Genomic DNA, 72,089 nt, shown 5'->3' with positions numbered 1-72,089 from the left:
ATTGACTCTGTACTGGTACCCCCTGTATATAGCCTCCACATTGACTCTGTACCGGTACCCCCTGTATATAATCTCCACATTGACTCTGTACCGTAACACCCTGTATATAGCCTCCACATTGACTCTGTACCGTAACACCATGTATATAGCCTCCACATTGACTCTGTACCGGTACCCCCTGTATATAGCCTCCACATTGACTCTGTACCGGTACCCCCTGTATATAATCTCCACATTGACTCTGTACTGGTACCCCCTGTATATAATCTCCACATTGACTCTGTACCGGTACCCCCTGTATATAGCCTCCACATTGACTCTGTACCGGTACCCCCTGTATATAGCCTCCACATTGACTCTGTACCGTAACACCCTGTATATAGCCTCCACATTGACTCTGTACCGTAACACCATGTATATAGCCTCCACATTGACTCTGTACCGGTCTCCTGCAGAGCTCTGAACTCTGACTCCTTCTCCCGGCACCGCTGGGCCTCGTTCTCATCCTTCAACACAACACAACTTTATTGTACCAGGTTTCAGCCAACAAGGGAAATGTGTGTCTTCTGCTCCTTCTCAACCACACCCCCACCACCCCAGACATCACACATCACACACAGTGTGATACGAGCAGATGTTAAGGGCGTTGCTCAAGGGCCCAACGGTAGGGGAATGTCTTGAGGAAGTGAACCCAGCCGCTGGGCTACCTACCTTCAGCTTCCTGGTATCCATCTCCAGGATAAGAGCTCGCTCCTTCAGGTTGGTCACGGCCTGTTTTTACACCTCGTTGTCGCTCTCACGGTTCCTCAGGTTCTCACTCACCTGGTGAAATGAAGATCAGAGACGTAGCTGGTTAAATAGAGACACGATCCCATGGCAACCAAGGGTTTAATCGTACACTTCATTGAGATTAAATGTTCACACACACACACGTGCGTGCGTATCATATGAGTGTATGTTGGTGAATGCATGCCTCTCTCTAACCTGGTTGAGCTGGTCTCCTTCAGTCTTAATGAGCAGGTCTTTCTCCCTGACAGAGCGCTGCAGGGAGTCCAGTCTCTCTCTGAGCTGTCTGGCCTCGTCGGCCTGGCCACGCTGCTCGCTCTCTGACACCTGGGCCGAGTTAGACAGATGGTGGTTGTTGTACTCCTGCAAGGTCCTGATCATAGTCTCCCTCTCAGACAGGAGGGCTCTCAGAGACTCCAGCTCCTGTCTCAGTCCTTCCTGGTTCCCTGGTGTTGCAGGTGCTGCCACCTGGTGTCTGGGAGGTTCCACTGCAGCAGGAGGCTGGGCAGCAGACAGTGGGGTGACTTGGGGACTCTGCGCCACACTGTCCAGTTTCCCCAGGAGGACATCTTTAGTACTGCTCAGCCGGCTGATGGTCTGTTGGACGTGGGCTAGTTCGTGACTGAGACTGCCCGAGCTTCCTCTCCTTCTGCTCATAGCTGTGGATCAGACGGCTGTAGTCCACGCAGAGAGAGATCGGAGGTGCAGTCGTTGTCAGCATCCACCTACAGGATCAGAGACAATCAGTCCTTTATTCATCCCAATAAGGCTGCTGAATGACGAATCACTAGTAGGTTCAGCGGGCTGGACAACACGTCACGTGGGATTGACAGAGTGCTGATGTGTATAGTGTGTATAGCGTACAGTCGATTCATTATGGATCACCCATCATATGCATTTGTCCTATACTTCCTGTATTCATTGTCTGTATTTGTCTTTTGTGTGCCTGCGTGCTTGATGATACACTCAATGGCCAGTTTATTAGGTACACCCACCCCGTTCACGAAAATGGATCGCTCCCTACAGATATTGAGTCATGTGGCGGTGGCTTGCTATATATACACAGCAGGCAGACAGGCATCGAGGCATTCAGTTACTGTTTGATTTAACGTTAGAAATGGGCAAAAAGAGCGACCTAAATAACTTTGAGCGCGGTGTGATCGGCGTTGCCAGGATGTCAGAAACAAAACAAGAAGAGACGGCTGCAGTGGTCACGTGACCTCCAACACTGGAAAAAGTGGAAAAAAAACAGTTACCTGGTTCGACGAATCCCGTTTTTAAAAAAAAATTGCGTCAGGATTTGGCATCGCCCCATTCTGCCTCGTGTCAAGGCTGGTGACGGTGGTGGTGTTATGGTGTGGGGAATCTTGTCCTGGCACAGAATGTTGTCCTGGCACAGAATGTTGTCCTGGCACAGAATGTTGTTCTGGCACAGAATGTTGTCCTGGCACAGAATGTTGTTCTGGCACAGAATGTTGTCCTGGCACAGAATGTTGTCCTGGCACACGGAATCCAACCCGGTACTAGATGTCCAAGCCGGTACTAGATGTCCAACCCGGTACTAGATGTCTAACCCAGTACTAGATGTCTAACCCGGTACTAGATGTCCAACCCGGTACTAGATGTCCAACCCGGTACTAGATGTCCAACCCAGTACTAGATGTCCAACCCGGTACTAGATGTCTAACCCGGTACTAGATGTCCAACCCGGTACTAGATGTCCAACCCGGTACTAGATGTCTAACCCAGTACTAGATGTCTAACCCGGTACTAGATGTCTAACCCAGTACTAGATGTCTAACCCGGTACTAGATGTCCAACCCGGTACTAGATGTCCAACCCGGTACTAGATGTCTAACCCGGTACTAGATGTCCAACCCGGTACTAGATGGGTGTACCTAATAAACTGTGTATTTGAATGTCTGCACAAGAGCTACGCTCCCTAGTATAGTCCCCAGGCAGACAGGTTACAGACCATGTTAACAATGCTCCAGCATACGCCTGGGATTTCAGACTACACAAGAGACTGAAAACAATGGGTGTAGACTTTTCCGTGAAATGCTTACTTACGAGCCCTTAACTTTTTTATCTCTGCAATGTTGTTTGTTTATCTAACTAAAAATGTAACAATAACTTGGCAAATAAGAAAAGGAAATAGTTACAAAATAAAATAACAATAACAAGGCTATATACCAGGAGTACCTGTACTGAGTCAATGCAGGCGTACCAGGTAGTAACATGGCTATATACCAGGAGTACCTGTACTGAGTCAATGCAGGCGTACCAGGTAGTAACATGGCTATATACCAGGAGTACCTGTACTGAGTCAATGCAGGCGTACCAGGTAGTAACATGGCTATATACCAGGAGTACCTGTACTGAGTCAATGCAGGCGTACCAGGTAGTAACATGGCTATATACCAGGAGTACCTGTACTGAGTCAATGCAGGCGTACCAGGTAGTAACATGGCTATATACCAGGAGTACCTGTACTGAGTCAATGCAGGCGTACCAGGTAGTAACATGGCTATATACCAGGAGTACCTGTACTGAGTCAATGCAGGCGTACCAGGTAGTAACATGGCTATATACCAGGAGTACCTGTACTGAGTCAATGCAGGCGTACCAGGTAGTAACATGGCTATATACCAGGAGTACCTGTACTGAGTCAATGCAGGCGTACCAGGTAGTAACATGGCTATATACCAGGAGTACCTGTACTGAGTCAATGCAGGCGTACCAGGTAGTAACATGGCTATATACCAGGAGTACCTGTACTGAGTCAATGCAGGCGTACCAGGTAGTAACATGGCTATATACCAGGAGTACCTGTACTGAGTCAATGCAGGCGTACCAGGTAGTAACATGGCTATATACCAGGAGTACCTGTACTGAGTCAATGCAGGCGTACCAGGTAGTAACATGGCTATATACCAGGAGTACCTGTACTGAGTCAATGCAGGCGTACCAGGTAGTAACATGGCTATATACCAGGAGTACCTGTACTGAGTCAATGCAGGCGTACCAGGTAGTAACATGGCTATATACCAGGAGTACCTGTACTGAGTCAATGCAGGCGTACCAGGTAGTAACATGGCTATATACCAGGAGTACCTGTACTGAGTCAATGCAGGCGTACCAGGTAGTAACATGGCTATATACCAGGAGTACCTGTACTGAGTCAATGCAGGCGTACCAGGTAGTAACATGGCTATATACCAGGAGTACCTGTACTGAGTCAATGCAGGCGTACCAGGTAGTAACATGGCTATATACCAGGAGTACCTGTACTGAGTCAATGCAGGCGTACCAGGTAGTAACATGGCTATATACCAGGAGTACCTGTACTGAGTCAATGCAGGCGTACCAGGTAGTAACATGGCTATATACCAGGAGTACCTGTACTGAGTCAATGCAGGCGTACCAGGTAGTAACATGGCTATATACCAGGAGTACCTGTACTGAGTCAATGCAGGCGTACCAGGTAGTAACATGGCTATATACCAGGAGTACCTGTACTGAGTCAATGCAGGCGTACCAGGTAGTAACATGGCTATATACCAGGAGTACCTGTACTGAGTCAATGCAGGCGTACCAGGTAGTAACATGGCTATATACCAGGAGTACCTGTACTGAGTCAATGCAGGCGTACCAGGTAGTAACATGGCTATATACCAGGAGTACCTGTACTGAGTCAATGCAGGCGTACCAGGTAGTAACATGGCTATATACCAGGAGTACCTGTACTGAGTCAATGCAGGCGTACCAGGTAGTAACATGGCTATATACCAGGAGTACCTGTACTGAGTCAATGCAGGCGTACCAGGTAGTAACATGGCTATATACCAGGAGTACCTGTACTGAGTCAATGCAGGCGTACCAGGTAGTAACATGGCTATATACCAGGAGTACCTGTACTGAGTCAATGCAGGCGTACCAGGTAGTAACATGGCTATATACCAGGAGTACCTGTACTGAGTCAATGCAGGCGTACCAGGTAGTAACATGGCTATATACCAGGAGTACCTGTACTGAGTCAATGCAGGCGTACCAGGTAGTAACATGGCTATATACCAGGAGTACCTGTACTGAGTCAATGCAGGCGTACCAGGTAGTAACATGGCTATATACCAGGAGTACCTGTACTGAGTCAATGCAGGCGTACCAGGTAGTAACATGGCTATATACCAGGAGTACCTGTACTGAGTCAATGCAGGCGTACCAGGTAGTAACATGGCTATATACCAGGAGTACCTGTACTGAGTCAATGCAGGCGTACCAGGTAGTAACATGGCTATATACCAGGAGTACCTGTACTGAGTCAATGCAGGCGTACCAGGTAGTAACATGGCTATATACCAGGAGTACCTGTACTGAGTCAATGCAGGCGTACCAGGTAGTTGAGGTAATATGTACATGTAGGTAGGGGTACCAGGTAGTTGAGGTAATATGTACATGTAGGTAGGGGTACCAGGTAGTTGAGGTAATATGTACATGTAGGTAGAGGTAAAAGAGACTAAGCCATCAGGATAGATAATAAACAATAGCAGCACTGTATGGGAAGAGTGTGAAAGACTGTCTGTGTGAGTGGCGTCAATACGCATGAGTGCGTGCGTGTGCGTGCACGTGTGTGCGTGTGCGTGTGTGAAACTCACAGGATGAATGTTTTGTAATACTTGTATTCTGGCCAGGCTTCCTTCTGTTCACTCAGTCAGTGAGGTTAGTGTTGTGGAGTAAATACAATGTTGATCCATCCTCAGTTTTCTGTCACACCTATTATTACAGATTTTTAATATATTTTTTGGGGGCTTGTGTCTATTTATTTGTTTTCATCTGCCGTTTCCAACTACAATAGTAATTTACAAACAGCAGTATCAGAGAGAACAGTAATCATCATAGTTACCTGTAGATCCTCTGCCAGCTGGCCAGATTCATTACATTACACATGATTCATTATATTACATTATCAAATCAAATCAAATCAAATTTTATTTGTCACATACACATGGTTAGCAGATGTTAATGCGAGTGTAGCGAAATGCTTGTGCTTCTAGTTCCGACAATGCAGTAATAAGTAATCTAACTAACAATTCCAAAACTACTGTCTTGTACACAGTGTAAAGGGATAAAGAATATGTACATAAGGATATTTGAATGAGTGATGGTACAGAGCAGCATAGGCAAGGTACAGTAGATGGTATCGAGTACAGTATATACATATGAGATGAGTATGTAAACAAAGTGGCATAGTTAAAGTGGCTAGTGATACATGTATTACATAAGGATACAGTCGATGATATAGAGTACAGTATATACGTATGCATATGAGATGAATAATGTAGGGTAAGTAACATTATATAAGGTAGCATTGTTTAAAGTGGCTAGTGATATATTTACATCATTTCCCATCAATTCCCATTATTAAAGTGGCTGGAGTTGAGTCAGTGTCAGTGTGTTGGCAGCAGCCACTCAATGTTAGTGGTGGCTGTTTAACAGTCTGATGGCCTTGAGATAGAAGCTGTTTTTCAGTCTCTCGGTCCCAGCTTTGATGCACCTGTACTGACCTCGCCTTCTGGATGATAGCGGGGTGAACAGGCAGTGGCTCGGGTGGTTGATGTCCTTGATGATCTTTATGGCCTTCTTGTGACATCGGGTGGTGTAGGTGTCCTGGAGGGCAGGTAGTTTGCCCCCGGTGATGCGTTGTGCAGACCTCACTACCCTCTGGAGAGCCTTACGGTTGAGGGCGGTGCAGTTGCCATACCAGGCGGTGATACAGCCCGCCAGGATGCTCTCGATTGTGCATCTGTAGAAGTTTGTGAGTGCTTTTGGTGACAAGCCGAATTTCTTCAGCCTCCTGAGGTTGAAGAGGCGCTGCTGCGCCTTCTTCACAATGCTGTCTGTGTGAGTGGACCAATTCAGTTTGTCTGTGATGTGTATGCCGAGGAACTTAAAACTTGCTACCCTCTCCACTACTGTTCCATCGATGTGGATAGGGGGGTGTTCCCTCTGCTGTTTCCATGATGGTTACCTGTAGCTTGTGGAGCTCCTCTACCAGCTGGCCAGATTCATGATGATGATGATGATGATGGTTACCTGTAGCTTGTGGAGCTCCTCTACCAGCTGGCCAGATTCATGATGATGATGATGATGATGATGGTTACCTGTAGCTTGTGGAGCTCCTCTACCAGCTGGCCAGATTCATCATGATGATGATGATGATGATGGTTACCTGTAGCTTGTGGAGCTCCTCTGCCAGCTGGCCAGATTCATGATGATGATGATAATGGTTACCTGTAGCTTGTGGAGCTCCTCTGCCAGCTGGCCAGATTCATGATGATGATGATGATGATGATGATGGTTACCTGTAGCTTGTGGAGCTCCTCTACCAGCTGGCCAGATTCATGATGATGATGATGATGATGATGGTTACCTGTAGCTTGTGGAGCTCCTCTACCAGCTGGCCAGATTCATCATGATGATGATGATGATGATGATGATGATGATGGTTACCTGTAGCTTGTGGAGCTCCTCTACCAGCTGGCCAGATTCATGATGATGATGATGATGATGATGGTTACCTGTAGCTTGTGGAGCTCCTCTGCCAGCTGGCCAGATTCATGATGATGATGATGATGGTTACCTGTAGCTTGTGGAGCTCCTCTGCCAGCTGGCCAGATTCATGATGATGATGATGATGATGATGGTTACCTGTAGCTTGTGGAGCTCCTCTACCAGCTGGCCAGATTCATGATGATGATGATGATGATGATGATGGTTACCTGTAGCTTGTGGAGCTCCTCTACCAGCTGGCCAGATTCATGATGATGATGATGATGATGATGGTTACCTGTAGCTTGTGGAGCTCCTCTACCATCTGGACAGATTCATGATGATGATGATGATGATGATGATGGTTACCTGTAGCTTGTGGAGCTCCTCTACCAGCTGGCCAGATTCATGATGATGATGATGATGATGATGGTTACCTGTAGCTTGTGGAGCTCCTCTACCAGCTGGCCAGATTCATGATGATGATGATGATGATGATGGTTACCTGTAGCTTGTGGAGCTCCTCTACCAGCTGGCCAGATTCATGATGATGATGATGATGATGATGGTTACCTGTAGCTTGTGGAGCTCCTCTACCAGCTGGCCAGATTCATGATGATGATGATGATGATGATGATGATGGTTACCTGTAGCTTGTGGAGCTCCTCTACCAGCTGGCCAGATTCATGATGATGATGATGATGATGATGGTTACCTGTAGCTTGTGGAGCTCCTCTACCAGCTGGCCAGATTCATGATGATGATGATGATGATGATGATGATGATGGTTACCTGTAGCTTGTGGAGCTCCTCTACCAGCTGGCCAGATTCATCATGATGATGATGATGATGATGATGGTTACCTGTAGCTTGTGGAGCTCCTCTGCCAGCTGGCCAGATTCATCATGATGATGATGATGGTTACCTGTAGCTTGTGGAGCTCCTCTACCAGCTGGCCAGATTCATCATGATGATGATGATGGTTACCTGTAGCTTGTGGAGCTCCTCTACCAGCTGGCCAGATTCATGATGATGATGATGATGATGATGGTTACCTGTAGCTTGTGGAGCTCCTCTACCAGCTGGCCAGATTCATGATGATGATGATGATGATGATGATGGTTACCTGTAGCTTGTTTAGCTCCTCTACCAGCTGGCCAGATTCATGATGATGATGATGATGATGATGGTTACCTGTAGCTTGTGGAGCTCCTCTACCAGCTGGCCAGATTCATGATGATGATGATGATGATGATGATGATGATGGTTACCTGTAGCTTGTGGAGCTCCTCTACCAGCTGGCCAGATTCATGATGATGATGATGATGATGATGATGATGATGGTTACCTGTAGCTTGTGGAGCTCCTCTACCAGCTGGCCAGATTCATCATGATGATGATGATGGTTACCTGTAGCTTGTGGAGCTCCTCTACCAGCTGGCCAGATTCATGATGATGATGATGATGATGATGGTTACCTGTAGCTTGTGGAGCTCCTCTACCAGCTGGCCAGATTCATGATGATGATGATGATGATGATGGTTACCTGTAGCTTGTGGAGCTCCTCTACCAGCTGGCCAGATTCATCATGATGATGATGATGATGATGATGATGATGATGATGGTTACCTGTAGCTTGTGGAGCTCCTCTACCAGCTGGCCAGATTCATGATGATGATGATGATGATGATGGTTACCTGTAGCTTGTGGAGCTCCTCTGCCAGCTGGCCAGATTCATGATGATGATGATGATGGTTACCTGTAGCTTGTGGAGCCCCTCTGCCAGCTGGCCAGATTCATGATGATGATGATGATGATGATGGTTACCTGTAGCTTGTGGAGCTCCTCTACCAGCTGGCCAGATTCATGATGATGATGATGATGATGATGATGGTTACCTGTAGCTTGTGGAGCTCCTCTACCAGCTGGCCAGATTCATGATGATGATGATGATGATGATGGTTACCTGTAGCTTGTGGAGCTCCTCTACCATCTGGCCAGATTCATGATGATGATGATGATGATGATGATGATGGTTACCTGTAGCTTGTGGAGCTCCTCTACCAGCTGGCCAGATTCATGATGATGATGATGATGATGATGGTTACCTGTAGCTTGTGGAGCTCCTCTACCAGCTGGCCAGATTCATGATGATGATGATGATGATGATGGTTACCTGTAGCTTGTGGAGCTCCTCTACCAGCTGGCCAGATTCATGATGATGATGATGATGATGATGGTTACCTGTAGCTTGTGGAGCTCCTCTACCAGCTGGCCAGATTCATGATGATGATGATGATGATGATGATGATGGTTACCTGTAGCTTGTGGAGCTCCTCTACCAGCTGGCCAGATTCATGATGATGATGATGATGATGATGATGGTTACCTGTAGCTTGTGGAGCTCCTCTACCAGCTGGCCAGATTCATGATGATGATGATGATGATGATGGTTACCTGTAGCTTGTGGAGCTCCTCTACCAGCTGGCCAGATTCATGATGATGATGATGATGATGATGATGATGATGGTTACCTGTAGCTTGTGGAGCTCCTCTACCAGCTGGCCAGATTCATCATGATGATTATGATGATGATGATGGTTACCTGTAGCTTGTGGAGCTCCTCTGCCAGCTGGCCAGATTCATCATGATGATGATGATGGTTACCTGTAGCTTGTGGAGCTCCTCTACCAGCTGGCCAGATTCATGATGATGATGATGATGATGATGATGATGATGGTTACCTGTAGCTTGTGGAGCTCCTCTACCAGCTGGCCAGATTCATCATGATGATGATGATGGTTACCTGTAGCTTGTGGAGCTCCTCTACCAGCTGGCCAGATTCATGATGATGATGATGATGATGATGGTTACCTGTAGCTTGTGGAGCTCCTCTACCAGCTGGCCAGATTCATGATGATGATGATGATGATGATGATGGTTACCTGTAGCTTGTTTAGCTCCTCTACCAGCTGGCCAGATTCATGATGATGATGATGATGATGATGGTTACCTGTAGCTTGTGGAGCTCCTCTACCAGCTGGCCAGATTCATGATGATGATGATGATGATGATGATGATGATGGTTACCTGTAGCTTGTGGAGCTCCTCTACCAGCTGGCCAGATTCATCATGATGATGATGATGATGATGATGGTTACCTGTAGCTTGTGGAGCTCCTCTACCAGCTGGCCAGATTCATGATGATGATGATGATGATGATGATGATGATGGTTACCTGTAGCTTGTGGAGCTCCTCTACCAGCTGGCCAGATTCATGATGATGATGATGATGATGGTTACCTGTAGCTTGTGGAGCTCCTCTGCCAGCTGGCCAGATTCATGATGATGATGATGATGATGATGATGATGGTTACCTGTAGCTTGTGGAGCTCCTCTACCAGCTGGCCAGATTCATCATGATGATGATGATGATGATGATGATGATGGTTACCTGTAGCTTGTGGAGCTCCTCTACCAGCTGGCCAGATTCATGATGATGATGATGATGATGATGGTTACCTGTAGCTTGTGGAGCTCCTCTACCAGCTGGCCAGATTAATCATGATGATGATGATGATGATGGTTACCTGTAGCTTGTGGAGCTCCTCTACCAGCTGGCCAGATTCATGATGATGATGATGATGATGATGGTTACCTGTAGCTTGTGGAGCTCCTCTACCAGCTGGCCAGATTCATCATGATGATGATGATGATGGTTGCCTGTAGCTTGTGGAGCTCCTCTACCAGCTGGCCAGATTCATGATGATGATGATGATGATGATGATGATGGTTGCCTGTAGCTTGTGGAGCTCCTCTGCCAGCTGGCCAGATTCATGATGATGATGATGATGATGATGGTTACCTGTAGCTTGTGGAGCTCCTCTACCAGCTGGCCAGATTCATGATGATGATGATGATGATGATGATGGTTACCTGTAGCTTGTGGAGCTCCTCTGCCAGCTGGCCAGATTCATGATGATGATGATGATGATGATGGTTACCTGTAGCTTGTGGAGCTCCTCTACCAGCTGGCCAGATTCATGATGATGATGATGATGATGATGATGATGATGGTTACCTGTAGCTTGTGGAGCTCCTCTACCAGCTGGCCAGATTCATGATGATGATGATGATGATGATGGTTACCTGTAGCTTGTGGAGCTCCTCTACCAGCTGGCCAGATTCATGATGATGATGATGATGATGATGGTTACCTGTAGCTTGTGGAGCTCCTCTACCAGCTGGCCAGATTCATGATGATGATGATGATGATGATGATGGTTACCTGTAGCTTGTGGAGCTCCTCTACCAGCTGGCCAGATTCATGATGATGATGATGATGATGATGGTTACCTGTAGCTTGTGGAGCTCCTCTACCAGCTGGCCAGATTCATGATGATGATGATGATGATGATGATGATGATGATGGTTACCTGTAGCTTGTGGAGCTCCTCTACCAGCTGGCCAGATTCATGATGATGATGATGATGATGATGGTTACCTGTAGCTTGTGGAGCTCCTCTACCAGCTGGCCAGATTCATGATGATGATGATGATGATGATGGTTACCTGTAGCTTGTGGAGCTCCTCTACCAGCTGGCCAGATTCATGATGATGATGATGATGATGATGATGATGATGGTTACCTGTAGCTTGTGGAGCTCCTCTACCAGCTGGCCAGATTCATGATGATGATGATGATGATGATGATGATGGTTACCTGTAGCTTGTGGAGCTCCTCTACCAGCTGGCCAGATTCATCATGATGATGATGATGATGATGATGATGATGGTTACCTGTAGCTTGTGGAGCTCCTCTACCAGCTGGCCAGATTCATGATGATGATGATGATGATGATGATGATGATGGTTGCCTGTAGCTTGTGGAGCTCCTCTGCCAGCTTGCCAGATTCATGATGATGATGATGATGATGATGGTTACCTGTAGCTTGTGGAGCTCCTCTACCAGCTGGCCAGATTCATGATGATGATGATGATGATGATGATGGTTACCTGTAGCTTGTGGAGCTCCTCTGCCAGCTGGCCAGATTCATGATGATGATGATGATGATGATGGTTACCTGTAGCTTGTGGAGCTCCTCTACCAGCTGGCCAGATTCATGATGATGATGATGATGATGATGATGATGATGATGGTTACCTGTAGCTTGTGGAGCTCCTCTACCAGCTGGCCAGATTCATGATGATGATGATGATGATGATGGTTACCTGTAGCTTGTGGAGCTCCTCTACCAGCTGGCCAGATTCATGATGATGATGATGATGATGATGGTTACCTGTAGCTTGTGGAGCTCCTCTACCAGCTGGCCAGATTCATGATGATGATGATGATGATGATGATGGTTACCTGTAGCTTGTGGAGCTCCTCTACCAGCTGGCCAGATTCATGATGATGATGATGATGATGATGGTTACCTGTAGCTTGTGGAGCTCCTCTACCAGCTGGCCAGATTCATGATGATGATGATGATGATGATGATGATGATGATGGTTACCTGTAGCTTGTGGAGCTCCTCTACCAGCTGGCCAGATTCATGATGATGATGATGATGATGATGGTTACCTGTAGCTTGTGGAGCTCCTCTACCAGCTGGCCAGATTCATGATGATGATGATGATGATGATGGTTACCTGTAGCTTGTGGAGCTCCTCTACCAGCTGGCCAGATTCATGATGATGATGATGATGATGATGATGATGATGGTTACCTGTAGCTTGTGGAGCTCCTCTACCAGCTGGCCAGATTCATGATGATGATGATGATGATGATGATGATGATGATGATGATGATGGTTACCTGTAGCTTGTGGAGCTCCTCTACCAGCTGGCCAGATTCATCATGATGATGATGATGATGATGATGATGATGGTTACCTGTAGCTTGTGGAGCTCCTCTACCAGCTGGCCAGATTCATGATGATGATGATGATGATGATGGTTACCTGTAGCTTATGGAGCTCCTCTACCATCTGGCCAGATTCATGATGATGATGATGATGATGATGGTTACCTGTAGCTTGTGGAGCTCCTCTACCAGCTGGCCAGATTCATGATGATGATGATGATGATGATGGTTACCTGTAGCTTGTGGAGCTCCTCTGCCAGCTGGCCAGATTCATGATGATGATGATGATGATGATGGTTACCTGTAGCTTGTGGAGCTCCTCTACCAGCTGGCCAGATTCATGATGATGATGATGATGATGATGGTTACCTGTAGCTTGTGGAGCTCCTCTACCAGCTGGCCAGATTCATGATGATGATGATGATGATGATGATGATGGTTACCTGTAGCTTGTGGAGCTCCTCTACCAGCTGGCCAGATTCATCATGATGATGATGATGATGATGATGGTGGTGGTGGTGGTGGTGGTGGTGGTCACACATCGTCGGCACTACGTTCACACGTCCGAACAGTCCGAAAGGTAAACGCTGCATATGTCAATCAAAATGAATCCCGAGAACAAAATACACCCTGACAATACCTGATCGCCATGGCAGCAGAAGCATACTTGTTTGAGCTGTTCTTGCCATAATACGGACTTGGTCTTTTACCAAATAGGGCTATCTTCTCTATTCTGGGTGATTACCTCATGAGGCTGGTTGAGAGAATGCCAAGAGTGTGCAAAGCTGTCATCAAGGCAAAGGGGCAAAAGCCTCACTTTATAGAATCTAAAATATATTTTTAATTTTCAGTTACCACATGATTCCATATGTGTTATTTCATAGTTTTGATGTCTTCACTATTATTAAGTAGAAAATAGTCCAAAATAAAGAAAACTCCTTGAGTAGGTGTGTCCAAGCTTTGGACTGGTACTGTGTGTATATATTACAAAACAATACCTGATGATCCGTGACAAATTCTGAATGGTCTCTCTGAACATCTCTCGACTCGCTGAGGGGTCAGACATGGTGGACAGCCTCAAGTTCTCCTGCTGGACCTTGAGGAGCACAGCCTCCTTCCCTGCTACAATGTCCGTGATGCGTTGGTAGTCCCCCCTAAGCCGGCTGTTCTCCCTCATCTTCTCATTCAGCACCGCCAGGACCTACAGTAAATCAAGTCAAGTCAAAAAATATATAAATATATATTACTGGGGTTGTAAAATTCCAATAACTTTAACAAAATTCCTGGTTGGAAGATTCCTGGAATCAGGAGGGGATAGGCAGGAAATCCTTCAACTTGAATTTCTGGAAAATCTAGACATTTTAGGAAAATTACCCAGGATTTTACAACTGTAATAAATTGAATAAAGTTGATAGTGATTTTGACCTGCTCTCTCTCCACGGCATTGGCCCGCAGCTGCTGGAGGAGGAACATCACGTCTTGGCTGTGGCCTCGTCCCCCCCAGGGAGACGTGGGAGTGCAGCGCCTGGATCTCTACGTCTTTCTGCTAGACCATCTGGCTGAGCTTCCCCATCTCCTCTCTGGAGACCACCAGCTGGTCCAGCTGTCTGGTGAGGTTCTGGTTCTTCCCATTCAGCTGGCTGATTTCCGTCTCCTTCTCCTTAATGCCCTTCAAATTGAGATCAGATAATGCTTTATTATCCTGAATGGTAATTCATCCCGAATCATCAGCTGCTGATGAGTACAACAACAATTCAGGAAATACCTTCACTAGTCTCTCTACCTCCATCTTGGACAGGTCGTGTTTCTCGTTGCCGTTCTCCCTGTTATTCAGGGACGACTTGGTCTCGTCTTCCCGTTGGAGAATGACCACTTCCTGTTCCTGGGAGTATCGGGTAGGGCCGAGGTGATCTACTACTTCCTGCTGCAGGCGCCCAATCTCCTCGTCCTTCGCGTGGATCAGCCTATCGTAGTTCTCTCTGCTCTGCTCGTGGCGTTGGTGGGCCTGCTCCAACTCATTCTGCTGCGCCAGGAGAGACTGCTGGGAGGAGAGGAGGTGCCCCCGCTGCTCCTCTATGGTCCTCTATGGTCCTCTATGCTCCTCTATGCTCCTCTATGGTCCCCCTCCAGGCATCTCCTGAGGTCTTCAGCTGGGTGATGTCCGTCTCCAGTTCTGTGGTTCATGTTAATGTGCTCAATAAGGCTGTTCATTTAGCAGCAAATACAATACATATATATTTATTTTCAAAAACAACAAGAGATATGACAGGATGTGTTACCGTTGATGATGTCCGGGGTGCGTGGCTCAGCCAGGCCGGGGGGCTGGGGTCTACTCTGCTGGTCCCTCAGACGCTCTATCTCCTCCTTATAGGATAGGATTTAATGTTAATATCCCAAGGGAAAAAATTGTCTCCAACACACAGTACCACTGTATACAAAATAGACACTGTACACAGTACATGTTGTGGACTTACCTTCAGGTGGCTGTTGTCTTCCTTCACGCCTCCCAGCTGCTTGTCCTTCTCCTCCAGAGCTCCTCTCAGGGTCTCAGCCCCCTGGGTGGCTGCCTGGACCCTGGCCTCCAGCTCCCTCTGGGCGGCGGCCATGTTGGCTCTCAGGGTCTCAGCCTACTGGGTGGCTGCCTGGACCCTGGCCTCCAGCTCCCTCTGGGTGGCGGCCATGTTGGCTCTCAGGGTCTCAGCCCCCTGGGTGGCTGCCTGGACCCTGGCCTCCAGCTCCCTCTGGGTGGCGGCCATGTTGGCTCTCAGGGTCTCAGCCCCCTGGGTGGCTGCCTGGACCCTGGCCTCCAGCTCCCTCTGGGCGGCGGCCATGTTGGCTCTCAGGGTCTCAGCCTACTGGGTGGCTGCCTGGACCCCGGCCTCCAGCTCCCTCTGGGTGGCGGCCATGTTGGCTCTCAGGGTCTCAGCCCCCTGGGTGGCTGCCTGGACCCCGGCCTCCAGCTCCCTCTGGGCGGCGGCCATGTTGGCTCTCAGGGTCTCAGCCTCCTGGGTGGCTGCCTGGACCCCGGCCTCCAGCTCCCTCTGGGCGGCGGCCATGTTGGCTCTCAGGGTCTCAGCCTCCTGGGTGGCTGCCTGGACCACGGCCTCCAGCTCCCTCTGGGTGGCGGCCATGTTAGCTCTCATGTTCTCATCTCCAGGTTCTTCTCCAGGTTCTTCTCCAGGTTCATCTCCAGGTTCATCTCCAGGTTCTTCTCCAGGTTCATCTCCAGGTTCTTCTCCAGGTTCATCTCCAGGTTCTTCTCCAGGTTCATCTACAGGTTCTTCTCCAGGTTCATCTCCAGGTTCATCTCCAGGTTCATCTCCAGGTTCTTCTCCGGGTTCATCGCCAGGTTCTTCTCCAGGTTCTTCTCCAGGTTCAACTTCACCCTCCTCTCATGCGCCGTCTGAAAATAATCAAGCTATTAGTACAACACATTTCTTACCAAAAAAATAAAAAATACAGTTAATTGTCAAAGTGCTACAAAAGTGAAAAGATAAAAAAAACAAACATGTGAATGTAGATACACGAAGATAGTAAAACAGTAGTGAAACAACAGTGGACCTGCAGTGCCGAGGCGTCCATGGAGCGGGCAGCGGTCAGCTCCTCGATGGTCTGCTGGTACTGCCTGACCTGCTCCTGGAGGCCCCTCTCTGCCTGGATCAGCTCCCCTTCCAGCTGGCTCTTCTCCAGCTTCAAAGCCTCGATGTGGGTGTCCTTCTCCAGGACGGTCCTGCCGAGAGCATCCTGGACCTCCCTGACCTGCCTGGCCAGCTCCTCTAACCTCCCCTGGGCCTGGTCAGCCTCTGTCTTCAGCCTCTGCTTCTCCATCTCCATCTCGTAGTCTTCTGAAAATCACCTTCTCCTGGGAGCTCCTCATCTCAGTCAGCTCTCTCCTGAGCTCCTCCAGCTCCTCTCCGGACCCCCCGGATTCTCTCCCTCTCTCCCCAGCCTCGCACAGCTCTGCCCGGGCAGCAGACAGCTGCTCCTCCCTCTCCTGTACGGTTCTCTGGAGCACCTGGTTCTCTTTGCCCATCGCTGTTGCCCGTCCAAGTTTCTCCCTCAACTCCTTGACGGTGGCCTCCAGCTGCTGCTTGCCCATGTGGAGGTGGTTCAGGGTGTAAGCACTCTAGCTCAGTTTCTCCTGTTGGGCCTGTAGTTCTTCCTGTAGCGCCACCCTCTGGTCAGTGGTGGTACTGAGCTCTGACTGCAACCTGAACACCTCAGTCTCAGACTCCTTCAGCTGAACAGAGAGCTTCTCCTTCACTGAGATCACATGCTGCATGGAGACACAAGAACAGAATAATAGCATCTCGATAACCATTTTATAGGTAGTCTTACTTTATTAAGTCTAAATTATGTAAAGGGAGTTAAATCATTAAAAACATGTGGTAATCCTTGATGGACTTTCTTTTTCAACATGGTCTAAGACGCTGTGTATATCCCAATATCAACACATTCCTTCCTATACACGACCAATATATCAATATCAACACATTCCTTCCTATACACGACCAATATATGAATATCAACACATTCCTTCCTATACACGACCAATATATCAATATCAACACATTCCTTCTTATACACGACCAATATATCAATATCAACACATTCCTTCCTATACACGATCAATATATTAATATCAACAACACATTCCTTCCTATACACGACCAATATATTAATATCAACACATTCCTTCCTATACACGATCAATATATGAATATCAACACATTCCTTCCTATACACGACCAATATATCAATATCAACACATTCCTTCCTATACACGATCAATATATGAATATCAACACATTCCTTCCTATACACGACCAATATATCAATATCAACACATTCCTTCCTATACACGGCCAATATATTAATATCAACACATTCCTTCCTATACACGGCCAATATATTCATATCAACACATTCCTTCATATACACAACCAATATATTAATATCAACACATTCCTTCCTATACACGGCCAATATATGAATATCAACACATTCCTTCTTATACACGGCCAATATATTATTATCAACAACACATTCCTTCTTATACACGGCCAATATATTATTATCAACAACACATTCCTTCCTATACACGATCAATATATTAATATCAACACATTCCTTCCTATACACGACCAATATATTAATATCAACACATTCCTTCCTATACACGACCAATATATTCATATCAACACATTCCTTCCTATACATGACCAATATATTAATATCAACACATTCCTTCCTATACATGACCAATATATTAATATCAACACATTCCTTCCTATACACGGCCAATATATTCATATGAACACATTCCTTCCTATACACAACCAATATATCAATATCAACACAATCCTTCCTATACACGACCAATATATGAATATCAACACATTCCTTCCTATACACAACCAATATATTAATATCAACACATTCCTTCCTATACACGACCAATATATTAATATCAACACATTCCTTCCTATACACGATCAATATATTAATATCAACACATTCCTTATCAACACATTCCTTCCTATACACGGCCAATATATTAATATCAACACATTCCTTCCTATACACGACCAATATATTAATATCAACAACACATTCCTTCCTATACACGACCAATATATTAATATCAACACATTCCTTATCAACACATTCCTTCCTATACACGGCCAATATATTAATATCAACACATTCCTTCCTATACATGATCAATATATTCATATCAACACATTCCTTCCTATACACGACCAATATATTAATATCAACACATTCCTTCCTATACACGATCAATATATTAATATCAACACATTCCTTCCTATACACGACCAATATATTAATATCAACACATTCCTTCCTATACACGATCAATATATTAATATCAACACATTCCTTCCTATACACAACCAATATATCAATATCAACACATTCCTTCCTATACACGATCAATATATTAATATCAACACATTCCTTCCTATACACGGCCAATATATTAATATCAACACATTCCTTCCTATACACGGCCAATATATTAATATCAACACATTCCTTCCTATACACGATCAATATATTAATATCAACACATTCCTTCCTATACACGATCAATATATTAATATCAACACATTCCTTCCTATACACGATCAATATATTAATATCAACACATTCCTTCCTATACACGATCAATATATTAATATCAACACATTCCTTATCAACACATTCCTTCCTATACACGACCAATATATCAATAATATATTATTATCAACACATTCCTTCCTATACACGATCAATATATTAATATCAACACATTCCTTCCTATACACGGCCAATATATTAATATCAACACATTCCTTCCTATACACGACCAATATATTAATATCAACACATTCCTTCCTATACACGGCCAATATATTAATATCAACACATTCCTTCCTATACACGATCAATATATTAATATCAACACATTCCTTCCTATACACGATCAATATATTAATATCAACACATTCCTTCCTATACACGACCAATATATTATTATCAACACATTCCTTCCTATACACGATCAATATATTCATATCAACACATTCCTTCCTATACACGATCAATATATTAATATCAACACATTCCTTATCAACACATTCCTTCCTATACACGGCCAATATATTATTATCAACAACACATTCCTTCCTATACACGGCCAATATATTAATATCAACACATTCCTTCCTATACACGATCAATATATTATTATCAACACATTCCTTCCTATACACGATCAATATATTATTATCAACACATTCCTTCCTATACACGATCAATATATTATTATCAACACATTCCTTCCTATACACGATCAATATATTATTATCAACACATTCCTTCCTATACACGGCCAATATATTCATATGAACACATTCCTTCCTATACACGATCAATATATTAATATCAACACATTCCTTCCTATACACGATCAATATATTATTATCAACACATTCCTTCCTATACACAACCAATATATTATTATCAACACATTCCTTCCTATACACGATCAATATATTAATATCAACACATTCCTTCCTATACACGACCAATATATTAATATCAACACATTCCTTCCTATACACGACCAATATATTAATATCAACACATTCCTTCCTATACACGACCAATATATTCATATCAACACATTCCTTCCTATACACAACCAATATATTCATATCAACAACACATTCCTTCCTATACACGATCAATATATTCATATCAACACATTCCTTCCTATACACGATCAATATATTCATATCAACACATTCCTTCCTATACACGACCAATATATTAATATCAACACATTCCTTCCTATACACGATCAATATATTAATATCAACACATTCCTTCCTATACACGGCCAATATATTAATATCAACACATTCCTTCCTATACACGATCAATATATTCATATCAACACATTCCTTCCTATACACGACCAATATATTAATATCAACACATTCCTTCCTATACACGGCCAATATATTAATATCAACAACACATTCCTTCCTATACACGGCCAATATATTAATATCAACACATTCCTTCCTATACACGATCAATATATTCATATCAACACATTCCTTCCTATACACGACCAATATATTCATATCAACACATTCCTTCCTATACACGATCAATATATTAATATCAACACATTCCTTCCTATACACGATCAATATATTCATATCAACACATTCCTTCCTATACACGATCAATATATTCATATCAACACATTCCTTCCTATACACGACCAATATATTAATATCAACACATTCCTTCCTATACACGGCCAATATATTCATATCAACACATTCCTTCCTATACACGATCAATATATTCATATCAACACATTCCTTCCTATACACGATCAATATATTCATATCAACACATTCCTTCCTATACACGATCAATATATTAATATCAACACATTCCTTCCTATACACGATCAATATATTAATATCAACACATTCCTTCCTATACACGATCAATATATTCATATCAACACATTCCTTCCTATACACGGCCAATATATTATTATCAACAACACATTCCTTCCTATACACGATCAATATATTAATATCAACACATTCCTTCCTATACACGATCAATATATTAATATCAACACATTCCTTCCTATACACGATCAATATATTAATATCAACACATTCCTTCCTATACACGATCAATATATTCATATCAACACATTCCTTCCTATACACGATCAATATATTAATATCAACACATTCCTTCCTATACACGATCAATATATTAATATCAACACATTCCTTCCTATACACGATCAATATATTAATATCAACACATTCCTTCCTATACACGATCAATATATTCATATCAACACATTCCTTCCTATACACGACCAATATATTAATATCAACACATTCCTTCCTATACACGGCCAATATATTCATATCAACACATTCCTTCCTATACACGACCAATATATTAATATCAACACATTCCTTCCTATACACGGCCAATATATTCATATCAACACATTCCTTCCTATACACGACCAATATATTAATATCAACACATTCCTTATCAACACATTCCTTCCTATACACGGCCAATATATTATTATCAACAACACATTCCTTATCAACACATTCCTTCATATACACAACCAATATATTATTATCAACACATTCCTTCCTATACACGGCCAATATATTATTATCAACAACACATTCCTTATCAACACATTCCTTCCTATACACAACCAATATATTATTATCAACACATTCCTTCCTATACACGGCCAATATATTATTATCAACACATTCCTTCCTATACACGGCCAATATATTCATATGAACACATTCCTTCCTATACACGACCAATATATTATTATCAACACATTCCTTCCTATACATGACCAATATATTATTATCAACACATTCCTTCCTATACACGACCAATATATTAATATCAACACATTCCTTCCTATACACGATCAATATATTAATATCAACACATTCCTTCCTATACACGATCAATATATTAATATCAACACATTCCTTCCTATACACGATCAATATATTAATATCAACACATTCCTTCCTATACACGGCCAATATATTATTATCAACACATTCCTTCCTATACATGACCAATATATTATTATCAACACATTCCTTCCTATACACGGCCAATATATTATTATCAACACATTCCTTCCTATACACGGCCAATATATTAATATCAACACATTCCTTCCTATACACGGCCAATATATTAATATCAACACATTCCTTCCTATACACGGCCAATATATTAATATCAACACATTCCTTCCTATACACGGCCAATATATTAATATCAACACATTCCTTCCTATACACGACCAATATATTAATATCAACACATTCCTTCCTATACACGACCAATATATTAATATCAACACATTCCTTCCTATACACGACCAATATATTAATATCAACAACACATTCCTTCCTATACACGACCAATATATTCATATCAACACATTCCTTCATATACACGATCAATATATTAATATCAACACATTCCTTCCTATACACGATCAATATATTATTATCAACACATTCCTTCCTATACACGATCAATATATTCATATCAACACATTCCTTCCTATACACGACCAATATATTCATATCAACACATTCCTTCCTATACACGACCAATATATTATTATCAACACATTCCTTCCTATACACGACCAATATATTAATATCAACACATTCCTTATCAACACATTCCTTCCTATACACGGCCAATATATTAATATCAACACATTCCTTCCTATACACGACCAATATATTAATATCAACACATTCCTTCCTATACACGGCCAATATATTATTATCAACAACACATTCCTTATCAACACATTCCTTCATATACACAACCAATATATTATTATCAACAACACATTCCTTATCAACACATTCCTTCCTATACACGGCCAATATATTAATATCAACACATTCCTTCCTATACACGGCCAATATATTAATATCAACACATTCCTTCCTATACACGGCCAATATATTAATATCAACACATTCCTTCCTATACACGACCAATATATTATTATCAACACATTCCTTCCTATACACGACCAATATATTAATATCAACACATTCCTTCCTATACACGATCAATATATTCATATCAACACATTCCTTATCAACACATTCCTTCCTATACACGACCAATATATTAATATCAACACATTCCTTCCTATACACGACCAATATATTATTATCAACACATTCCTTCCTATACACGGCCAATATATTCATATGAACACATTCCTTCCTATACACGATCAATATATTAATATCAACACATTCCTTATCAACACATTCCTTCCTATACACGACCAATATATTAATATCAACACATTCCTTCCTATACACGACCAATATATTAATATCAACACATTCCTTCCTATACACGGCCAATATATTAATATCAACACATTCCTTCCTATACACGACCAATATATTCATATCAACACATTCCTTCCTATACACGGCCAATATATTATTATCAACACATTCCTTCCTATACACGGCCAATATATTAATATCAACACATTCCTTCCTATACACAACCAATATATTATTATCAACACATTCCTTCCTATACACGACCAATATATTAATATCAACACATTCCTTCCTATACACGACCAATATATTCATATCAACACATTCCTTCCTATACACGGCCAATATATTAATATCAACACATTCCTTCCTATACACGACCAATATATTAATATCAACACATTCCTTCCTATACACAACCAATATATTATTATCAACACATTCCTTCCTATACACGATCAATATATTAATATCAACAACACATTCCTTCCTATACATGACCAATATATTAATATCAACACATTCCTTCCTATACACGACCAATATATTCATATGAACACATTCCTTCCTATACACGATCAATATATTAATATCAACACATTCCTTCCTATACACGATCAATATATTAATATCAACACATTCCTTATCAACACATTCCTTCCTATACACGATCAATATATTAATATCAACACATTCCTTATCAACACATTCCTTCCTATACACGGCCAATATATTCATATGAACACATTCCTTCCTATACACGACCAATATATTAATATCAACACATTCCTTCCTATACACGACCAATATATTAATATCAACACATTCCTTCCTATACACGACCAATATATTCATATCAACACATTCCTTCCTATACACGACCAATATATTCATATCAACACATTCCTTCCTATACACAACCAATATATTAATATCAACACATTCCTTCCTATACACGACCAATATATTAATATCAACACATTCCTTCCTATACACGACCAATATATTAATATCAACAACACATTCCTTCCTATACATGACCAATATATTAATATCAACACATTCCTTCCTATACACGACCAATATATTAATATCAACACATTCCTTCCTATACACGGCCAATATATTATTATCAACACATTCCTTCCTATACACGACCAATATATTAATATCAACACATTCCTTCCTATACACGACCAATATATTAATATCAACACATTCCTTCCTATACACGGCCAATATATTAATATCAACACATTCCTTCCTATACACGGCCAATATATCAGTGCATGGTGCACTGCTTCAGGCATTGGTTGTGATTGGCTGTTCCAGATCCAGGAAGTGTTACATTGCTGTGTGTCGAAACTAATATAACTGTTTCGTAGACTTTTGTTTAACATCGTCAGACTAAAAGTGAGTGTCACCAACCACAACCTGATCAACCTTTAAATATATTCTAGGGGATCATCCATTTCCTCTCTAGGTGATCATCCATTTCCTCTCTAGGTGATCATCCATTTCCTCTCTAGGTGATCATCCATTTCCTCTCTAGGTGATCATCCATTTCCTCTCTAGGTGATCATCCATTTCCTCTCTAGGTGATCAGCCATTTCCTCTCTAGGTGATCAGCCATTTCCTCTCTAGGTGATCAGCCATTTCCTCTCTAGGTGATCATCCATTTTCTCTCTAGGTGATCATCCATTTCCTCTCTAGGTGATCAGCCATTTCCTCTCTAGGTGATCAGCCATTTCCTCTCTAGGGGGGGGATCATCCATTCCCTCTCTAGGGGGATCAGCCATTTCCTCTCTAGGGGGGGGATCATCCATTCCCTCTCTAGGGGGATCATCCATTTCCTCTCTAGGGGGGGGACTACTGCTGCTTTAAAAAGGGCATTATAAATAGATTAGATTGGTTGATTAAAACACAAGTTCAAACCAGACCTGTGTAGCTTCCCTGTTCTGTCGGTCCAGTTCTTCCTGCGTGATGACGAGTGTGTCTCGTTCCTCCTGGTCGTCTTTCAGGGCCTGCTCTCTCTTCTCCAGCTCAGCCCTCAGCTCTGCTATCTGCTCTGAGGCGGCTGGGAGAGAACTCCCGTCTGTCAAGGATGTCTGACTCCACTCTGTCCTCGGCACACGCAAGTCTCTCCAGTCGATTCATCTGATTTTTTGTCTAAGTCTGAACACACAATCATTATCCATGGACTCAGGAAGAGTTTCTGCTGCATGAGCAACAGCTAATGGGATCCTAATCAACTAAACTAACTAAATAATGAACTTTTGAATAATCAACTGATCCATCTGACACTCTCATCAACAACAGAACGACATTATAGTTCAAGACATCTAGATTCTCAACGTCACGATGTTAAGTCAACGCAGTTTATTTAACGTATACTGAACTAAAATATAAACGCAATATGTAAAGTGTTGTTCTCATGTTTCATGAGTTGAAATAAAATATGAAAATATAAAATGTTCCATTCACACAAAAAGCGTATTTCTCTAAAATGTTGTTCTTATCCCTGTTAGTGAGCATTTCTCCATTTCAGGTGTGGCATATCAAGAAGCTGATCATTACACAGGTGTACCTTGTGCTGGGGACAATAAAAGGCCACTCTAAAATGTGCAGTTTTATCACACAACACAATGCCACAGATGTCTCAAGTTTTGAGGGAGCGTGCAATTGGTATGCTGACTGCAGGAATGTCCACCAGAGCTGTTGCCAGATAATCAAATGTTCATTTCTCTACCATAAGCCACCTCCAATGTTGTTTTAGAGAATTTGGCAGTACAACCAACCGGCCTCACAACCCGCAGACCACGTGTAACCTCGCCAGCCCAGGACCTCCACATTCAGCTTCTTCACCTGATCGTCTGAGACCAGCCACCAGGACAGCTGATGAAACTGAGGAGTATTTCTGTCTGTAATAAAGCCTTTTTTTGTGGGGAAAAACTCATTCCGATTGGCTGGACCTGACTCCCCCAGTGGGTGGGCCAATACCCTCCCAGACACACGCATGGCTGTGCCCCTGCCCAGTCATGTGAAATCCATAGATTAGGGCCTAATGAATTTATTTAAATGTACTGATTTCTTTATATAAACTGTAACTGTAAAATTGTTTCATGTTTCATTTATATTTTTGTTCAGTGTAAGTGGAGTGTAGATATTTGAGGGAAAACCTTACTGTTCAGTGTGTCAAGAGTTTATATAAGTCAATATATACCGTACGGGAGTTTGTTAAAGAATTAGCATTGTGAAGTGCAAAAACACTGACAGTGTTGAGGCCCATTAGCAAGCAGAAATCACCTCAGACTAAGTCTTAAATGAAGTTTCCATTTGAGAACAGAAATCTACCTTTTTCCTGTTCCGTCATAACATTCTCTTTCCTCGGGGTTCCAACGATGGCGTTGAGTTCTAGAATGTCTGCATGTTCCACAATCATTACATAAAGGACGATCATAGAAAGACTACTACCACAGCTACTACAGCTACTACAACACTATTTCAAAAGATACTATGTGATCAGGTTAAATACCTAAACAGTCTTCATTCTCAACGTCTCCAGCTCCGCCACTTGAAAAGATGACAATAGTTCGAGTCAGCATATCAAATCGGACTAATAACTAACAGCCTCGGTATGTCTGAGATGATATCTGAATGTGTATGTTGTGAGTGAGTACCTGCGAGAGCACTGTAAGCAACAAAATGGAGTCGTGGTCAGCTTTTCCGAAAGGAGGGCGGGGGAGGCCTTATATGCGTCGCGGAAGTTAGAATAACAACGATCCAGAGTTTTACCAGCCCTGGTAGCACAATCGATATGCTGATAGAATTTAGGGAGTCTTGCTTTCAGATTAGCCTTGTTAAAATCCCCAGCTACAATGAATGCAGCCTCAGGATATGTGGTTTCCAGTTTTCATAGAGTCAAATAGTTCATTCAGGGCCATTGATGTGTCTGCTTGGTGGGGGAATACATACGGCTGTGATTCTAATCAAAGAGAATTATCTTGGTAGATAATGCTGTCGACATTTGATTGTGAGGAATTCTAAGTCATGTGAACAGAAGGACTTGAGTTCCTGTATGTTGTTATGATCACACCACGTCTCGTTAATCATAAGGCACACGCCCCCGTCCCTCTTCTTACCAGAAAGATGGTTGTTTCTGTCGGCGCAATGCGTGAAGAAACCAGCTGGCTGCACCGACTCCGATAGCGTGTCTCGAGTGAGCCATGTTTCCATGGCTACATGTAGCTCTAACTTTGAACTCAAAACAAACACATCTACTCATGACCGCTCATGCTGTAAACACAGTCCAGTTCAAAGTGAATGGCAGAGATTCATATTTGGCAATGGCCTATTTGCATATAGGCCTACTGCAGCTCTGAATGGTTATGGCGCACCGGTCTGGAGCAGGTTTGTTCATATTTCCCTCGATCCTGACTAGTCTCCCAGTCCCTGCAGTTTGTTGCTACCTGACAACTTGACGGTTTTCACTTTTTAATGACTGGTTTTATATTTTTTATTTTTCCCCCTCGCTCTACTTTTTTCCATTCAACTTGTTCACCTCGGACGGACATGGTTCTCCAGGACCTCCACCAGCCGAAGTAGTAACATTAACATGATGCCTTCTAGTTACAGTCGCTGTACTCATATTATACAGGAGAACGATCGCCTTACGGCGAGGATAGCTGTGCTGCAACCCCAGCTTCAGACGCATATCGTTAGGCAAGGGTAATTTCAGTGTAGGAAAGGATGAAACAGCGTCTGTGCCACCAATAAGTACAGATAGTAGTATAAATCCCTTCGCACGGCTTCTGGAGGGAAATGCTGTAGGAATGCTCAACCGGTGTCGCTCATTCAGCCAACAGAAACTTTCAACCGGTTCTCACCATTAAGCAGCGGGTCGGAGTCAGAGGCCGAGCCTTCTCTGGTCTCTCCTCCTCCTCCCGTTTCGGGGTCTGAAATGCCAAAGCATTCCACCATTAGCTCTGACAAATTGAACACCCTAGTTATTGGCGACTCCATTACCCACAGTATTAGACTTAAAAATAATCAATCATCCATCCATCCATACACTGTTCACCAGGGGGCAGGGCTACCAACGTAAAGGCTAATCTGAAGATGGTGCTGGCTAAAGCTAAAACTGGTGAGTGTAGAGAGTATAGAGATATTGTTATCCACGTCGGCACTAACGATGTTAGGATGAAACAGTCAGAGGTCACCAAGCGCAACATAGCTTCTGCGTGTAAATCAGCTAGAAAGATGTGTAGGCATCGAGTAAATGTCTCTGGCCCCCTCCCAGTTATGGGGAGTGATGAGCTCTACAGCAGAGTCTCTGGCCCCCTCCAAGTTATGGGGAGTGATGAGCTCTACAGCAGAGTCTCTGGCCCCCTTCCAGTTAGGGGGAGTGATGAGCTCTACAGCAGAGGCTCTGGCCCCCTCCCAGTTAGGGGGAGTGATGAGCTCTACAGCAGAGTCTCAGGCCCCCTCCCAGTTAGGGGGAGTGATGAGCTCTACAGCAGAGTCTCTGGCCTCTCCCAGTTATGGGGAGTGATGAGCTCTACAACAGTAATTGTCTCTGGCCCCCTCCCAGTTAGGGGGAGTGATGAGCTCTATAGCAGTAACTGTCTCTGGCCCCTCCCAGTTAGGGGGAGTGATGAGCTCTATAGCAGTAACTGTCTCTGGCCCCTCCCAGTTAGGGGGAGTGATGAGCTCTACAGCAGTAATTGTCTCTGGCCCCTCCCAGTTAGGGGGAGTGATGAGCTCTATAGCAGTAACTGTCTCTGGCCCCTCCCAGTTAGGGGGAGTGATGAGCTCTACAGCAGTAATTGTCTCTGGCCCCTCCCAGTTAGGGGGAGTGATGAGCTCTACAGCAGTAATTGTCTCTGGCCCCTCCCAGTTAGGGGGAGTGATGAGCTCTATAGCAGTAACTGTCTCTGGCCCCTCCCAGTTAGGGGGAGTGATGAGCTCTACAGCAGTAATTGTCTCTGGCCCCTCCCAGTTAGGGGGAGTGATGAGCTCTACAGCAGTAATTGTCTCTGGCCCCTCCCAGTTAGGGGGAGTGATGAGCTCTATAGCAGTAACTGTCTCTGGCCCCTCCCAGTTAGGGGGAGTGATGAGCTCTACAGCAGTAATTGTCTCTGGCCCCTCCCAGTTAGGGGGAGTGATGAGCTCTACAGCAGAGTCTCACAACTCAATCGCTGGTTGAAAACTGTTTTCTGCACCTTCCAAAAGATAGAATTTGTAGATAATTGGCCCTCTTTCTGGGACTCACCCACAAACAGGACCAAGCCTGGCCGGGAGGGGTGCTCTCATCTTATCCACGAACATAGACAGGGCTCTAACTGCTCTAGCTCCACAATGAGATAGCCACCCTGCCAGCTTAGTGGAGTCTGCCACTGGCACAGTCAGTGTAGTCAGCTCAGCCATTCCCATTGAGACTATGCCTTGATCTAGGTTGAGCAAAACTAAACATGTCAGTGTTCGCCTTAGCAATCTCACTAGAATAAAGACCTCCTCCATTCCTGCCGTTATTGAAAGAGATTGTGATACCTCACATCTCAAAATAGGGCTACTTAAATGTTAGATCCCTCACTTCCAAGGCAGTTATAGTCAATGAACTAATCACTGATCCTAATATTGATGTGATTGGCCTGACTGAAACATGGCTTAAGCCTGATGAATTTACTGTGTTAAATGAGGCTTCTCCTCCTGGTTACATTAGTGACCATACCCCCCACGCATCCCGCAAAGGCGGAGGTGTTGCTAACATTTACGATAGCAAATTTAAATTTACAACAACAAAAAATTACTGCATTTTCATCTTTTGAGCTTCTAGTCGTCATGAAATCTATGCAGCCTACTCAATCACCTTCTATAGCTACTGTTTACAGGCCTCCTGGGCCATATACAGCATTCCTCATTGAGTTCCCTGAATTCCTATTGGACCCTGTAGTCATAGCGGATAATATTCTAATTTTTGGTGACTTTAATATTCACATGGAAAAGTCCACAGACCCACTCCAAAAGGCTTTCGGAGCCATCATCGACTCAGTGGGTTTTGTCCAACATGCCACAGTCATACTCTGGACCTAGTTTTGTCCCGTGGAATAAATATTGTGGATAAATGTTGTGGATCTTAAATGTTTTTCCTCAGACTATCGAACCACCATTTTATTATGTTTGCAATTGCAACAAATAATCTGCTCAGACCCCAACCAAGGATCATCAAAAGCCGTGCTATAAATTCTCAGACAACCCAAAGATTCCTAGATGCTCTTCCAGACTCCCTCCACCTACCCAAGGACGTCAGAGTACAAAAATCAGTTAACCACCTAACGGGGGATCTAAATGTAACCTTGCGTAATACCCTAGATGCAGTCGCACCCCTAAAAGCAAAAAACATTTGTCATTAGAAACTAGCTCCCTGATATACAGAAAATACCCGAGCTCTGAAGAAAGCTTCCAGAAAAGTGGAACGGAAATGGCGCCACACCAAACTGGAAGTCTTCCGACTAGCTTGGAAAGACAGTACCGTGCAGTATCGAAGAGCCCTCACTGCTGCTCGATCATCCTATTTTTTCAACTGTCGCAAAGCTAACTAAAAAGCAGCATTCTCCAAGAGGGGATGGCTTTCACTTCAGCAGTAATAAATTCATGAACTTCTTTGAGGAAAAGATCATGATCATTAGAAAGCAAATTATGGATTCCTCTTTAAATCTGCGTGTTTCTCCAAAGCTCAGTTGTCCCGAGTCTGGGATCAAGGGAGACACATAAGTTTTTTAATACTATATCTCTTGACACATTGATGAAAATAGTCATGGCCTCTAAACCTTCAAGCAGCATACTGGACCCTATTCCAACTAAACTACTGAAAGAGCTGCTTCCTGTGCTTGGCCCTCCTATGTTGAACATAATAAACGGCTCTCTATCCACCGGATGTGTACCAAACTCACTAAAAGTGGCAGTAATAAAGCCTCTCTTGAAAAAGCCAAAACTTGACCCAGAAAATATAAAAAACTATCGGCCTATATCGAATCTCCCATTCCTCTCAAACAAGTTTAGAAAAGGCTGTTGCACAGCAACTCACTGCCTTCCTGAAGACAAACAATGTATACGAAATGCTTCAGTCTGGTTTTAGACCCCATCATAGCACTGAGACGGCACTTGTGAAGGTGGTAAATTACCTTTTAATGGCGTCAGACCGAGGCTCTGCATCTGTCCTCGTGCTCCTAGACCTTAGTGCTGCTTTTGATACCATCGATCACCACATTCTTTTGGAGAGATTGGAAACCCAAATTGGTCTACACGGACAAGTTCTGGCCTGGTTTAGATCGTATCTGTCAGAGAGATATCAGTTTGTCTCTGTGGATGGTTTGTCTTCTGACAAATCAACTGTACATTCAGTGTCCCTCCAGGCCCTCCATGGTGAAGCCCCAACATGGCCCTCCCTGGAAGCCTGTGTTTCAGACATAAGGAAGTGGATGGAGGCAAATGTTTTACCTTTAAACTCGGACAAAACAGAGGTGTTTGTTCTAGGTCCCAAAAAACAAAGAGATCTTCTGTTGAATCTGACAATTCATCTTAATGGTTGTACAGTCGTCTCAAATAAAACTGTGAAGGACCTCGGCATTACTCTGGACCCTGATCTCTCTTTTGACGAACATATCAAGACTGTTTCAAGGACAGCTTTTTTCCATCTACGTAACGTTGCAAAAATCAGAAACTTTCTGTCTAAAAATGATGCAGAAAAATTAATCCATGCTTTTGTCACTTCTAGGTTAGACTACTGCAATGCTCTACTTTCCGGCTACCCGGATAAAGCACTAAATAAACTTCAGTTAGTGCTAAATACGGCTGCTAGAATCCTGACTAGAACCAAAAAATGTGATCATATTACTCCAGTGCTAGCCTCCCTACACTGGCTTCCTGTCAAAGCAAGGGCTGATTTCAAGGTTTTACTGCTAACCTACAAAGCATTACATGGGCTTGCTCCTACCTATCTCTCTGATTTGGTCCTGCCGTACATACCTACACGTACGCTACGGTCACAAGACGCAGGCCTCCTAATTGTCCCTAAAATTTCTAAGCAAACAGCTGGAGGCAGGGCTTTCTCCTATAGAGCTCCATTTTTATGGAATGGTCTGCCTATTCATGTGAGACGCAGACTCGGTCTCAACCTTTAAGTCTTTGTTTAAGACTCATTTATTCAGTAGGTCCTATGATTGAGTTGGCGCCCCCTCGGGTTCGTGCCGTGGGGGAGGTCTTCGTGGGCTATACTCAGCCTTGTCTCAGGGTAGTAGGTTGGTGGTTGACGATATCCCTCCAGTGGTATTGGGGCTGTACCTTGGCAAAGTGGTTGGGGTTATATCCTGCCTGTTTGGCCCTGTTCGGGGGTATCATCGGATGGGGCCACAGTGTCTCCTGACCCCTCCTGTCTCAGCCTCCAGTATTTATGCTGCAGTAGTTTATGTCGGGGGGCTAGGGTCAGTCTGTTATATCTGGAGTATTTCTCCTGTCTTATCCGGTGTCTTGTGTGAATTTAAGTATGCTCTCTCTAATTCTCTATTTCTCTCAGAGGACCTAAGCCCTAGGACCATGCCTCAGGACTACCTGGCCTAATGACTCGTTGCTGTCCCCAGTCCACCTGGTCGTGCTGCTGCTCCAGTTTCAACTGTTCTGCCTGGTACCTTGTCACTGGACCTTGTCCAGGACCTGCTGTTTTGGACTCTCTCTACCACACCTGCTGTCTCTAACTCTGAATGATGGGCTACGAAAAGCCAACTGACATTTATTCTTGAGGTAATAATCACAGTGGTTGTCGAGGGTACAACAGGTGACCTGTTGTACCCTCGACAACCACTGTGATTATTATCATCATCATCATCATCATCATCATCTGACCGTGCTACGCCACACAGCTCCTCAGACCCGGCCTTGGTCAGCAGTCCCAACAACTGATGCCAACCGCTTCATGGGATCGAAACTCCTCCCCCCAAAAAGAAGCTAACAGTGGTAGTAGTCACAGTTTCCAATAGACTTTCAACATTTTCCAAAACAACGAACTTCGCCCCAAACAACAAAACCGAGTGCCGCTATTTTCCTCAACAGGGTAGATATTTGTTGAACATTTGTCAGGTGATTAACTCGAAAGATCTTTACATTTTTCACTATTGGAACCCTGTTACAAATAAGGGAATAGGGAAGATTTTGGAGACACACTCATTCACTCGTTGGTTATAGTTCATTGGGGGAGCGAGAGACAAAAACACAAAACGGAAAACCAAACGGTACGAAAACCCCTGTTTATTCTGCCTCACTCCAAACTGTATCATATACACATGGCATGTCACATCAATACAGGAACTAAGTACACAATCGATAACACTTAGAATCTGCTCTGAAAATGGGAGGTAACAAAAAGCAACAGGAAAAAAAAACTTGAGATTAAAAGAAAAGATCCATGTAAATAGATAGATTCATCTGTTTATTTTTGTAGACTTGGGGGGGGAAGTGACATGTACTGTCCAGTAAGTAGATAACTGCTCTGCAGTCTAAGAGGCTAAAAAAAGGGGTGAAGTTTCCCCCTAGCTACAGATCTAGAATCAGTTTCTCCCCCCCCCAATCCAAACCTCAACCGTTAGTGGTTGACCCAAGATCAGCGTCTTAGGAGGCAACTACACCTCTAGTGAACCGTGCAGGTGGAACTGCCCTGAAATCAGGTACGAAAGAAATCCAGTCTGTTGTTGATGTTGAAATACTGAATCTGGTTTCCACAAGTCTTACAAGACAATGTCCTTTCACAAGCAATGTGTCCCGGACACCAAAAAGAGGGAACTTCAGATCCATATGAGGGAGAACCAACGTTAGATTTATTTATTTAAAAAAAACAACGTAGAAATAACAAAAAAAAGAAAAACAATTCAAAGTACGACTTTAAAAATTAAAAAGGTGGACAACTTTCTTCAAAGAGAGAAAAGTTCCTTCTCTTAATATTTCCTATCGGTTTTAAAATGGACAGTCTCTAGTGTACACACACACTTACCTCTCACACACACACACACACACACCTCACATCTCTCACACACACTTACCTCTCTCTCACACACACACACACACACTTACCTCTCACACACACACACACACACTTACCTCTCACACACACACTTACCTCTCACACACACACACACACACTTACCTCTCACACACACACACTACTCAAACACACACACTTACCTCTCTCACACACAAACACTTACCTCTCTCACACACACACACTTACCTCACACACACACTTACCTCACACACACACTTACCTCACATCCCTCTCACACACTACTCAAACACACACTTACCTCACATCTCACATCTTTCACACACACACCTCACATATCTCACACACACACACACACACTTACCTCTCTCTCACACACACACCTACCTCTCTCTCACACACACACTTAACACACACACTTACCTCACACACACTTACCTCACACACACTTACCTCACACACACTTACCTCACATCCCTCTCACACACTACTCAAACACACACTTACCTCACATCTCTCACACACACACACACCTCACATATCTCACACACACACACTTACCTCTCTCACACACACTTACCTCACACACACTTACCTCACATCCCTCTCACACACTCAAACACACACTTACCTCACATCTCACATCTTTCACACACACACCTCACACACACAATTACCTCACATCTCTCACACACACACACCTCACACACACACACACACCTCACACACACACCTCACATCTCTCACAAACACACACCTCACATCTCTCATCTCTCACACACCTCACATCTCTCATCTCATATCTCTCACACACATCACATCTCTCATCTCTCACACCTCTCACACACACACACACACATACAGGTAGAATGGCCAACCAACACATGCAGGTGGTTCTGACTGACTGAGGGGTTAGGCTATTAGATCATTAGACCAAGCCCCCTCCTCTTCCTGTAGTTCATTAGACCACGGCCCCTCCTCTTCCTGTAGTTCATTAGACCAAGCCCTTCCTCTTCCTGTAGTTCTTTAGATCAAGCCCCTCCTCTTCTTGTAGTCCTCCAGGTTGAGAGACCTACGTGGAGCACCGTCCTTCACTGCCAGGGTGTTGGCGCTCACTGACAGAGACTTGGCTTCTGAAACACACCGGAGGAACAGCATTAGTCTGACACATCCTGTTGTTACAGCTCAGGGTGAAGTTGTCCCTTAGACGCTGACCTTGAATCAGTGTAGCTTCCCCCCCCCCCACTATGGTTAACGTTGGGATTCGGGGAGCTGATCCCAGATCTGTACCTCTGTACCTCGGGAAAACGTCACGATGGAGGGGCATACTAGAACGCAGGATCAAGACAGCTAACCTGCCTAAATACTCTGAAATAACTTTTTTTAGAAAGACAAGCTTGAAATTGGCATTGGCCTAACGGACTCAAACAAACTAGCTTTCTTATTGAAAAATAAAATTAAATAAATCAGAATTAACAGATTTTTCGAAGTTAGCTGGCTAACTAATGATGATAATCTTTCCATTTCAAGACGATTTGATAAATATCTTTATACATGGGGCTCCGATACAATACAGGAACCATACGTTTAGTTTCAATTGATTAGATAAATATCTTTACACAGTTGTAGTCGGAAGTTTACATACAGTCATGGCCAAAAGTTGAGAATGACACAAATATTAATTTCCACAAAGTTTGCTGCTTCAGTGTCTTTAGATATTTTTGTCAGATGTTACTATGGAATACTGAAGTATAATTACAAGCATTTCGTAAGTGTCAATTAACTTCTGGGCCACATCCTGACTGACGGCAGCCCATTCTTGCATAAATCAATGCTTGGAGTTTGTCAGAATTGGTGGGTTTTTGTTTGCCCACCCGCCTCTTGAGGATTGACCACAAATTCTCAATAAATTAAGTTCTGGGGAGTTTCCTGGCCATGGACCTAAAATGTCAATGTTTTGTTCCCCGAGCCACTTAGATATCACTTTTTCCTTTTGGCAAGGTGCTCCATCATGCTGGAAAAGGCATTGTTCGTCACCAAACTGTTCCTGGATGGTTGGGAGAAGTTGCTCTCAGAGGATGTGTTTGTACCATTCTTTGTCCATGGCTGTGTTCTTTCGCAAAATTGTGAGTGAGCCCACTCCCTTGGCTGAGAAGCAACCCCACACATGAATGGTCTCAGGATGCTCTACTGATGGCATGACACAGGACTGATGGTAGCGCTCACCTTGTCTTCTCCGGATAAGCTTTTTTTCCGGATGCCCCAAACAATCGGAAAGGTTTTTCCTGGAGAGAAGTGGCTTCTTTGCTGCCCTTCTTGACACCAGGCAATTCTCCAAAAGTCTTCGCCTCACTGTGCAAATAGGGACTTTGCAATTAATTGCAATTCATCTGATCACTCTTCTTAACATTCCGGAGTACATGCAAATTGCCATCATACAAACTGAGGCAGCAGACTTTGTGAAAATTCATATTTGTGTCATTCAAAACTTTTGGCAACGCCTGTACACTTTAGCCAAAGACATTTAAACTCAGTTTCACAATTCCTGACATTTAATCCTAGTAAAAATTCCCTGTCTTCGGTCAGTAAGGATCATCACTTTAGTTTAAGAATGTGAAATGTCAGAATAATAGTAGAGAATGATTTATTTCAGCTTTTATTTCTTTCATCACATTCCCAGTGGGTCAATTAGTATTTGGTAGCATTGCCTTTAAATTCAATTAGTATTTGGTAGCATTGCCTTTAAATTGTTTAACTTGGGTCAAACATTTGGGGTAGCCTTCCACAAGCTTCCAACAATAAGTTGGGTGTATTTTGTCCCATTCCTCCTGACAGAGCTGGTGTAACTGAGTCAGGTTTGTAGGCCTCCTTGCTCGCACACGCTTTTTCAGTTCTGCCCACAAATGTTCGATAAGATGCACTAACATTTGTTGCACAAACACATTTTCTAATTTCCATTAAAATCTGCTGCTGATGGTCATGAGCAGAGCCTCTCTGAGCTGTGTGTCTGAGCTGTGGTCACTGATCTATATACCCCATAATGTCAAAGTGGAATTAGGTTTTCATTAAATTAATTTAAAAAAATTAAATTAAATAAAAAAACACTGAAATGTATAGTATTCAACCTCTGTTATGGCACGCCTAAATAAGTTCAGGAGTAAAAACGATACTTAGTATCAAGTCACAACCGAGTTGGTAGACAATAGTGCTTTCATCGGCAGGGTTGTGGGTTCGATTCCCACGGGGGACCAGTATATATACAAATAAAAAAAAGTATAGAAATGTACTCACTATTGTCTCTCTGGATAAGAGCTAAATGACATTAAATATATACACTGTTCAAAAGTGTGGGGTCATTTAGAAATTTACTTGTTTTTGGAGAGAGAAAAAAAAGCACATTTTTGGTCCATTAAAATAACATCAAATTGATCAGAAATACAGTGTAGACATTGTTAATGTTGTAAATGACTATTGTAGCTGGAATTGGAAGATTTGTAATGGAATATCTACATAGGTGTACAGAGGCCCATTATCAGCAACCATCACTCCTGTGTTCCTATGGCACGTTGTGTTAGCTAATCCAAGTTTATCATTTTAAAAAAGGCTAATTGATCATTAGAAAACCCTTTTGCAATTATGTTAGCACAGCTGAAAGCTGAAAACTGTTGTGCTAATTAAAGAAGCAATAAAACTGTCCTTCTTTAGACTAGTTGAGTATCTGGAGCATCAGCATTTGTGGGTTCGATTACAAGCTCAAAATGGACAGAAACAAAGTACTTTCTTCTGAAACTCGTCAGTCTATTCTTGTTCTGAGAAATGAAGGCTATTCCATGCAAAAAATTGCCAAGAATCTGAAGATCACGTACAAAGCTGTGTACCACTCCCTTCACAGAACAGCACAAACTGGCTCTAACCAGAATAGAAAGAGAAGTGGGGAAGCCCCGGTGCACAACTGAGCAAGAGGGCAAGTACATTAGAAAAAACAGATGCCTCACAAGTCCTCAACTGGCAGCTTCATTAAATAGTACCCCTAAAAACACCCGTCTGAACGTCAACAGTGAAGAGGTGACTCCAGGATTCCCTAATCAAGCTAAACACAATACCCCATTGTGACGTCACAATACATCATAATGACATCACAATAACCCATTGTGACATCACAGTACATCATAATAACAAAGTGAAAACAGGTTTTCAGAAATGTATGCACATTTATTAAAAATAAAAAAACAGAAATACCTTATTTACATAAGTATTCAGACCCTTTACTCAGTACTTTGTTGAAGCACCTTTGGCAGCGATTACAGCCTTGAGTCTTCTTGGGTTTGACGCTACAAGCTTGGCATACCTGTATTTGGGGAGTTTCTCCCTTCCTTCTTCTCTGCAGATCCTCTCTAGCTCTGTCAGGTTGGATGGGGAGTGTCGCTGCACAATTATTTTCAGGTCTCTCCAGAGATGTTTAATTGGGTTCAAGTCTGGGCCACTCAAGGACATTGAGACTGAAGTTGTCTTGGCTATGTGCTTTGTGTCGTTCTCCTGTTGGAAAGTGAACCTTCGCCCCAGTCTGAGGTACTGAGCAAGCTTTCATCAAGGATCTCTCTGCACTTTCATCTTTCCTTCAATCTTGACTCATCTCCCAGTCCCTGCCGCTGAAAAACATCCCCACAGCATGATGCTGCCACCACCATGTGTTCACTGGTTTCATCAGATCAGAGAATCTTGTTTCTCATGGTCTGAGAGTTCTTTAGGTGCTTTTTGGCAAACTCCAAGCAGGCTGTCATGGAGGCCACTTCTCAGTAAAAGGCACGTCTGGCCAATCTACCATGAAGGTCTGATTGGTGGAGAGCTGCAGAGATGGGAGAACCTTCCTGAAGGACAACCATCTCCTTCCAGACACTGGAGCTCTGTCAGAGTGACCATCGGGTTCTTGGTCACTTCCCTGACCAAGGCCCTTCTCCCCTGATTGCTCAGTTTGGCCAGATGGCCAGCTCTTGGAAGAGTCTCGGTGGTTCCAAACTTCTTCCATTTAACAATGACGGAAGCCACTGTGACCACGGGGACTGACGCGTATCGGTGAATTTTTACATTCCTAATGCACGGATGCTGCTTTGTAGTATACTATATACTTATATATGGTCTAGCAGCACCCCTACCGACCCCACATCACAAATTTAACAATCCCCCTGGAGACGGGGGTTCGACCCGTGAACCCACCACTTTATGCGCGTTACATATGAACTTCACCTGCGTTGGGAACCTGTAGGTCAATCTTGACGTCAAAGTCGTGGACTTTAAAGAGGTCCTCTGATAGGTCGCTGGTGTTCTTAGTAGGGTCGATGACTTTGAGAGCAGCCTGTCCTGCTCCCCTGCCCATCTCAAACTCCAAGTCCATCTCTTTGCCTGACCCTTCTCCGTACTTCTCATTGAGGTGTTGGAGGATAGCTGCATGGACTGAAGGGTCTCTGGCCTGCCAAAACACAAACAGACAGACACACAAGTTAATCTGAATATTATACAGCATGGCTGCATCCCAAATAGAGACTTACGTTAGACAGAGAGAGAGACAGAGACTTACGTTAGACAGAGAGAGAGAGAGACGAGCGAGAGACAGAGAGCGAGAGACAGAGAGCGAGAGACAGAGAGCGAGAGACAGAGAGCGAGAGACAGAGAGCGAGAGACAGAGAGCGAGAGAGAGGAAGAGACTTACGTTAGACACCATGGTCGGTTTGCACTGCCGTCTAGTAAACGGGTCCATCTGCAACTTGGCATTCTGTCCTTCAGCCTGAAAGAGAAATAGTATATATAATAGGCATAATAATAATTTAAAATGTAACGTAACAATGTAATAAGCAATAGAATATAAATATACACTGAATAAAAATATAAACTCAACATGTAAAGTGTTGGTCCCATGAGCTGAAATAAAAGATCCCAGAAATGTTCCATATTCGCACATAAAGCTTATTTCTCTCAAATTCTGTGCACAAATGTGTTCACATCCCTGTTAGTGAGCATTTCTCCTTTGTCAAGATAATTCATCCACCTGCCAGGTGTGGCATAGTCAAGAAGCTGATTAAACAGCATTATCATTACACAGGTGCACCTCAAAATCAAAATGTTATTTGTTATTTCACCTTACAGTGAAATGCTTCCTGTCAAGCCCTTAACCAACAATGCAGTTAAGAAGGTTACTCAAACTGAATATAAAGAAAAAAATAGAACAATAAATAATTAATTAATTAACTATAAAATAGTAGCTATAATACTATAATAATAGTAGGGACAAAAGGCCACTAAAATGTGCAGTTTTGTCACACAACACAATGCCACAGAAGTTTCAAGTTGAGGGAGTGTGCAATTGGCACGCTGACTGCAGGAATGTCCACCAGAGCTGTTGCCAGATCATTGAATGTTCATTTCTCTACCATAAGCCGCCTCCAACGTCATTTAAGAGAATGGAGCAGTACGTCCAACCAGCCTCACAACAGTGTGTATTGCATCTTGTGGGCGAGCGGTTTGCTGATGTCAACGTTGTGAACAGAGTGCCCCATGGTGGTGGTGGGGTTATGGTATGGGCAGGGATAAACTACGGACAACGAACACAATTGCATTTTATTGATGGCAATTTTAATGCAGAGAGATACCGTGACGAGATCCAGATGTCGTGCCATTCATCCGCCGCCATCACCTCATGTTTCAGCATGATAATACACGGCCCCATGTTGCAAGGATCTGTACACAATTCCTAGAAGCTGAAAATGTACCAGTTCTTCCATGGCCTGCATACTCACAAGACACGTCACCCATTGAGCATGTTTGGGATGCTCTGGATTAACATGTATGACAGCGTGTTCCAGTTCCCGCCAATATCCAACAACTTCTCACAGCCATTGAAGAGGAGTGGGACAACATTCCACAGGCCACAATCAACAGCCTGATCAACTCTATGTGAAGGAGATGTGTTGTCATACAGCCATTGAAGAGGAGTGGGGACAACATTCCACAGGCCACAATCAACAGCCTGATCAACTCTATGTGAAGGAGATGTATGAGGCAAATGGTGATCACACAGACTGGTTTTCTGATCCACACCCCTACTTTTGTTTAAGGTATCTGTGACCAACAGATGGACATCTGTATTCCCAGTCATGTGAAATCCATAGATTAGGGCCTCATGTATTTATTTTAATTGACTGATTTCCTTATTGAACTGTAACTCAGTAAAATCTATGAAATTGTTACATGTTGCGTTTATATTTTTTTGTTCAGTGTACATTTATAACAAAACCAAAAACTAACGGATTAAAAACATAATTGCGCTGCGATGACAGATATTTAGTTCAGATGGAGGCTGGGATACTTACGACTAGAGCCTTCTCAGACTCCACGATGTTCCAGCTACGATTCCTCTGGTTGATGTAGCTGGAGGAGACAGATGGCCAGAGAGATTTAGATACATTCAGAGGAGACAGATGGACAGAGAGGTTTAGATACATTCAGAGGAGACAGATGGACAGAGAGGTTTAGATACATTCAGAGGAGACAGATGGCCAGAGAGGTTTAGATACATTCAGAGGAGACAGATGGACAGAGAGGTTTAGATACATTCAGAGGAGACAGATGGCCAGAGAGGTTTAGATACATTCGGAGGAGACAGATGGCCAGAGAGATTTAGATACATTCAGAGGAGACAGATGGACAGAGAGGTTTAGATACATTCAGAGGAGACAGATGGCCAGAGAGGTTTAGATACATTCAGAGGAGACAGATGGCCAGAGAGGTTTAGATACATTCAGAGGAGACAGATGGCCAGAGAGGTTTAGATACATTCAGAGGAGACAGATGGACAGAGAGGTTTAGATACATTCAGAGGAGACAGATGGCCAGAGAGGTTTAGATACATTCAGAGGAGACAGATGGCCAGAGAGGTTTAGATACATTCGGAGGAGACAGATGGCCAGAGAGGTTTAGATACATTCAGAGGAGACAGATGGACAGAGAGGTTTAGATACATTCAGAGGAGACAGATGGCCAGAGAGGTTTAGATACATTCGGAGGAGACAGATGGCCAGAGAGGTTTAGATACATTCAGAGGAGACAGATGGACAGAGAGGTTTAGATACATTCAGAGGAGACAGATGGCCAGAGAGGTTTAGATACATTCAGAGGAGACAGATGGCCAGAGAGGTTTAGATACATTCGGAGGAGACAGATGGCCAGAGAGGTTTAGATACATTCAGAGGAGACAGATGGACAGAGAGGTTTAGATACATTCAGAGGAGACAGATGGCCAGAGAGGTTTAGATACATTCGGAGGAGACAGATGGCCAGAGAGGTTTAGATACATTCAGAGGAGACAGATGGACAGAGAGGTTTAGATACATTCAGAGGAGACAGATGGACAGAGAGGTTTGGATACATTCAGAGGAGACAGATGGCCAGAGAGGTTTAGATACATTCAGAGGAGACAGATGGACAGAGAGGTTTAGATACATTCAGAGGAGACAGATGGACAGAGAGGTTTAGATACATTCAGAGGAGACAGATGGCCAGAGAGGTTTAGATACATTCAGAGGAGACAGATGGACAGAGAGGTTTAGATACATTCAGAGGAGACAGATGGCCAGAGAGGTTTAGATACATTCAGAGGAGACAGATGGCCAGAGAGGTTTAGATACATTCAGAGGAGACAGATGGCCAGAGAGGTTTAGATACATTCAGAGGAGACAGATGGCCAGAGAGGTTTAGATACATTCAGAGGAGACAGATGGACAGAGAGGTTTAGATACATTCAGAGGAGACAGATGGCCAGAGAGGTTTAGATACATTCAGAGGAGACAGATGGACAGAGAGGTTTAGATACATTCAGAGGAGACAGATGGACAGAGAGGTTTAGATACATTCGGAGAAATGTATTATTCAGAAAGTATTCAAAGTATTCAAACCCCTTGACTTTCTCCACTTTGTTACGTTACAGACTTATTCTAAAATAATTATTCATCAATCTACACACAATACCCAATAATGACAAAAGCAAAAAACAGTTTTTTTTAGAATGTTGGCAAATTTATTTAAAAAAAAATCTCAAACTGAAATATGACATTTCCATAAACATTCAGACCCTTTACTCAGAACTTTGTTGAAGCACCATCGGTGGCGATTACAGCCTCCAGTTTTCTTGGGTATGATGCTCCCTGCTTGGCATACCTGTATTTGGGGAGTGTCTCCACGTTCTTCTCTGCAGATCCTCTCAAGCTCTGTCAGGTTGGATGGGGAGTGTCGCTGTACAGCTATTTTCAGGTCTCTCAGGAAATGTTTGATCAGGTTCAAGTCGGGGCTCTGGCTGGTCCACTCAAGGACATTCAGAGACTTGTCCCGAAGCCACTCCTGCATTGTCTTGGCTGGGTGCTTAGGGTCGTTTCTTGTTGGAAAGTGAGGCTTCGCCCCAGTCTGAGGTCCTGAGCAAGTTTTCTTCAAGAATCTCTCTGCACTTTGCTCCATTCATCTTTCCCTCAATCCTGACCAGTCTCTCAGTCCCTGCCGCTGAAAAACATCCCCACAGCATGATGCTTCCACCACCATGCTTCACCGTAGGGATGGTGCCAGGTTTCCTCCAAACGTGTACGCTTCGCATTCAGGCCAAAGAGTTCAATCTTGGTTTCATCAGATCAGAGAATCTTGTTTCTCATGGTCTGAGAGTCCTTTAGATGTCATTTGGCAAACTCCAACTGGGCTGTCATGTGCCTTTTACTGAGGGGTGGCTTCCGTTCGGCCACTCGGCCATAAAGGCCTCATTGGTGGAGTACTGCAGAAATAGTTGTCCTTCTGGAAGGTTCTCTCATCTCCACAGAGGAACCCTGGAGTTCTGTCAGAGTGACCATCGGGTTCTTGGTCACCTCCCTGATCAAGGCCCTTCTCCCCCGATTGCGCAATTTGGCCGGGCTGCCAGCTCTAGGAAGAGTCTTGGTGGTTCCAAACTTCTTCCATTTAAGAATGATGGAGGCCACGGTGATCTTGGGGACCTTCAATGCTGCAGACATTTGTTTGGTACCCTTCCCCAGATCTGTGCCTCGACACAATCCTGTCTCGGAGCTCTACGGACAATTATTTCGACCTCATGGTTTGGTTTTTGATCTGACATGCACTGTCAACTGTGGGACCTTATATAGTCAGGAGTGTGTGCCTTTCCAAATCATGTCCAATCAATTGAATTTACCACAGGTGGACTCCAATCAAGTTGTAGAAACATCTCAAGGATGATCAATGGAAACAGGATGCACCAGAGCTCAATTCCGATTCTCATAGCAAAGGGTCTGAATATTTATGTAAATAAGGTATCTTTTATTTGTAATAAATGTACAAACATTTCTAAAAACATGTTTTCACTTTGTCATTATGGGGTATTGTGATGTCATTATGGGGTATTGTGATGTCATTATGGGGTATTGTGATGTCATTATGGGGTATTGTGATATCATTATGGGGTATTGTGAATGTCATTATGGGGTATTGTGAATGTCATTATGGGGTATTGTGATGTCATTATGGGGTATTGTGATGTCATTATGGGGTATTGTGATGTCATTATGGAGTATTGTGATGTCATTATGGAGTATTGTGTGATGAGTTTGATATTCCTTTAAAATAAATATAGGTTCTTATTCTGATGACATGGTGATCGATGCTTGGCTGCTGTTGAACAAATATTCTCGCTCTTATCCATAACAATCTCATCATATAAGCTAGCCGCGCCGCACCGGTTGTTGTAAAACAGATTAAAGGGATAATCACTGCGCTAGTTAGCAGTTAGCGCCAGTTAGCAGTTAGCGCCAGTTAGCAGTTAGCGCCAGTTAGCAGTTAGCGCCAGTTAGCAGTTAGCGCCAGTTAGCAGTTAGCGCCAGTTAGCAGTTAGCGCCAGTTAGCAGTTAGCGCCAGTTAGCAGTTAGCGCCAGTTAGCTCCAGAAACAACCTTCAAACTGCACGCAGAGACATAAAATAGTATCCACGAGTTCATCTGACTCCGGGTAAGTTGCAAAATATCCCGTTTAACGTGTTGTGAGGACATTTACATTTAATTCAATGTTTCTTCACTTTAAAAAAAAACATTGTAAAAGTCAGGTTTACCTCATGCGTGTTTCATTGGGCCCAAAATTGGATCTTACTATACAAACATTGCTATGTACGTACATTCATCATCCCCCCCCCTCCCCCCCCAACAACAGCTCAGTTTCACAAGCGATGCACTTCTACTCAGGTCGATTTTAAAACTGTTCGTACAACGAAGACGCTAAACAAGTGAAGTTGTATAATATGATTATTGTGTTTACCTGATGGCAGAGATGTTTTTGGTCCTCTGTCTGTCCAGATGCTCGGCCCTCTCCTCCAACTCATTCAGCTGGTCCTGGATCTCTTTGGCTCGGTCTCCTTCTCCACTCTCCTCAGCCATAGCCTGGAGGAAGACACAAGTCAAGTTCATTTGTCCTGCAACAGGATACACATGGTACGCAGGACAATGAAATGCTGATCTGCAGGTATAAGGTGGACACCACATGAACAATAAATGGAATCAGAAAATACAACTCTATGGAATCAACAGAGTGTATGCACACACACTGCACACACACCGTACACACACACCGTACACAGGAGATGTTAATTTATCTACCTTATCTTTGAGTAGTGATGTTTTCTTCATGGCGTAGTTGGAAGGAGCCTTTCTGAATCTGTCTTTCTCTTTAACAATCTGTGGATCAACAAACAAGGTCAAAGTTCAACACTGTAATGAACATCATTAATATGGCACAGAATAGGTATGACCGGGAAATAAGACCAACATTACATCCCCAATGGCACCCTATTCCCTATATAGTGCACTACTTTAGACCAGGGTCCTATGCCACCCTATTCCCTATATAGTGCACTACTTTAGACCAGAGCCCTATTCCCTATATAGTACACTACTTTAGACCAGAGCCTATTCCCTATGTAGTGCACTACTTTAGACCAGAGCCCTATTCCCTATATAGTGCACTACTTTAGACCAGAGCTCTATTCCCTATATAGTGCACTACTTTAGACCAGAGCCCTATTCCCCTATATAGTGCACTACTTTAGACCAGAGCCCTATTCCCTATATAGTGCACTACTTTAGACCAGAGCCCTATTCCACCCTATTCCCTATATAGTGCACTACTTTAGACCAGAGCCCTATTCCCTATATAGTGCACTACTTTAAACCAGAGGTCTATGGGCACTACATAAGGAACAGGGTCCCTGGTCTAAAGTAGTGCTCTATATAGGGAAAGGAGGTGATATTTGAGACGGACAGATACTCACGTCCTCGATGTCTTTGTCGTTGAATTTGTAGTTACAAGCCTCTTTGATGACCTGTTCCTTCTTATTGATCTCATCTAGAGTGGGAACCTGCATACTGGCTATGATCATCTGTAGACAGAGAGGAGAAACATCAAGAGAGACTCTGCTCTACGACAGGGCCGACGCAACCAGGTATAACAGAACCCTGTTCCTTCTTATTGATCTCATCTAGAGTGGGAACCTGCATACTGGCTATGATCATCTGTAGACAGAGAGGAGAAACATCAAGAGAGACTCTGCTCTCCGACAGGGCCGACGCAACCAGGTATAACAGAACCCTGCTCCTTCTTATTGATCTCATCTAGAGTGGGAACCTGCATACTGGCTATGATCATCTGTAGACAGAGAGGAGAAACATCAAGAGAGACTCTGCTCTACGACAGGGCCGACGCAACCAGGTATAACAGAACCCTGCTCCTTCTTATTGATCTCATCTAGAGTGGGAACCTGCATACTGGCTATGATCATCTGTAGACAGAGAGGAGAAACATCAAGAGAGACTCTGCTCTCCGACAGGGCCGACGCAACCAGGTATAACAGAACCCTGCTCCTTCTTATTGATCTCATCTAGAGTGGGAACCTGCATACTGGCTATGATCATCTGTAGACAGAGAGGAGAAACATCAAGAGAGACTCTGCTCTCCGACAGGGCTGACGCAACCAGGTATAACAGAACCCTGCTCCTTCTTATTGATCTCATCTAGAGTGGGAACCTGCATACTGGCTATGATCATCTGTAGACAGAGAGGAGAAACATCAAGAGAGACTCTGCTCTCCGACAGGGCTGACGCAACCAGGTATAACAGAACCCTGCTCCTTCTTATTGATCTCATCTAGAGTGGGAACCTGCATACTGGCTATGATCATCTGTAGACAGAGAGGAGAAACATCAAGAGAGACTCTGCTCTCCGACAGGGCCGACGCAACCAGGTATAACAGAACCCTGCTCCTTCTTATTGATCTCATCTAGAGTGGGAACCTGCATACTGGCTATGATCATCTGTAGACAGAGAGGAGAAACATCAAGAGAGACTCTGCTCTCCGACAGGGCCGACGCAACCAGGTATAACAGAACCCTGCTCCTTCTTATTGATCTCATCTAGAGTGGGAACCTGCATACTGGCTATGATCATCTGTAGACAGAGAGGAGAAACATCAAGAGAGACTCTGCTCTCCGACAGGGCCGACGCAACCAGGTATAACAGAACCCTGCTCCTTCTTATTGATCTCATCTAGAGTGGGAACCTGCATACTGGCTATGATCATCTGTAGACAGAGAGGAGACATATCAAGAGAGACTCTGCTCTCCGACAGGGCCGACGCAACCAGGTATAACAGAACCCTGCTCCTTCTTATTGATCTCATCTAGAGTGGGAACCTGCATACTGGCTATGATCATCTGTAGACAGAGAGGAGAAACATCAAGAGAGACTCTGCTCTCCGACAGGGCCGACGCAACCAGGTATAACAGAACCCTGCTCCTTCTTATTGATCTCATCTAGAGTGGGAACCTGCATACTGGCTATGATCATCTGTAGACAGAGAGGAGAAACATCAAGAGAGACTCTGCTCTCCGACAGGGCCGACGCAACCAGGTATAACAGAACCCTGCTCCTTCTTATTGATCTCATCTAGAGTGGGAACCTGCATACTGGCTATGATCATCTGTAGACAGAGAGGAGACATATCAAGAGAGACTCTGCTCTCCGACAGGGCCGACGCAACCAGGTATAACAGAACCCTGCTCCTTCTTATTGATCTCATCTAGAGTGGGAACCTGCATACTGGCTATGATCCACAACATTCATCTTTCCCAGTCACTTTGGATATTCCCTTGGCAAGATTTGTAACAATAGACTAGTAGTCTACCAGGAGGAGGAGTTCAAGCAACCATGCTCCTCTATCCACAATCAGCACGTTCCCTCTGGTACTTCCTCAAGTCAACCATCCAACCAACCAGAAATCTCAATTTCCCACTTCCTCAAGTCAACCAGCCAATCAGCATGCTCCTTCCAGTCAACTCACCGCCTCCTTCCACTTCATGAACTCGTTTTCTGTGAACTCTTGATTGGACACAAACTCCAGTCTGAAGACTCGGGTATCACCACCATGCCTAGAGGAGAGAGATTATGGGACGGGGCACAGAGAAACCGTCACAGACGAAGAGACAGAAATAGCGAAACGGGAAGAGAGGAGGAGAGAAACAGGAAGAGGAGAGAGAGAGAGAAACAGGAAGAGGAGAGAGAGAGAGAAACAGGAAGAGGAGGTGGAGAGAAAGCGGAAGAAGAGAAGCCAAGGGTAGTAGCAGGTAAGAGGAGAGAGAAACAGGAAGAGGAGGTGGAGAGAAACAGGAAGAAGAGAAGCCAAGAGTAGTAGCAGGTAAGAGGAGAGAGAAACAGGAAGAGGAGGTGGAGAGAAACAGGAAGAAGAGAAGCCAAGGGTAGTAGCGGGTAAGAGGAGAGAGAAACAGGAAGAGGAGGTGGAGAGAAACAGGAAGAAGAGAAGCCAAGGGTAGTAGCAGGTAAGAGGAGAGAGAAACAGGAAGAGGAGGTGGAGAGAAACAGGAAGAAGAGAAGCCAAGGGTAGTAGCAGGTAAGAGGAGAGAGAAACAGGAAGAGGAGGTGGAGAGAAACAGGAAGAAGAGAAGCCAAGGGTAGTAGCGGGTAAGAGGAGAGAGAAACAGGAAGAGGAGGTGGAGAGAAACAGGAAGAAGAGAAGCCAAGGGTAGTAGCGGGTAAGAGGAGAGAGAAACAGGAAGAGGAGGTGGAGAGAAACAGGAAGAAGAGAAGCCAAGGGTAGTAGCAGGTGAGAGGCGAGTAGTTTTAAATGAAGGATGTCGTACTGTAACTGTAGTCCTTTGTTCGTCCGGGTGGTTCCCAACTGGTACACTTTAGCCGTCTCTACCACGTCAACTATTTCAGCCACCTTATCACAGGGAATTACAAGAAATACTCATTATTGAACAGAACTGAAAATATCAAAGTTAAATCGGAAATAAGTTTCCCAGACACGGAGATTCAACATTGAGCAGGATGTTCAGTCTAGGACCAGGTTTAAACATGCACTCAAGATATTTAAAAATAATAATAATAATTAAATAACTTTTACTGTTGTAAATAATATCCCACGAATTAACACAGTAATGTACAAACACATAAGGGTAAAGAAAATATATGTTTTGACCAAAATAGTTTTTTTTCTCCATTTTTGTTTTTTGACACAAGTGCAAACTTCAAGGAGTGGTAGGCCGGTGTCCTCTGATGTCATCAGCCTCCATCTTGCCTGAGGAACTAACGAGGAGCAATAGAGAACTAACGAGGAAGCCCCCCCCCCCACGCCGTGTGGATACCTGGACCACCTATTGAGATGTGCCTTTAGTTCAGTAAATCAGGTGATAAATGAGGTGAAAAAAGGAGTGGGGTAGGACTTTAATCTGTCTCATGGGGAAACAGCCCCAATAAATGCATCTTGTTACCCTGTAAACTGGTTTGCTACTACTGTTCCCGATGCCGATCCGTACGAAGCAGCCGCTGACGGTCTTCTGGAAGAACGGCATGTGGCACCAGCGCTCCAGTTTGTGTCGGGACAGACGGACACGGTTCAGCTCGTCTGGCAGTGACACGGGCTGAGACTTTGGTGGCGTCTCCTCTTTCCTGGAAACATCCCGAGACAGAAAACATAGAAACACTGGTCACCGATCGTTGGTCACAGATCGTTGGTCAAGCAGAACGGTTTCAAATAGTCAAAAAATATATATATATTTTTTTAAGTTACAAGGTTACTGAAATGAGATTTCTTAGACCAACTAAATATTGAAGACCAAATTCAACAAAGTAATTTAGACCTATTAAGGAACTACTAATTTGCAGTGTTTAACATTGAGCTCCAGTACTACTAGGAACATTTAAAAAATAAACCCACAGCTGATGGATAGATACTCACTCTTCGTCTTCGGAATAAGATGAAGAGCGTGAACTGCGATCGCTCTTTACTGAGGATTTGTCTTCGTCCTCCTCCTCTTCCTCCTCCTCGTCGTCAGAGTACACCTCGCTGGTCTTCAGGGGCTGCCGTTTCGCCAGGAGCTCCGCTGTCCTCGTTTTCTTTTTCTCTCTCTCCGCTTTCAGTTCCTCCATGGCCTGAGACTTTTTATCCAGCTTCTCGTCCCGTTTAGTTCTCCTCTCCTTGTTGTGGGACATAACCTAACACAATAAAAAGTATTTAAAATGACTTTTTCCACATTGTGTTACATTACAGCCTTATTCTAAAATGGATTAAATAATTTTTCCCCCCTCATCAATCTACACACAATACCCCATAATGGCAAAGCTGAGTTTTTTTTAGATCTTTTGGCAAATATATTTTTAAAAACAAACAGAAATAGCTTATTTACATAAGTATTCAGACCCTTTGCTATGAGACTTAAAATTTAGCTCAGGTTCCTGGTTCCATAGATCATCTTTGAGATGTTTCTACAACTTGATTGGAGTCCATCTGTGGTAAATGCAATTGATTGGACATGATTTGGAAAGGCACACAGCTGTCTATATAAGGTCCCACAGTTGACATGGTTTGGTTTTTTGTGCTGACATGCACTGAGGTCGAAATATTTGTGTCGAGGCACAGATCTGGGGAAGGGTACCAACAAATGTCTGCAGCATTGAAGTTCCCCAAGAACACAGTGGCCTCCATCATTCTTAAATGGAAGAAGTTTGGAACCACCAAGACACTTCCTAGAGCTGGCCGCCCGGCCAAACTGAGCAATCGGGGGAGAAGGGCCTTGGTCAGGGAGGTGACCAAGAACCTGATTGTCACTCTGACAAAGATTCAGAGTTCCTCTGTGGAGATGGGAGAAACTTCCAGAAGGATAACCATCTCTGCAGCATTCCACCAATAAGGCCTTTATGGTAGAGTGGCCAGATTGAAGCCACTCCTCAGTAAAAGGCACATTACAGTCCGCTTAGAGTTTGCCAAAAGCCACCTAAAGACTCTCAGACCATGAGAAACAAGATTCTCTGGTCTGATGAAACCAAGATTGAACTCCTTGGCCTGAATGCCAAGTATCATGTCAGGAGGAAACCTGGCACCATGATGGCAGCATCATCATGCTGTGGGGGATGGTTTTCAGTGGCAGGGACTGGGAGACTAGTCACTTTACCCTGCCTTCATGTACATATCTACCTCAAATACCTTATTATTATCTATCCTGATGTCTAGTCACTTTACCTTCATGTACATATCTACCTCTAATACCTTATTATTATCTATCCTGATGTCTAGTCACTTTACCTTCATGTACATATCTACCTCAAATACCTTATTATTATCTATCCTGATGTCTAGTCACTTTACCCTGCCTTCATGTACATATCTACCTCAATTATCTATCCTGATGCCTAGTCACTTTACCCTGCCTTTATGTACATATCTACCTCTAATACCTTGTTATTATCTATCCTGATGTCTAGTCACTTTACCCTGCCTTCATGTACATATCTACCTCAAATACCTTAATATTATCTATCCTGATGTCCAGTCACTTTACCTTCATGTACATATCTACCTCAAATACCTCATTATTATCTATCCTGATGTCTAGTCACTTTACCTTCATGTACATATCTACCTCAAATACCTTATTATTATCTATCCTGATGTCTAGTCACTTTACCCTGCCTTCATGTACATATCTACCTCAAATACCTTATTATTATCTATCCTGATGCCTAGTCACTTTACCCTGCCTTCATGTACATATCTACCTCAAATACCTTATTATCTATCCTGATGTCTAGTCACTTTACCCTGCCTTCATGTACATATCAACCTCAAATACCTTATTATTATCTATCCTGATGTCTAGTCACTTTACCCTGCCTCCATGTACATATCTACCTCAAATACCTTATCTATCCTGATGTCTAGTCACTTTACCCTGCCTTCATGTACATATCTACCTCAAATACCTTATCTATCCTGATGTCTAGTCACTTTACCCTGCCTTCATGTACATATCTACCTCTAATACCTTGTTATTATCTATCCTGATGTCTAGTCACTTTACCTTCATGTACATATCTACCTCTAATACCTCATTATTATCTATCCTGATGTCTAGTCACTTTACCTTCATGTACATATCTACCTCAAATACCTTATTATTATCTATCCTGATGTCTAGTCACTTTACCTTCATGTACATATCTACCTCAAATACCTTATTATTATCTATCCTGATGTCTAGTCACTTTACCTTCATGTACATATCTACCTCAAATACCTTATTATTATCTATCCTGATGACTAGTCACTTTACCTTCATGTACATATCTACCTCAATAACTTATTATCTATCCTGATGTCTAGTCACTTTACCCTGCCTTCATGTACATATCTACCTCAAATACCTTATTATTATCTATCCTGATGTCACTTTACCCTGCCTTCATGTACATATCTACCTCTAATACCTTATTATTATCTATCCTGATGCCTAGTCACTTTACCCTGCCTTCATGTACATATCTACCTCAAATACCTTATTATTATCTATCCTGATGTCTAGTCACTTTACCCTGCCTTCATGTACATATCTACCTCAAATACCTTATTATTATCTATCCTGATGTCTAGTCACTTTACCCTACCTTCATGTACATATCTACCTCTAATACCTTATTATTATCTATCCTGATGTCTAGTCACTTTACCCTGCCTTCATGTACATATCTACCTCACCTTAATATTATCTATCCTGATGTCTAGTCACTTTACCCTGCCTTCATGTACATATCTACCTCTAATACCTTATTATTATCTATCCTGATGTCCAGTCACTTTACCCTGTCTTCATGTACATATCTACCTCTAATACCTTATTATTATCTATCCTGATGTCTAGTCACTTTACCCTGCCTTCATGTACATGTCTACCTCTAATACCTTATTATTATCTATCCTGATGTCTAGTCACTTTACCCTGCCTTCATGTACATATCTACCTCAAATACCTTATTATTATCTATCCTGATGTCTAGTCACTTTACACCTACCTACATGTACATATCTACCTCAATACGTCATACTCCTGCACAATGCGTCTTTAGAAATGTTTCCAGAAGATGAACTCACCACCTGCAGGTCCTGATGAGTCCGGTCTTCATGATGACCGGATGATCTCTCTCGTTTCTTCCGTTCTTCCTCGTCCTTCTTTTTCTTCTCCTCTTTCTCCTTCTTCTTCGCCGTCTTCAGTTTCTTTTTAATTTCAAATCTGATACAGAAGATGTTCGATTATGGGATGTACATAATTATATATATATATATTTATTTAACTAGGCAAGTCGATTAAGAATATATTCTGATCAGGCAATTAGGACAATCACGGGGATTTGCAACATGTCTTTGGTGTGTTATTCAGGACTTTCTTTTAGAAATTCTTCATATATATACATACATACATACATACAGAGCAAAAATATCAACGTAACATGCAACAATTTCAAAGACGTTACCGAGTTACAGCTCATATAAGAAAATCTGTCAATTGAAATAAATTAATTAGGCCCTGATCTATGGATTTCACAAGACTGGGAACACAGATATGCATCTGTAGGTCACAGAAACCTTTAAATAAATAATTGTAGGGTCGTGGGTCAGAAAACCAGTCAGTTTCTGATGTGACCAACATCATGCGGCGGGACATCTCTTTTGAGTTGGTTATGAATGATGGCCTGTAGAATGTTGGCCTGTTCCTGTTGAACATGTCGTCGTACACGTCGATCCAGAGCATCCCAAACATGCTCAACGGGTGACATGTCTGGTGAGTATGCAGGCCACGGAAGAACTGGGACATTTTCAGGATCCAGGAGTTGTCTACAGATCCTTGAGACATGGGGCCTTTTTATTTATACCTTTATTTAACTAGGAGAGTCAGTTAAGAATCAAATTCTAATTCATAATGACGACCAAACCCGGGCAGCGCTGGGCAAATTGTACAGCCTGGATTCGAACCAGGGTGTCTGTAGTGATGCCACTAGCGCCGAGCCTTAGACCGCTGCGCCACTCGAGAATCCCTAAAGGCGATGGTGGCGAATGAATAACAACAACGGGCCTCAGGATTTAGTCAAGGTATCTCTGTGCATTCTAATTGCCATTGATAAAATGCAATTATGTGCCAATTCCCTAACACAACATTGGCAGCGGCTTATGGTAAAGAAATTAACATTTAAAATGTTGTTTTTATATTTTTGTTGAGCACACACACACCATCTCAGTCTCAGCTCTCCCGCCCGCCCGACCACAGTCTCAGCTCTCCCGCCCGCCCGACCACAGTCTCAGCTCTCCCGCCCGCCCGACCACAGTCTCAGCTCTCCCGCCCGCCCGACCACAGTCTCAGCTCTCCCGCCCGCCCGACCAGTCTCAGCTCTCCCGCCCGCCCGACCACAGTCTCAGCTCTCCCGCCCGCCCGACCACAGTCTCAGCTCTCCCGCCCGCCCGACCACAGTCTCAGCTCTCCCGCCCCCCGACCACAGTCTCAGCTCTCCCGCCCCCCGACCACAGTCTCAGCTCTCCCGCCCGCCCGACCACAGTCTCAGCTCTCCCGCCCGCCCGACCACAGTCTCAGCTCTCCCGCCCGCCCAACCAGTCTCAGCTCTCCCGCCCGCCCGACCACAGTCTCAGCTCTCCCGCCCGCCCGACCACAGTCTCAGCTCTCCCGCCCGCCCGACCACAGTCTCAGCTCTCCCGCCCGCCCGACCACAGTCTCAGCTCTCCCGCCCGCCCGACCACAGTCTCAGCTCTCCCGCCCGCCCAACCACAGTCTCAACTCTCCCGCCCGACGACAGTCTCAACTCTCCCGCCCGACGACAGTCTCAACTCTCCCGCCCGACGACAGTCTCAACTCTCCCGCCCGACGACAGTCTCAACTCTCCCGCCCGACGACAGTCTCAACTCTCCCGCCCGACGACAGTCTCAACTCTCCCGCCCGACGACAGTCTCAACTCTCCCGCCCGACGACAGTCTCAACTCTCCCGCCCGACGACAGTCTCAACTCTCCCGCCCGACGACAGTCTCAACTCTCCCGCCCGACGACAGTCTCAACTCTCCCGCCCGACGACAGTCTCAACTCTCCCGCCCGACGACAGTCTCAACTCTCCCGCCCGACGACAGTCTCAACTCTCCCGCCCGACGACAGTCTCAACTCTCCCGCCCGACGACAGTCTCAACTCTCCCGCCCGACGACAGTCTCAACTCTCCCGCCCGACGACAGTCTCAACTCTCCCGCCCGACGACAGTCTGTCTCAACTCTCCCGCCCGACGACAGTCTCAGTCTCAACTCTCCCGCCCGACCACAGTCTCACCTTATATTCTTCATATGAATAAATGAACGCGGCTCTGTACTCCAAGGATCACTTTTGCTTCTTAGTCCAGGACTAGGCTAAAATTTGCATCCAGGAAACTGTCCCTTATAGTTCCAACTTCCTGAAGTAGACTTACCTCCTCTTGAGCACCTCCCTCTTCTCTATCCTATTGAATAGCTCCTGCTCCCTCTCCTTCTCTGTCATCTGCTCCAGCTGAGCCCTGTCCTCCTCGTCTCCCATCAGGTCCTCTCCGTAGTCGTCCCTGAAGACATCGTCCTCCGACGAGGAGTCTGAGCTGGAGGCAGAGCTGTTGCTCTCGGAGTCAGACACCTCACCTGGAGGTGAGTTAGCATTATTAGTTGGTAGATACGCAAGAATCAAAATGGTCAAATAAACCACTGGCAGCAATCAACAGCTCTTGGGGTCTATCTCAATTAGTCTTTAAAAGATTCCTTGCATCCCATCTCCTTCTCAAGTGTATATAGAATGAGAAGATCCAAGGTCTCTCCCCTCGGGTCATCCTCTCCAATGTGTTTTTAGAAGGAGCCAAAGAGAGAGGATGAGAAGTATAGAGGAAAGATGAAGGGGGGGGATGAGCCCGGGGTCTCAGGACAACGTACCCTCCTCGGGGGCAGAACTGTCAGCTGAACTGTCTCCACCAGAACTACCGGACGATGCAGCTTTATGTGCCTTCTTCTTCGCGGCCTCTTTCTTCTTCTCTGTTGTTGTCGGTTTCCCTGGCTTAACTTTCTTCTTGACTTTAGGACCACCGGCGGTCCACTAAGTGAAAACAACATACACAGAAAAATCAGTAAACACAATGTTGTCACGTGGAGCATCAAGGACTGTATAAAAATATAGTGATAATAACATGACTCTTTCATGCCACCTAGTGTAAGGGCTGGTTTCCTGGACCCTGGTCAATCCTAGTCAGGGACTAAAACATTTTTCTAAAAAAAAAAAGATCCTCAGTTGAGCAAGCTTCTTAGTACAGGAAACCAGCCCTAAGGAGATCAACATAGATATAGAGAGGAGATTCATACCTCATCGTCGCTGTCTGATGTCTCCGAGTCTGATGAGGCTGCAGGCTTACTGACTGGCTGGTCATCCTGTTGGTTATCCTGCTGGTCATCCGAGTCCACCCTCTTCCTCTTGGTGGCCAGAGACAGAAGCTCCTGGGGGCCACAGGGTGAGAGACAGAGGTGAGTGCCTGAACTCCTGATACAGTACATCAAAACAGACAAAGTGGACAAGCTGACATCCTATAATAAAAATAGGTGTTGTTAACAGTTCATATGGATTGAGACGGAAGCGCCTGGGTGCCACAGGGTGAGATACACAAGACAGAGGGGTAAGTTTAAAGCATGGGCGATTGTGTCTGAAAAGGCTTTCACAGTGATAAGACAATGGGCAGGTAAAATAGTGGAGGAGCTTACAACATATATATATTTTCGATAGTTAATATGGATTGACTTATACAGGATGAATTCTGTATGGCCTGCTCAGAGGACAGCAGAACAGGTAAAAGTTACATTTTTGTTGACTAAACCTTTACAGTATATTTAGAGGCTGTTGCATGTGTGGTACTATAGTTTATCAGTCACTCGCTTTTATTATGTGGTCTTATTTTACAGTGAGAAACTTAAATGATTTTATTTTAATATGGTGCTGTGTAAAAAATATATATGAGCCATCATTCGGTAATATACCTACCTCCCTGTTGAAGCTTGTGTCAACGTTTAACTGTATGTTTACCAAAACAAAATGTAATCAACAGGCCGAATTGTTGCTAGCTACCTAACTAAATTACTATCAGGAGGTATAATAGCAAAGATGGCAAATTACCACCTTCACTGCTACATGTAAGGCTATGCTAAATCTACGATTGACATGTCTTTATAGCAACACCACTGGCTGTACAGAAACGGGACAGTCTATCGGACGCTAGCTGGTTAGCTAACATTAGCTAACTGTGTGTCAACATTTAACTTCAGCTGCGCCCCTTCGGGTCATGCAGAAAGATTGCGTTATAAATCCGTAGGTCACTGTATTATTTGATTAGCAAATTATCACAGATTATTGTCGTTGCCACATGATACTATAAACTGGAATTGAATAAAGCCAATAAAACGTCAGGCCTATGGCGCGGTGTTTTCCTCCAAAACTCCTAGGCACAGCTAACATTACCTAGGTTGTCAACACCGAGAGCGGAAAAAAAAAACCACATAGAAACCTCCTTACTTGATCTAAATTATCATCACTGGCGCTGTCTTCAGAGTCAGAGTCAATAACGACTCGACCTTTCCGTTTCTTTACATTCACCATGATTAAAGCTTTATGTTTCGTCTGTGGTGGCTGTTGAACTAAAACTCCGCAGTCCTCCACAACGGGCCGATATACAACTGAACATTGTCGCAACGACTGGAGAACAAGCGGAACTGAAAATCACCGGCAGTGATTTCAGGTAGGACTTTTATCTGGACGGAACACAACCTTGGATTGGTACGCTTCCGTATTTAAAAAAAACATCATAATTACACATTTATAAAAAAATCGGTTAGAGATTATACTGATTTTTATTCTACGCTACAAAGTGAAGAACACAATGCTGTTTACTTAAGGTCTATTTGTAAATAAATTCGTGAGACCGATCCGACCGGTAACAAGTTCAGTTGTCAGTCACCGGGTAAGTAACGTTAACGACAGAAAAAAAAACCATTGCATTTCCTGCTATCAAAATGAGTTGATTGATATTGTACATTCTGTTATTCACTTAGCTTGTCTTCATATGACTATTAACCAGAACCTGGATGTCCTGTTACAGACTGTTGATGTGGTCATATAGCTAATGGCTTAGTCCAATATTTCACTAAAGGAGCCAAACGTTACTCCTTAGTCCAATGTTACATGTTTTGTATAAAGGGCGAATTGACTATGTAAACCAAAACAGCCAAGTACTCATCTACATGTGTTGAAACAAATCCCTATACTTTAATATCACATCAAAATAATTTCTCAAAGCGCAGTAACATGGAGATATGGCCGTGTGGGAATCCTAACCCTATAAACGGTGTGTATCAATTTAATTGAATTCTTGCAGATATGAAATATAAGGACCTTATGCTTCCAAAACAGTACCGCAAGAAATCAGTGTTTTAATGTTCAGACTGAGCGTCGCGGCACAACAAAGCATACCTTTTTACAGAAGATGCTTTCGTCATCGTCATTGACTTTTGTGTAATGGAACTGAGTGAGATGATCAAGGGATACCTATGGCAATGAACATGATAATGCCCTGGCTGTGACATTGTACTTGCTCCTCTTGACAGTCAATCCTTAACGACCACTTTTGTCTCCCCCCCAACAGTAAGGCAAGAACCCAGGATTGTTTTTTATGGCAGCTACACATTTCACCCCAGCAGTGAGATTTCTTGGATCCTGCTACAAACAGAGACTCTTGACCCCACACCTGTCTGTGGGATGGAGGGCTATCTCTGGAGGAGAGTACAGACGGCCAGGCCAGACACAGGACAACACCCCCATATGGAAGAAGTTTGACTTCAATAAAGGTGTGGAGGGGATACGAAAGCATTTCACTCTGCTGAAGAATGAGTTTCTGGGCCGCTGGACAGGGCCAGAGGGAAAGCCACTGATTGAACATATCCTGGAACAGACCAGGGTGATCTGGGAGTTCAGAGGGCCAGAGAGCCTGGAGCAGTGGACAGTGTCTTCAGACCAAGAGATCGGCGGGAGGAGTGAGGCCTATCTGAAGCTAGGCAGGAACAACGCTACATGTCTGATGTATGGGACCCTCTGTTCTGCTCCCCCCAGGGACGGAGAGACACGATATAGTGGATACTGCACTCTACGTTCCAAACCGCCCATGGTTAGTACTGATCTGGCACCCTGTCTTAACTTAGCCCGGGTGCCAGTCCGTTTCTGCCCTCTTGCCAATGAGTTGGCATGATTATACAAACACCGGTACTCAGGCTAGTCTTTCCTCCCCAGTAAGATTAAACGGCTGCCAAACATTGAGCACGTCCTTCCATCAGTTCCATTACTCATCCTTGGGAAGCATGGCCATGCGAGATGTTAACCCCCCCCCCCCAAAAAAACATGTTTTCTCTAGGGTTCGTTTGACAGTAAGAAGCATCACGATTGGTCCAGCTTCAACACCCTGCACCTGCGTATCCGTGGGGACGGGCGACCATGGATGATTAACGTCGGTGCGGAGACCTACTTCTCACACCAGAAGGACGACATGTACAGTTACTTCCTGTACACACGGGGAGGACCTTACTGGCAAGATGTCAAGGTACAGCTTAGCCAGGGACACTTTGTTGCCAATGCCATGTAATAGGGACGTTATGATTCCATAGTCTACATATTAGAGGCATGTTTCGTTTTATTACAGTCCATTTCCATCTGAACGTTGCGTTCTACTGAACGCGTTCCCAGTCTCCCTTGCTTGGTTTTGGCTTTTCGTTTAAGGAAACTGTCTTCAATTGTTTGTGTCTCACACAGCACATAGGAAATGAGCGAGGCTATCGCCGTGAGATCTTAGTTGTGACTACTATGGGACACGACCGAGGCTATCGCCGTGTGATCTTAGTTGTGACTACTATAGGACACGACCGAGGCTATCGCCGTGTGATCTTAGTTGTGACTACTATAGGACACGACCGAGGCTATCGCCGTGTGATCTTAGTTGTGACTACTATAGGACACGACAGAGGCTATCGCCGTGTGATCTTAGTTGTGACTACTATAGGACACGACCGAGGCTATCGCCGTGTGATCTTAGTTGTGACTACTATAGGACACGACCGAGGCTATCGCCGTGTGATCTTAGTTAGTCCAGAAGTATTTGGGTGCTAACATTTGATTGCATCTTTACAGATTCCATTCTCAAAATTCTTCCTCTCTAGTCGCGGGAGGGTACAAGATGATCAGCATCCTCTCTGGTTGGACAAAGTAAGAAAAATTATACTCTAAGTACTACATAGTACTCAGACATGGGTAAAATGACGATTCACTTGCTAGGTTTTTGCAACTCTTAATGTCTGTTTTGTGCTCCTAGGTTAACACCATAGGAATAACGTTGGGTGATAAGGCAGACGGTCCATTTCAACTGGAGATTGATTTCGTTGCCGTGTGTAACGACCGTGCACACACAGAGGAGTTCGCATATGAGGTATACAAGAGGAACCCTGAAGTCTGAAGACAACAAGCATCACCTACCAAGTCCCCCCCCCAAAAAAGTCTGCTTCAGGAAATGCCAAATTTACTACATGTATTTACAATTCTGGAAAAAGTACAACAAACTTATACGCACTGTAAAACATGTGAATTACAGATGACCAAAATATTTAACATGTTAATGTGAACAATAAAAGTACATAACATTGTAATAGTGAAGTTGTTTGAGGAACTACAGAGGAAAATTGAACAATCATAACAGTACAGAGGACAGATGCAGTAAAAACAGGGTCTAATCTTTACAGAAGAGTGGGGGGGGGGGGGGGGGGGGGTGACAGAATAATTAGGTCATGACGAGGCCTCGTCTGGCTCCAAGCATGTTCACTTTCTTCTGCTTCCTGTCTTCAGTCTGTTTTGTCCTCCTTTGCTCCCTTGAATAAAAATAAATATGGAAATCAATACAGCCAATCGGAAAGAGAACAAGTTTCAGGACAGACACTCAATTAGTTCCCTTGGACTTTTTTTTTAACTGAGTAATCAATGAACGATTGACAAAAGCTGGGAATTCAATTACTCAAATTCCCCCTCCACTTTTCCCTTTTTTTGTTCCCGACACTCACCTCGTCTGAACCGGGTGCTGTTTGTAGTTCTTCTGGTGTGAAAGAACAATCTGAGACTGGTCAGCGGTGTTCTCCTTGGTCTCTCCATAAGGCTTCAGCTTCCCTACAGACACGATAAGCCGGGGCGTTATCGACTAGACGCGATAAGCCGGGGCGTTATCGACTAGACGCGATAAACCGGGGCGTTATCGACTAGACGCGATAAGCCGGGGCGTTATCCACTAGACGCGATAAGCCGGGGCGTTATCCACTAGACGCGATAAGCCGGGGCGTTATCGACTAGACGCGATAAGCCGGGGCGTTATCGACTAGACGCGATAAGCCGGGGCGTTATCGACTAGACGCGATAAGCCGGGGCGTTATCGACTAGACGCGATAAGCCGGGGCGTTATCGACTAGACACGATAAGCCGGGGCGTTATCGACTAGACACTATAAACCGGGGGGCATTATCGACTTACCCTTGTGAGGCTTGTAGGTGAGAGGCTTAGAGAGACTGGCCTTCAGATCAAAGTTGGCCTTGTTGGTTCCAGGAGTGTTAGAAAGAACACTGGTGTTTGCATTAAACACAAATGCTGTTCCTAATTAAAAGAAAGGAAAAATACCAAAGAAAACAGGAAGGAATCAATTCAGTTGTAACGCAAAGAAAACGCAAAGTAAAGACTACGTAGAAATGAAATTTAACGTGATCTTGATCTAGAGAGGACGTTACCTGGCGTCTTGGTGCTAGAGGGAACAGAGGGCCTGTTGACTTCACGGTTCCCGCCAACTTTAGTCTCTTTCCCAGGAGTGACGAGTTCCACGCGGGTTGACGGGCGCGCTGGTGTCTTGACCATGGGCCTCTTGTGCTCATTATCCCGAGTAGCCTGAGAGAACCTTTACACAAACCAACAGTTGGACTTAATCTGTAACATTTCATTCTAGAAAACGGTCACCTTGAACAAAAGCTAGTTAGTTAACTTCTATTTTGCAGCAACTCGTCACACAGGGCATGGTGTGAAGTTCATCACGAGAGGTTTAACCAAGAAGTTTCAGTAGCACTGTAAAGTACTTGGTACTAACTAAATCAGACCGATGTTTTTTTTTAAAAGACTCACCGGACATTGATCCTGCAAGTGGACAGGACTGTGGGTCTGAATGGAACAACAGTGTCCTTCTGAGGGGAGTTGGTGCCAGAGACCCGGGTCTGTCTGCGTTTGTCTGTAGCTGGCTTACTGGCTGAGAGTCTACTTTTATCAGTGGCAGATTTGATGGCTGAGACCCGGGTCTCTCTGCGTTTGTCTGTGGCTGGCTTACTGGCTGAGAGTCTACTTTTATCAGTGGCAGATTTGATGGCTGAGACCCGGGTCTGTCTGCGTTTGTCTGTGGCTGGCTTACTGGCTGAGAGTCTACTTTTATCAGTGGCAGATTTGATGCCTGAGAATCGGGTCTGTCTGCGTTGGTCTGTGGCAGGTCTCTGGGATGCTGGGCTGAACAGGGAGGCACAGCTCGACATCTGGAAAACACATCAAGGACTGATCACACCAAGCAACAATTGAATAGGAACCAATTAAGAAGCTAAAAAAAGATTCAACATGTACTGCTTACCCCTGGGGTTTTTCCTTCAGTCGGGTTAGAAAGAGTCTTATCGGAGAGAACCTAAAGAATTTAAAAATACAATATATAATTAACCATTTGATACATTTATGAATTAGCTATGCTATTTTGTAATTAATAGTTCCTTGGGCTAATTTGACATTGAACATCAAACCCCCACCTTGACCACAACACAAACACCACCTCTATTATATACACTGCTCAAAAAAATGAAGGGAACACTTAAACACAAAGTAACTCCAAGTCAATCACACTTCTGTGAAATCAAACTGTCCACTTAAGAAGCAACACTGATTGACAATAAATTCCACATTCTGTTGTGCAAATGGAATAGACAACAGGTGGAAATTATAGGCAATTAGCAAGACACCCCCAATAAAGGAGTGGTTCTGCAGGTGGTAACCACAGACCACTTCTCAGTTCCTATGCTTCCTGGCTGGTGTTTTGGTCACTTTTGAATGCTGGCGGTGCTTTCACTCTAGTGGTAGCATGAGACGGAGTCTACAACCCACACAAGTGGCTCAGGTAGTGCAACTCATCCAGGATCGCACATCAATGCGAGCTGTGGCAAGAAGGTTTGCTGTGTCTGTCAGCGTAGTGTCCATAGCATGGAGGCGCTACCAGGAGACAGGCCAGTACATCAGGAGACGTGGAGGAGGCCGTAGGAGGGCAACAACCCAGCAGCAGGACCGCTACCTCCGCCTTTGTGCAAGGAGGAGCACTGCAAAATGACCTCCAGCAGGCCACAAATGTGCATGTGTCTGCTCAAACGGTCAGAAACAGACTCCATGAGGGTGGTATGAGGGCCCGACGTCCACAGGTGGGGGTTGTGCTTACAGCCCAACACCGTGCAGGACGTTTGGCATTTTCCAGAGAACACCAAGATTGGCCAATTCGCCACTGGCGCCCTGTGCTCTTCACAGATGAAAGCAGGTTCACACTGAGCACGTGACGGTCTGGAGACGCCGTGGAGAACGTTCTGCTGCCTGCAACATCCTCCAGCATGACCGGTTTGGAGGTGGGTCAGTCATGGTGTGGGGTGGCATTTCTTTGGGGGGCCGCACAGCCCTCCATGTGCTCGCCAGAGGTAGCCTGACTGCCATTAAGTACCGAGATGAGATCCTCAGACCCCTTGTGAGACCATATGCTGGTGCAGTTGGCCCTGAGTTCCTCCTAATGCAAGACAATGCTAGACTTCATGTGGCTAGAGTGTGTCAGCAGTTCCTGCAAGAGGAAGGCATTGATGCTATGGACTGGCCTGCCCGTTCCCCAGACCTGAATCCAATTGAGCACATCTGGGACATGTCTCGCTCCATCCACCAACGCCACGTTGCACCACAGACTGTTCAGGACTTGGCGGATGCTTTAGTCCAGGTCTGGGAGGAGATCCCTCAGGAGACCATCCGCCACCTCATCAGGAGCATGCCCAGGCGTTGTAGGGAGGTCATACAGGCACGTGGAGGCCATACACACACTACTGAGCCTCATTTTGACTTGTTTTAAGGACATTACATCAAAGTTGGATCAGCCTGTAGTGTGGTTTTCCACTTTAATTGAGTGTGACCCCAAATCCAGACTTCCATGGGTTGATAAATTTGATTTCCATTGATCATTTGTGTGATTTTGTTGTCAGCACATTCAACTATGTAAAGAAAAAAGTATTTAATAAGAATATTTCATTAATTCAGATCTAGGATGTGTTATTTTAGTGTTCCCTTTATTTTTTTTGAGCAGTGTAGTTCAACTCTGACCCTGCGAGGTCCAGAGACCGCTGGTTTTCTGTTCTTACCTGATAATTAAAATTGCACCCACCTGGTGTCCCAGGTCTAAATGAGTCCCTGATTTAAAAAACAACACAGTGGAACTGGCTTTGAGGTCCAGAGTTGAGGGGTAGAGTTCATTACCTTCAGTTCCTTCACGGAACTTCTGAACAAATCAACTTGCTTGGTCTTCCTTTCCACGTACGAATCGATTGACTCCATCCTCTTGAAATGTGCCTCGTGGAGCTTTCTGAAGTCTACAATAGAAAGGGTGTAAATAATATATATATATATATTTTTTTTCTTCTCTTTCTCTCCCCCGGGTCAGAATTTTCACTACTTATCTTGAGGCTTAATGTATTCCCGGACAGACATCGTTTCAAGCAAGGACCTAAACATTTTTTTTTTAGATCCTGTAACTACAGAACATATGATTCAGATGACTAACTTGGTGTCGTAGGCTTCAGCATCGACTTAGTCCTCTTCAGGAGCCCCTCGTGGCGAGGGATCTTTCCCACTGGCTTCACCACCTCCTGTCCCTCTCCTATGCAAAGCAATATGAGAATGTGATCGATAATATTTTTTTATTTTGACATTTTAGTAAATTTAGCAGATGTTCTTATCCAGAGCGACTTACAGGAGCAATTAGGGTAAGTGCCTTGCTCAAGGACAGAAAGATTTTTTACCGACTCTGGTCTTCGAACCACCAACCTCTTGGTTACTTGCCCAATGCTCTTAACTGCTAGGCGACCTGCCACCCTAATGGATGTTACTGAAACCAGAGTTGATGCTCTACATAAAACACTGCCACCAGACTAACCTTTCTCAAACGTCACTGCCGGGGCTGCATCTTTGTGGCCAGGTTCAGGATGTGTCTGAACATTGGTTTTCTGTGCCTCCTCCACTGGTGCTGCCGTCCCAGAATCCTTAGCGGCAGACGTTTTCCTTCTCTTAACACTCCCTTGGCCGATTCTGGGTTCAACCAGCTTCTCAAAGATCTAGATCAAAAACACCATAGTTCAGTTTCTCAAACAGAGCTAACACATATCCTTTCTTAACATAAAAAGACACATGGAGACCACTGTCGGGGCACACACACACACACCTCATCTTCAGGCTCCTTCCTCTTCTTCGGTCGCCCTCTACCGCGACGTTTGGTAACAAACTCCTGAGTTTGATGTTTTAGGAAAGGCTCATCGTCAACCTGTGACGAATGGTTGACTTCCTGGGTTGAGTTGACATCATCCTGTGCAGCGATGCCAGTCTCATCTCCCTGCTAAATACACAACCAGAGGTTTGCTACTGGCTGTAAATCTACACGGCAAACATAGCTAGTTGTAAAACACACGGAAAGAAAGTTAAGGAGATAATCGGTGTACCTTGCAGATCGCGTAGAAGTGTAATAAGTTGCGTTTTTAAAATGTCAAGTGCACAAATTACAGTGAAACGCCTTTCTTGCAAAGATGTTCTTATTCCAACAATGCAGTAATCAATATCAATTTACACCTGTATTTAACTAAGCAAGCCGGTGAAGAACTAATTCTTATTGACAAAGACAGCCTACCCCGGCCAAACCCAGAAGACACGGGGCCAATTGTGCTCTGTCCTATGGTACTCCCAATCACGGCCGGATGTGATGGAGCCTGGATTCAAACAAGGGACAGTAGCGACACCTTTTGCACTGAGTTGCAGAACCTTAGATCGCTGCGCCACTCGGGAGCCCTATGCAGTAATCAATGTAGTAGTATAAAGTATATGCAGTCACTTTACCTCTACCTACATGTAAATGTTAACCTCGACTAATCTGTGCCCCCCACACATCGACTCTGTACCTGTACCCCTTGTACATAGCCTTGTTACTGTTGTTTTATTGTTGCTCTTAAAATTAGTCATTTTTCTATTTTCTGATTTACTTCCAAGTTTATTTAGTAAATACCTTTACACATCTGCATTGTTGGTTAAAAGGCTTGTAAGTGTGTTGTATTAGGCGCATGTGACAAATTAAAATTGTGATTTTAAGTAAAATAGAACAAGAACAAAAACGAGAGAAAATAAAAAAGAATTTGAACAGAAGTTGGAGGGAGCTTCAAGCCAGAACTTAACGTACCTCCACTGCAACATCTCCCTGCTGCTGGAAATGCTCCTTGAGCACCTTCAGAAGCTTATCAGCCTTAAATAAAACACAAAGTTAGCTAGGTTATACACTGCAAAACAACGTGATGGATAATATAGTAAGTTAACTAGCTGTTAGTTGGGTGACGTTAGCTAGCTAACGCGTTAGCTAACCCACCAACAACCCAATACAGTTACTGTTTACGATTTATTGTACCTTCAGTTTTGAGGTTTTGAGCCCAATCTCCTTCGCAAGACTGCGTAATTCGGCATACTTCATGGAATCCAATTCCATTTTTTTTTCTTGTTTTACCTAAAAAACAAACAAATTAGTTTGTCGCTTGAACACGTTTTATCTAACCCGCTCCGACTCACAGACAATTTATTTTGTCGCGCCTGACGGTTAAAATGCTCAGGTTCAAAAAACTGGAGTATAAGACATTTGATTGGCTGGCAGATGTACACGGAAGTACCTCGCAACCAATCAAAAGTCATTTCTATTAGCACCTTGGTTCTCCACTAGATGGCAGTAAAAACACGGAATAAAACAACCGAATAAGACACTTATTAAAATAGATGTTCTGGGTCAGAAGTTGAAATAACGTGACATTTTAAATAAAATAATAGAAACGTGTATGATTTCGAGTCATTTCAATACTGCGATACAAATGACCAAAGCCTGGAGAATGAGTCAGTGAACCAAGCCATTGTCGGGCATCCAGCAACTTTCCATTGAGGACGATGGAACAGTGTGGGCTGATTCCCGAGCGATATGTGAAGAGGCAACATGTCAACTCACTCAATTTGTCTTAGTAAATTGCTCCATTACAACTAGCTAGTTAGGTGTTTAATGTTTTGCCAAAAAAGAAATCCAATTGAATATTACTAGTGTGTTTACGTTGTCAGGTTTATAACGAGGGGGAACACGGTCTGAGAGGTGTTTGAACCAGCAACGCTGCCCTATGAGTAACTCGTACTAACGTAGAGCGGAGACCCATCGAACAGGGTTGGCCAACTGGCTTCTTCTTTGGTGGTTTATCGGTTGGCATTGGTTATTGTTTGGCATCCAACGTTATGGTGCATTACCACCACCTACTGTACTGGAGTGTGGGCCAGAGACAGGGAGAAACTAAATCCTACCTGCCGGCCCTATTGCTCTTAAAAAAGATAACTAAATATTTGAGAGGATATCTAATATGACGTTTTACTCAATATACTATTTAAACTAATTTCCCGAATCCCCTTCATACTAGATCTCAGCCTCTCTATTTCCCTCTGATACTGCCCACATTGTATCAATACATGCTCCACGGTCTCTGTTTCTTGGTAATACTCACTTTTTCCTGTTGGGAGCTTTTCTATCACATATAAGGTCTTATTCAACAGACTGTGTCAAACCCTTAATCTTGTAAAAATAGCCTCCTCTCTTCTGTCCCTCCCTACCGTCCTCCCCTCCCCGACTTTCCTCTGTACTTGAAGTAAATGCTTGCCCTTAGTATCTCTAGTCAACTGCTCCTGTCATCTCTACACCATCACTGTCCATATCAGGCTTTTTGCCTCTGCCTTGCTCATTGAAACTACAACATCAACATCCCCACTACTAAGTGCTTGTTTAGCCAGTACATCAACATCCCCACTACTAAGTGCTTGTTTAGCCCATACATTAGCTGCCTCATTCCCCTCCAACCCCACATATGCTGGGACCCAAGTCAATGTTATCTGTTTACCCATCTGTCTAATCCTGCCATGGGGTTGTAGCACCTCATAAAGCAGGTCTTGTCTGCTAATTGACCTAACGGACAGCAGACTCATCAACACTGCACATGAATCAGAGAAAATAACTCCTCTGTGTGGCTTGACTTCCTCCACCCACTGCCAGGCCAACAGTACGGCCATCAGCTCTGCCTTATATACAGCCAGACGATCTGTAATACATTTCCTGATTTCCACCCCAGATTCCTGCACTACAAATGTTGACCCAGAACTTCCTGTCCTTGGATCTCCTTGAACCATCTGTGTATGTGGCCACAAAATCCTGATACACAATATCCAGATGTCTCTTAAACAAATTAGATGGATCAAACACCCTCCCAATCTTACCCTAGTTTCTCCAATCAGATGGATCAACACGCTCCCAATCTTACCCTAGTTTCTTCAATCAGATGGATCAACACCCTCCCTATCTTACCCTAGTTTCTCCAATCAGATGGATCAACACCCTCCCTATCTTACCCTAGTTTCTCCAATCAGATGGATCAACACCCTCCCTATCTTACCCTAGTTTCTTCAATCAGATGGATCAACACCCTCCCTATCTTTCCCTAGTCTCTCCAACACTTCTAGATCAACTACAGGAGGCAGGAGGAGCCATGGAGGATTTACAGGAATAGCTACCGTTGGGCTAAACTCCCTTCCATACAGTCCCATCTCCTTCACCTGGGTATTACCCCACCTACCCAAAGCTTGTGTTCTGTCTTCGCTCATGTTCCCAGCATGCCTGTAAAATCCCTTTCGCAGGATGAGACACCCCATGTCCCTGTAGGTGGACACCATAATGAATTGCCAGCTGTTGTCTCCTAATCTGCAATTGCATATCCCCCACCTCCACCTGTAGTGCAGACACTCGGGAGGTCCGAAACGCCCCACTACATATTCTGAGTCCTTGCCCCTGTATGACTTTCCAATAATGTCCGGGATGCTGAACCATACGCTATGCTGCCACAGTCTATTACAGATCAGATCAGTGCAACATACATGGTCCTCAATGAGGAACGCCCAGCCCCCCCCCCCCCCCCACTCCTTCCCTGTCAGACCGGATCAATACAACATACATGGTCTTCAATGAGGAACGCCCAGCCCCCCCCCCCCACTCCTTCCCTGTCAGACCAGATCAATACAACATACATGGTCCTCAATGAGGAACGCCCAGCCCCCCCCCCCCCCCCCCACTCCTTCCCTGTCAGACCAGATCAATACAACATACATGGTCCTCAATGAGGAACGCCCAGCCCCCCCCCCCCCCCCCACTCCTTCCCTGTCAGACCGGATCAATGCAACATACATGGTCCTCAATGAGGAACGCCCAGCCCCCCCCCCCCCCCCCCCCCCACTCCTTCCCTGTCAGATCAGATCAATACAACATACATGGTCTTCAATGAGGAACGCCCAGCCCCCCCACTCCTTCCCTGTCAGACCAGATCAATGCAACATACATGGTCCTCAATGAGGAACGCCCAGCCCCCCCCCCACTCCTTCCCTGTCAGACCAGATCAATACAACATACATGGTCTTCAATGAGGAACGCCCAGCCCCCCCCCCACTCCTTCCCTGTCAGACCAGATCAATACAACATACATGGTCTTCAATGAGGAACGCCCAGCCCCCCCCCCACTCCTTCCCTGTCAGACCAGATCAATGCAACATACATGGTCCTCAATGAGGAACGCCCAGCCCCCCCCCCCACTCCTTCCCTGTCAGACCAGATCAATACAACATACATGGTCTTCAATGAGGAACGCCCAGCCCCCCCCCCACTCCTTCCCTGTCAGACCAGATCAATACAACATACATGGTCTTCAATGAGGAACGCCCAGCCCCCCCCCCCCACTCCTTCCCTGTCAGACTGGATCAATACAACATACATGGTCCTCAATGAGGAACGCCCCCCCCCCCCCCCACTCCTTCCCTGTCAGACCAGATCAATGCAACATACATGGTCTTCAATGAGGAACGCCCCCCCCCCCCACTCCTTCCCTGTCAGACCAGATCAATGCAACATACATGGTCCTCAATGAGGAACGCCCAGCCCCCCCCCCCCCCACTCCTTCCCTGTCAGACCGGATCAATACAACATACATGGTCTTCAATGAGGAACGCCCAGCCCCCCCCCCCCCCCACTCCTTCCCTGTCAGACTGGATCAATACAACATACATGGTCCTCAATGAGGAACGCCCAGCCCCCCCCCCCCCACTCCTTCCCTGTCAGACCGGATCAATACAACATACATGGTCTTCAATGAGGAACGCCCAGCCCCCCCCCACTCCTTCCCTGTCAGACTGGATCAATACAACATACATGGTCCTCAATAAGGAACGCCCAGCCCCCCCACTCCTTCCCTGTCAGACCAGATCAATGCAACATACATGGTCCTCAATGAGGAACGCCCAGCCCCCCCCCCCCCCACTCCTTCCCTGTCAGACCGGATCAATACAACATACATGGTCTTCAATGAGGAACGCCCAGCCCCCCCCCACTCCTTCCCTGTCAGACTGGATCAATACAACATACATGGTCCTCAATAAGGAACGCCCAGCCCCCCCACTCCTTCCCTGTCAGACCAGATCAATACAACATACATGGTCCTCAATGAGGA

General features: G+C 44.2%; 3 protein-coding genes and 1 pseudogene across 5 annotated transcripts; 1 reads left to right on the top strand and 3 right to left on the bottom strand.

The window, feature by feature from the left end:
- LOC110498409 overlaps positions 1 to 27,091 on the bottom strand; it is a 33,675-nt pseudogene extending 6,584 nt beyond the window's left edge.
- An 8,572-nt stretch (positions 27,092 to 35,663) lies between these two features.
- On the bottom strand, positions 35,664 to 59,050 carry rtf1 (RTF1 homolog, Paf1/RNA polymerase II complex component). The gene is made up of 16 exons (XM_036955357.1): positions 58,672 to 59,050; positions 57,474 to 57,605; positions 57,051 to 57,210; positions 56,567 to 56,765; positions 54,203 to 54,341; positions 51,017 to 51,273; positions 50,550 to 50,727; positions 49,917 to 49,999; positions 49,100 to 49,187; positions 47,036 to 47,143; positions 46,365 to 46,442; positions 46,027 to 46,148; positions 42,064 to 42,121; positions 40,407 to 40,481; positions 39,944 to 40,166; positions 35,664 to 35,832 (listed from the first exon to the last, which is right to left on the bottom strand). Exons 1-16 carry the CDS (start codon positions 58,753 to 58,755, stop codon positions 35,726 to 35,728), a joined length of 2,091 nt encoding a protein of 696 aa, XP_036811252.1. The 5' UTR covers positions 58,756 to 59,050; the 3' UTR covers positions 35,664 to 35,725.
- Positions 58,887 to 61,957, top strand: ndufaf1 (NADH:ubiquinone oxidoreductase complex assembly factor 1). Its single transcript, XM_021574915.2, has 5 exons — positions 58,887 to 59,116; positions 59,798 to 60,316; positions 60,560 to 60,745; positions 61,330 to 61,404; positions 61,511 to 61,957. Exons 2-5 carry the CDS (start codon positions 59,825 to 59,827, stop codon positions 61,649 to 61,651), a joined length of 894 nt encoding a protein of 297 aa, XP_021430590.2. The 5' UTR covers positions 58,887 to 59,116; positions 59,798 to 59,824; the 3' UTR covers positions 61,652 to 61,957.
- LOC110498286 (nucleolar and spindle-associated protein 1) lies at positions 61,707 to 68,214 on the bottom strand. 3 transcript variants are annotated; one of them, XM_021574912.2, is made up of 12 exons: positions 67,934 to 68,214; positions 67,712 to 67,774; positions 66,710 to 66,880; positions 66,425 to 66,602; positions 66,053 to 66,148; positions 65,749 to 65,861; positions 63,836 to 63,886; positions 63,346 to 63,743; positions 62,961 to 63,124; positions 62,710 to 62,829; positions 62,250 to 62,352; positions 61,707 to 62,060 (listed from the first exon to the last, which is right to left on the bottom strand). In XM_021574912.2, exons 1-12 carry the CDS (start codon positions 68,009 to 68,011, stop codon positions 61,973 to 61,975), a joined length of 1,623 nt encoding a protein of 540 aa, XP_021430587.2. In that variant the 5' UTR covers positions 68,012 to 68,214; the 3' UTR covers positions 61,707 to 61,972. The 3 variants fall into 3 exon arrangements, with proteins under 3 accessions (XP_021430587.2, XP_021430588.2, XP_036811253.1); XM_021574913.2 differs by having other exon boundaries at positions 62,710 to 62,823; XM_036955358.1 differs by lacking the exon at positions 62,250 to 62,352 and having other exon boundaries at positions 61,709 to 62,060.
- Positions 68,215 to 72,089: the final 3,875 nt, after the last annotated feature.

This window comes from Oncorhynchus mykiss, chromosome 19, assembly GCF_013265735.2.
Source record: "Oncorhynchus mykiss isolate Arlee chromosome 19, USDA_OmykA_1.1, whole genome shotgun sequence".
NCBI lineage: Eukaryota > Metazoa > Chordata > Actinopteri > Salmoniformes > Salmonidae > Oncorhynchus > Oncorhynchus mykiss.
The sequence above is the reverse complement of the archived record's forward strand: the minus strand, read 5'-3'. Positions and strand labels throughout refer to the sequence as shown.

Excerpts from the sequence above, each read along its gene's own strand:
- LOC110498286 (XM_021574912.2), bottom strand. The coding sequence starts at position 68,011 with ATGGAATTGGATTCCATGAAGTATGCCGAATTACGCAGTCTTGCGAAG. Across the intron at positions 62,830-62,960 it reads CTCTAGCACCAAGACGCCAG|GAACAGCATTTGTGTTTAAT; the intron begins GTAACGTCCTCT and ends TCTTTTAATTAG. Across the intron at positions 62,061-62,249 it reads CAGCACCCGGTTCAGACGAG|GGAGCAAAGGAGGACAAAAC; the intron begins GTGAGTGTCGGG and ends TTTTTATTCAAG.
- ndufaf1 (XM_021574915.2), top strand. The coding sequence starts at position 59,825 with ATGGCAGCTACACATTTCACCCCAGCAGTGAGATTTCTTGGATCCTGC. Across the intron at positions 60,317-60,559 it reads TACGTTCCAAACCGCCCATG|GGTTCGTTTGACAGTAAGAA; the intron begins GTTAGTACTGAT and ends TGTTTTCTCTAG. Across the intron at positions 61,405-61,510 it reads ATCCTCTCTGGTTGGACAAA|GTTAACACCATAGGAATAAC; the intron begins GTAAGAAAAATT and ends TTGTGCTCCTAG.
- rtf1 (XM_036955357.1), bottom strand. The coding sequence starts at position 58,755 with ATGGTGAATGTAAAGAAACGGAAAGGTCGAGTCGTTATTGACTCTGAC. Across the intron at positions 50,728-51,016 it reads TCTTATTCCGAAGACGAAGA|GAAAGAGGAGACGCCACCAA; the intron begins GTGAGTATCTAT and ends GGATGTTTCCAG. Across the intron at positions 42,122-46,026 it reads AAAAACATCTCTGCCATCAG|CTACATCAACCAGAGGAATC; the intron begins GTAAACACAATA and ends TGTCTCCTCCAG.